Below are 72,089 nucleotides of genomic sequence, written 5' to 3'. Positions count from 1 at the left end.
TAGAATAAGATACTCAACTGTTCCTTTGCTCATTCATTCAACCAACCAATAGTCATGGGGCCAGGTTGGGGTTCTGTGAACTGGGGGCCTAACCATGGACCTACCAGACTAGGCCCCCACTGTCAGGCAGGTACACCTTAGCAGGCAAGGCTGACAACAAACACAGAAACCTATAAAGATGTCATCTGTCTGGGCACTGTGAGGGGGTGAGGGGACAAAGCACGGGACGGTGGGTGTTGGTACTGACAGATGGTCAGAGGGAACACGTATATTTCGTGTTTATCACCACTCTGGTGTGTGTTAGGCCCACAGGATGAGCGAAAGCATGACAGATGACATTTCCCAAGGGTCAGTGATAAAGAAAGCAGATGGCTGGCGCTGGGGGCTCGAAGGGGATAAATGTGAAAACGCCATCTCTGCGCCACGGAGGGGGGCCAGCTCCTTAGGGCCTGGACTCAGCCTCCCTTAGAGAGTGCTCGAGGAAGCCGAATGAGGGATTAGTCATTGCCACTGGGGCCGTTGCTAAAGGAACCCGGACATTCCTTCCAACAGAGATGCAAGCATAAAGCCCCGAGGAGGGCAAGGGGAGGGCACCAGTCTAGTTACCCTGAGATGCCAGTGTTATCCCAGAGCACCCCAGGAATTTCCTTTTACCCTGGTGGGAAGGATCTGGCCACCTGACAGCTCAGGCTCAGGTTGTGGCTGACACAAAGGGAGTTACCAAAGGCCCTGCTTGGTATGAAATTCCAGCCGCTGCCAGGGGCATCCCAGACCACCCTGCAAGGCAGCTGAGGGTGCCGCCTTCTCTCCCAGACCCTCTGCAGCTCCTAGGGGACAGGGACCTTGTCTGCTCCTCATTGGACTGTCCAGCGCACGTGGCCTTGGGCGTGGCCTTGGGCTTGGCCTGCGGAGGGAACTTGGGGTCAAGGACTTTGCAGCCGCACCCATCCTCTTCTCAGTAAACTACTCTTTGAAGCAAATGAAACGTAAGAATGAGGCTAAGAGTTCTGCTATCATCTGCTTTGTATTCTGTGCGGGGAGAGTGAACTGTTTTGAGAAAATGGGATGGCTAGAGCTGGGAGGTTTTTAAATGACCCTTGAAGGGGAAGGTTGGGAGTCCACGGAAGGAGAAGCTGGATAAAGCAATGGCTCCCCTCGGTGGCCTTCCAGAGTCCTAATGTTGAGGACTGCTGTCTCTGCCTGCGTCTCTGGCCGGCTCCTAGACGAGGACACTTGCTGACGCGACACAGCTCATTCGTGCTCAGAGACGTTTCTGGGGAAGAAACGAAGTCAGGCGCCCTGTCCCCAGCCCAGGGGCTTCTCCACTCCGCCACCTCACTCCACAGCTCCAAACAGAGACTGTGCACTGAGGACACCTGCCCCTTAAGCACAATCACATTTTAGTTTGTGTATGCATGCCCAGAGCCACGGTCTGTATTGGTCACATGAAAGTAAATCCACAGAATCGCGGGAGCTCCCCCAAAGCTCTCAAGTAAAGTGATGGACATGAAATGTGGGGACGCTCAGCCCTCCAAAAAGAGTGCGGTCAAATGCAAACCCCCCAAAACAAATACACGAAATCTACCCTGAACCACACTCAATAGGGAGTCGTCCATGGCATCCATCTGCGGAGAGGTTAGCAACTACCCAGTGAAAGAAGGAAAGGTCTTCTGCCCAAAGAAGTTGGCCTCAAGGAGGACTTTGGCCTGATTCATGCGAATAGTGACGACAGTTGGAGGGCTAACCCTCAGACCTGCAGAGGGTCTGAGGAGGGAACTACCCGGTCAATGGTAGGTCTTTGTGCACCGACTGGGGGCGTAGGCGTCCGCCCAACACCGTGACTGACTGAGCCCCATGGCCAGAGGCAGACTGAGAGGCAGTGGGACACGATGAAGAAAAAAGCCCTGAGTTATAAGGCAGAGCTCGGGACGCTGCCGAATCCCATGCTGTGTGATTGTGGGCCAGTGACTAGTAGTACGCAGGGAGCCTTGTTCCCCCAGCCTCAGGTCCAGGCCAGGCACGTACCTAGAAGAGTGCACTGATCAAGGTGGAGTACAGGTACTCTGTTAGCATGTGGGGGGAAACTATCGTGACTTCTATTTGCATTTTCCTTTTACAGCCTTCTGTCTGTAAGTTTCTATTTTGGTATATGTTTTTAATGCAAATGGTAGTTCAGTGGTATGTAGATAGTTTTAAAATTACGTTCTAAATTAAAATTATGCCGAAATTGTGTGAAGGCCACCAGCTTAGAGCACTGCAAGTTAGGAAAACGCGGGTTCAAATCTCTCCTCTGCCACTGACGAGCTGCCTGACCATAGGCAAATCCCTTCATTTTCCCGAGCCTAACTTTCAATCTGTGTATTAGCGAGATAATAATAGCACACACGTCATAAGATCGTTGTGAGGATTAAATGAGCGCTTAGCATGGTGCCTGGCAAGAAATTAGTGTGAAACAGATAATAGCTCTTATTACTCATCAACAAAATGGAGACGGTAATTTCTTTCTTGCCAAATTGTTGTGAAATTTAATGACATGGTATATTTAAAAGCACTTTGTAAAGTATAAATTCCAGACAAGTGTAAGGCACTATTTTTACTGCTTGTTGAAAAAATGTTTCCAAGTGCCAGAGTATTAGACCAGTTGAGTTTAACCCTTCCTCTCTGGGACCACCCGACTTTCCCTCATATTTCAGTTACCACGGGTTAGGGGGAGGGGGATTCCTGGGAGAGAGTGCTCATCAGCACGGGTGCCCCAAGATGTTTCTCTATAAACACAACTTGAACATTACCTCAGAGGCTGGGCACAGCCTCGATAAGGCAACTCGGTTACCTCCATGTTTCAAATGTTAGCGTTTTCTAGCTAAGTCCAATATATCCCTATTATTTCCCCCAATTCTTCTCCTTTAAAATGTTGGGTCAGAATGTGAGGTGGTTTGTTCACTTAAAGCAGCACTTTTGAAACCACAAGATTTATGTGTTTAATAAGATCTACAGAACCCTGTGAGTTGGTGCCAAACTGGGTTTCCAAAACAGGGCTGGCTCCCTGAGCGAGATATTTAAATGGAAGAAAACATAACCAGCTTAATGCCAGCTTTCTTTCGGTACAGTAAATGATTTATAACTCAAATCATCCTTGTTTTAGCTCTAGTAATACCATGGGACACCGGCTGACAGAGCAAGGACGACAATAACCCATATTCTGACTCCCCCGGTTGAATCACCTTTAATCTGTCTCTTTCAGTGACCCAGGGAAAAGGTGGTGGCGGAGGCAAGCTGGCACTTGCCCTTGACTGAGATCTGGGAGCAGAATGTTGGGGAATGCCCTCACCTCAAGTTCCCTCCGGGCGCCATGTTGGGGAGGATACAGCTAGCTCAGGGATGGTCCTACATTCTCCAGTCCTGAAGTTGGGGTACAGCCGTCCTGGGACCAAACTCCCATGGGCTAACAAAATAGAACTTCACCTGACTCTGGGAGTCTGGGAAACGGTGAAGGGTAAGAAATTCTTCCACCCTTTGTATTCTGGGAAATGTCTGTCTGCACAAAACCACCAGCCCTATGTGACAGGATTGGACAGGGCTCACGAGACCTCTTTGAGGACCTGTGACCAGACCCTCCCAATTCCCACAAATGATTAGCCGAACTGGTGGTCCCCAGTGACCAATCAGGAAAACTGCCCACTCACTTAACTTGATTAAACGTTATCAGGCTTCCCTCCTTCCCCCAGGCCCCAGAACTTTGGGTGCCCCCAAGCTTCAGCAAGCTTTCATGGTTACTGAAATGCAGAACATCGTCCTCTCAGTGGCTACTTCCTGCCTGAGCTCTCTACTCACAACCCCTGCTCACCCACCCCACCCTGGATGCCGGCTTCCCTCCAGCCATCACTGCTCCCCCCCATAAAAGAAGAGCCCTTTCCTCCTGGTTTTCAGATGCCTTCTTCCCATTGCAATGGTCCTTATGAACAGTTTCTCCTTACCCAGGTCCAGATGTGTTTTCTGAAAGGAAAGCTCCACTTGATATTCTACCCCTAGTATTTTCTCTCAAATATGTTTTTTCTTGTATTCGCCTATTAAACAAATCTGTACATATGAACATACAGAGAGAGAGCTCAACATTGGTGCTCCTGATAAAAGCAGTAAACTCTCTCATGGCGTTATGCTGTTGGGGGAGCAGCTGAAAGAGAGAGAAGAAAAATAAACAAGAAATGATATGAAGTGCTTCAAGAATAAATAGCGCCAGGTAAGTGAGAAAAGGTACTCTGGGGCACCTGGGTGGCCCAATGGGTTAAAGCCTCTGCCTTCGGCTCAGGTCATGATCCCAAGGTCCTGGGATCGAGCCCCGCATTGGGCTCTCTGCTCAAAAAGGGAGCCTGCTTCCTCCTCCCTCTCTCTCTGCTGCTGCTCTGACTACTTGTGATCTCTGTCAAGTAAATAATAAATAAAATCATTAAAAAAAAAAATAAGGGTACTCTGGCTTGGGTATGAATTGAAATTTTACACATGATAGTCGGATTTCACAGACACAAATAGACCTAGAAGGCCCTGAGATGTGTTTCTGGGATGTGTTGGGGGTGTTCAAAGAAGAGCCAAAGGCCAGTGGCTAGAACCAAGTAAGCAAGGGTCAGGAGATAAAGTTAAAGCAGTAGGGCGTTCTAGACCACGCAGGCTAATAAGCCAGTGTAAGGACTTTGGTTTCTACTCCAAATGAGATGGATGACCAAGAAGGAGTCTGAGCCATACTGTGGCGCTCTAACACCTCGCAGAATGTCTTCATGGAGTAATACCCCGGCATCCAGGCCGAGAGCGGACTGGGATGGGGGGAGAAGCAGGGAGAACACCTGAGGATCCAGCACAAGATTCCTGCGGTAGGAAGAGGGTGGTTGGCTCTGATGGAGTGACAGGACCTGAGGAGCCGGACTCAGAGCTGGGGTTGGGAAGATGTCTTGCTTTATCTCCTTATTAGATGTAAAGCGGCGTTCTAGGTGAAAATTATGTATATTCATACAAGTTGTGAGTTTGAGACAGAGATCTTCACAGATTTGGGATGTTAATATTGATGAAAGGAATAGCACTGATTATTTAAATAATTAAAAAATGTAATTATTTAAGTCAAATAACTATTTGTTTCATATACTTCAGCCAATTACATAAATTTAGCTTTGCTGACTACCACCGGTCTACTTTGCTTGATAGCGCTAACCTTGCTTTTACCTCAGGCCTTTGTCCTTGGTCCCCTCTGTCTCCCAGTGTCACTCAAGTCCAACACCGTGAAAGTCAGGGTCAATGAACCAGACTGCAAAGTGACACACCACTTCCTTCCACAGGACCGTCTTTCCATGAAGGCCCGAAGTTTGTGCTCCGTGATTTGTGCTCCGTGTGGCTGGTTTACCTTCTGGGGCCGTCTCCTTACCTTACCCCTTCCTGGAAGCAAACAGTTCACGGACCACCCTTTCTGCATGAGACCACCAGCTCATTCACGGATAACTACACGGCTCTGGCTCTTCTTCAGTCTGTGCGGGTCCCTGAACAGGTGTCCCTTTCTCCGAGAACGTTCCCTCCCACACTGCTGTCTGCATCAGCCGCCTTTGCCTTGCTTTACTTTCTTTCCACTGTAGCCGTGACCATTCTGTGACTTTACATTATGTCATTATTTGTTTAGTTCAGGTGAATAAAGTGCATTTCAATACAGGCATGAACTTTGTCCTACTGAGTTACAACATCCGCGCTGAGGAAACTGCTGGCACAGACAGGGTCAAAAAAGTGGAAGTGAATGAAGAGAAATATAATGACCAGATGCTTGCTGATTAATATCAGGGCCCCCAGGGATGCCTGGGTGGCTCAGTGGGTTAAGCCTTTGCCTTCAGCTCAGGTCAGGATCCTCGGGTCCTGGGATCGAGTCCTATGTTGGGTCCCTTGCTCAGCAAGGAGTCTGCTTCTCCCTCTCCCTCCGCCTGCTGCTCTGCCTACTTGCAATCTCTCTCTCTCTTGCAAATAAAGAAATAAATTCTTTAAAAAATAAAAAAAAAAATCAGGGCCCCTGTACCTCTTTATTTTGTGTCCATCTAATAAATCTTTTACTTCTTTACTTTTAACAACTCATGTTCCTATGAACACATTTAACAACACATTTCCTACGTGATGGACTCACAGTTTTATCAAGCAGAAAATCTACTTCAGAAGGACGCAGTAAGATCGGATTATTTTTGAGCCTTCCATTTCATGGGAACCACAACACGTTGTCATAGATCGGAAAACATTTCAGTTCACTCATCTCACGGTGAAGTCTTGACTCAAGCAAGAACTAGGATGGCCATTTTTGGTCCCAGTCCACAGCCATTAAGAGTCCACAGACAGGGCGCCTGGGTGGCTCAGTGGGTTAAAGCCTCTGCCTTCGGCTCAGGTCATGATCTCAGGGTCCTGGGATCGAGGCCCGCATCGGGCTCTCTGCTCAGCGGGGAGCCTGCTTTCTCCTCTCTCTCTCTATGCCTGCCTCTCTGCATACTTGTGATCTCTCTCTCTCTGTTTCAAATAAATAAATAAAATCTTTTAAAAAAAAAAAAAAAAAGAGTCCACAGACAGATATAGACTATTCTCATGGTCTAAGGTCCTGGGGTGACGGCAGGGAACGTAAATCACAGACCGTCACTTAATGTGCATTCATTCACCAGTGCCACCAGCAACATCAGCACCCTGGAGAGAAGGCCTCGCCCCTGTTCTCCTCCCAGACTCACAGGGTAGGGAGCCACGCTGAGCTTCAGCTACTTACTTTCCAGCCCCCATGAAACGAGAACGAACACGGGGTGATGGGTTTACTGGTGGAACCCAAACCCGCCCTGTGGGAAAAGGCAGGAGGGAGTTGGGGCCCCAGAGCGTCTTGCTGCCTTCAGTTCTCGAGCAATCGCTCATCTGAGGGGTACATCCTGAGTTCCACACCCACTTCCAGCTCTGCTTTCTCAAAAGGAGACAACCATGACAGCATTCCTCCAACCAGAATTTAATGGGTAAGGGTGACTTTCATCTCTTGTTTTCAGCTATTTAAAAAATATATTTCTGGGGCGCCTCAGTAGCATAGTCAGATAAGTGACGGACTCTTGGTTTCTGCTCAGGTCATGATCTAAGGGTCGTGGGACTGAGCCCTGAGTGGGGTTCCATGCTCAGTGAAGAGTCTGCTTGGGATTCTCTCTCTCCCTCTGCCCCTCCCACTTGTACTCTCTCTAAAATAAATAAATCTTTAAATACACACACACACACACATATATATATACACATATATACATATATGTGTGTGTATATATATATACACACACATACATATTTTCCTATATTTTACTGGTTATTTAAATCAAAATTTGAGAGGAAAAATAAAACTGCCTTTTCTTCACACCACCATCTGGCTCAAAAGTAATTTCTTTGTATTCTATTCGGTAACAAGCATGCTAGAAAAAAGGCTGAGAACCAGTTCTGAGAGTCAGTCAGTGATCGGCTTGTTTATTCAATGCTGTTATCAAATCAATTTTGGTTGTGAACTCATAAATACCATGACATGTGTATCTCAATCCTTGTGATGATCTAAATCTAAAGGAGTGATTATGGATAGGTAATGCAGAAAAATGAAGGGAATCATGGAGAAATGAGTGATCATGTTTTTATCCTGCTGAAACTGACAAGGACCAGAGGGCAGGAAATCTGAAAGCAGAAGTAATTGGCTTTCCTCGATATCTATTATCTTCCCAAACCAAGATACCAGCAAGCATAGGATTTATAAAGTAATAAATAACAGTGAGCTGAAGAAGAAGGCAGACCTTTACATCTGGTGTCCGGGCTTGATGACAGAGAGCCAACAGTACACTTTCACAGCTCCAGTATTTAAAACCATGCATTAATTTCTCTACCACACAATATGTGGGCAATTCAGCAAAACAGAAATTATTTAATTTAAAAATTGCCCTAAATTTCCCCTTCTGATGCTTATTCATTATCTTACTCATCTTTGTTTCTGGCCAGAACTGTCAGGAGACAGATTCTCAATGAAGTCATCAACAGATCTGTGTCATGGAGACAGCTGTTAGGTTTTGGTGGTGGGTGAAATGGTTGACTTCCACAGATACCTCCGGCTGCTCAATTGAATGATTTAGGCAAGACTAAAGGCTAGATGAATGCCTTGGAGTTCACGTGCAGGAATCATCACCACATCAAAACACATGATTATCGTCAACAGATTGTGCAATGCCCTTCGCATCATACAGGCAAGTAGCAAAGATCAGCCTTTCTGGGTCCGTTAATTTGCTCACAAATCACAGCTACAGGAAACAAAATCCAGGTTACATAATCGGCCCTAAAGGAGGAGGAGTAGCTTGTGCTATTAGCTAAGACACTGAGAGAATTAGTCACTGGCTTGCTGGGGAGGGTTTGGAGGGATGGGAGCCCTGGCTCCAAGTGGCTCTGAGTGGCCCCGTGTGCCGAGCACAGACTTGCACGCAGAGACTGAAGCCCCGGGAAGATGCCTGCAGAAGGGGGCGTGTAGGACCAACACCCCGTGGGACTGGGGGAGGCACGGGGGTGAACCAGCAGATGGGAACTTGGAGACTGAGCTAGTTCCCCCTTATGTCTAAGTATAATTCAGAGGCAGATCAAATCTGAAACATTTTATTTTTGAAAATGAAAAAGCCTTTTATTTCTATTCATATGAAAGTCCAAGGTGGTGCCAGTATATAATACGTGTGATCGCCTCCCTGGAGCCCCGCGATTCTATTTCCTCACTAAGCTTGGCGAGGCCCTTTCCTGCTTACAATTACTGAGCTGCGTTATCGCTTTGGAAACAGCCCAGGTGCTTCTCAGGGAGAGAAGAGAGCAATTCCATTTCATTTGTATTACTCTGGCAGCTTCCCTGCCCTATTCTACCAAGTGGCCTAGATTCAGATGTTGAGCTAGCACTCTTTTAGCTGGTGGTGATGAAACCAGGGTCAGGAGAGGTAATGGACATGGCCAAAACCAATGCCTCGTTAATGACCCAGCCAAGCCCCTCCTCTCCTAGACCTTCAGGTAGCTCTAAGTTGGGAGAGAAAGCCCCCTCTTAAGAAAGCCCCCTCTTAACAACATTTTGCTGAATTTCAAGATCGCATAAATTTTATAGACCACTAAGAAAAAGAAAGATGCCCAATTAGAAAATTCCATTAGTGGTGAGTTGTATCCTGATTTTACAGATGCTACTATATATATGTTAGAGATATATAATATACATTATATAGAGATGTTATTCTATGATCTATACACACACACACACACACACATAGTATGTATATATTAGAGATACTGTATCTATCTTGGAAAAGCATCTTGTACCTTAGGGGGAGCCTGGGTGGCTCAGTCGTTAAACATCTGCCTTCGGCTCAGGTCATGATCCCAGGGTTGCGGGATCGAGCTCCCCATCAGGCTCCCTGCTCAGCAGAGAGCCTGTTTGTCTCTCTCCCACTCCCCCTGCTTGTGTTCCCTCTCTTGCTGTGTCTCTCTCTGTCAAATAAATAAAATCTTTAAAAGAAAAGAAAAGTATCTTAGAACTGAAAAAATATGGTAATAGAAATCCCCGTGTTCCCGACTACAGTGGAAATTCATCTAGGCAGGCTACTCCGTTATTTCAGGTGCAAACCAGAGTGCCACACCCAATGCTTCAACCATCTACTTTTTTTTTTTTTCCCAAAGATTTTATTCATTTATTTGGCCGAGAGAGATCACAAGTAGGCAGAGAGCCAGGCATAGAGAGAGGGGAAGCAGCCTCCCCGCTGAGCAGAGAGCCCGATACGGGGCTCGATCCCAGGACCCTGAGATCATGACCTGAGCCTAAGGCAGAGACTTAACCCGCTGAGCCACCCAGGCGCCCCTCAACCGTCTACTTCAATTAGCCACTCATTCTATACTAAATCTTCTGTAGTAAGCTTATTCTTCAGTTGGTGATTCCACAGTATTTGCTCTGTGAAAATCCATTAATATAATCCATGTATCTTCTGTACACATTAGCATATTTAAAAAAAAATTTAATTAATGGACTTTTAGAGACATTTTAGATTTATGAAAAGATCAAGCAAAGATAGAATTCCATACACCCTCTCTCCCCTGCCTCCAGTTTTCCCTATTATTAACATCATGCATTGTTGTAGCACATGTTACAACTGATAAATCAATATTAATACATTATTAATTAACTGAATCTACAGTTTGTAATAGGGTTCATTCTTTGTGTTATACAGCTGTGGGTTGTGACAAATGCATGATGTCATGTAGGCACCATTACAGAATCATCTAGAATAGTTTCACTGCTCTAAAAAGGCTTCACCTGTTCATCCCTCCCCCTCCTCAAATCCCTGGTAACCACAGGATTACTAGGGGATTACCATGTCTCCATAGTTTTGTTTTTTCCACAATGTCAAATAGTTGGATTCACATTCATATTGTTGACTGGCTTTTTTCATTCTCATTTAGCATTGTTCAATAAATGTACACTTAAAGTTCTTCCATGTCTTTGTATGTATGACCGGGTAGCTTATTTATTTTTATCTCTGAATAATATTCCACTGTCTGGATGCACCACAGTTTATTTATCCACTCACCCAATGAAGGACATCTTGGTCATTTTTAATTTTTAGAAATTATGAGTAAAACTGTTATAAAACCACAAAAGACCCTGGGTAGGCAAAGCAAGCATGGAAAAAGAAAAAAAAAAAAAAACAAGGCTGGAGGCATCACGATTCTGGACTTCAAATTATATTACAAAGCTGTAATAATCAGAACAGTATGGTACTGGCACAAAAATAGATACATAGATCAATGGAAGAGAATAGAAAATCTAGAAACAAGTATATGCTCAATTAATCTTCAACAAAGCAGAAGAGACTATCCAATGGGAAAAAGATGGTCCCTTCCACAAATGGTGTTGGGAAAACCGGAGAGCGACATGTAAAAGAAGGAAAGTGGACCACTTTCTTATAGCAAACACAGAAATAAACTCAAAATGCATTGAAGACCTAAATGTGAGACCTGAAACCATAAAAATCCCAGAAGAGGACACAAGCAGTAACTTCTTTGACATTGGCCATAGCAACTTCTTTCTAGATATGTCTCCTGTGACAAGAGAAATAAAATAAAAAATAAACTATTGGGACTACACACGCAAAATAAAAACTTCTGAACAGCAAAGAAAACAATCAACAAAACAAAAAGGCAACTTATGGATGGGAAAAGATATTTGCAAATGACATGTTTGATACAGGGTTAGTATCCTAAATATATAAAAAACTTACAAAACTCCACACCCAAAAAGTGAATCATCTAGTTAAAAAATGGGCAGGAGACATGACTAGACATTTTTCCAAAGAACACATACAGAGAGTCAATGGGCACATGAAAAGCAGCTCAACATCATCAGGGAAACTCAAACCAGTGCCACACTGAGATCCCACCTCACACCTGTCAGAATGGCTAAAATCAACAACACAAGAAACAACAGGTTTTGCCAGGATGTGGATGGAGAAAGTGAAACTCTCTTGCACTCTTGGTGGAAATGCAAACTGTGCAGCCTCTCTGGAAAATAGCACAGAGGTTCCTCAAAAAGTTAAAAATAGAGCTACCCTATGACCCAGCATTTGCACTATTAGATATTTACACAAACAATACAAAAATACTAATTCAAAAGGCTACATGCACCCCAATGTTTATAGCAACGTTACCTACAAAAGCCAAATTATGGAAACAACACAAGTGTTCATTGACGAACGAATGGATAAAGAAGCTGTGGCATATATCAACATAATAAATATACAGTAGAATATTACTCAGCCACAAAAAGAATACAATCTTACCATTTGCAATGACATGGATGGCACTAGACAGTATTATGCTAAGCAAAATAAGTCAAAGATGGACACCGCATGATTTCACTCGCACGTGTAATTTAAGAAACAAAATAAATGAGCAAAAGGGAAAAAAAAAAAACAAGAGAGAGAGGAAAAACAAGAAATGGATACTTAACCCTAGAGAACACACTACTGGTTACCAGACGGGAGGTGGGTGGGTGGTCGGGGAAATAGGAGATGGAGATTAAGGAGTGCACTTGCTGCGATGAGACTGGGTGATGGATGCAAGTCTTGAACGACTGTATCATACACTCGAAACAAATGTTACACTGTATGTTAATCGACTGGAATTTAGATAAAAACTTTAAAAGCCTGTTATAAACTTCAAGTCCAGGTTTTTGTGTAGATAGAAGTTTTCAGCTCATTCGTGTAAGTACCAAGGAGGGCAGCTGCTGGATCTTATGATAAGAGTACACTTAGTTTTGTAAGAAATTGCCAAATTGTCTTCGAGTGTGGCTGTGCCATTCTGCATTCCCATCAGCAACAAATGAGCTTCTCTTGTTTCACCAGCATTGGCGGGTGTCAGGGTTTTGGATTTTCACCATTCCACTAGGAGGTAATGGTACGTCATGGTCATTTCTACTGTAGTTCCCTTATGATGACGTATAATGCCAAGCATCTTTTCAGATATTTATTGTTGAATTTTAAGAATCCTTAGTATATTTTGCTTTTTTATTTCTCAAAATAAAACAGTTTAAATAATTCATAAATCAAATAATTTAAATAATTTATAAATAAAGCATAAGTAAGTTTCATCAGAATCAGAAATTTGCATTAACAATAAAATAAAAATAACCTTTAAATAGGAAAATGAATTTCAGTTTTCTCCACCGCAAAATACCTTAGGTAAGATTTTTTTTCAAGCATGAGAAAACTTCTTATAATGTGAAATGACTAACCAGTCAGATAAATAATTTTCCTCTTTCCAGCTTGGATTAATATTAATTGATTATACCTGTGGTTGCAGAACAAGGTCGGGGATGAGGTGAGATTTAGTTTTATACACACTTCTTGGTTATAAAATAAAACTAAAGGCCTATGATTTATTTCTTAGGCTGTTTCAAGTGACCATGAATCAAAATGTTATGTGTCAAATAGATGTCTATTTCAGTAACTCTGTTCGAGATAATCATAGTAGTCTTTAGATAACTAAAAGTGAATTAGATCCATGAAAAGTAAAAGAACAGACATTATAGTAGATATTAAACTATTTAATATTCTTTTTTAAAAAGATTTTATTTTTAAAAAAAATTTAAGATTTTATTTATTTATTTAACCAAGAGAGCGAGAGAAGGAACACAAGCAGGGGGAGCAGGAGAGGGAGAAGTGGGCTTCTCACTGAGCAGGGAGCCCGATGCCTGGCTTGCTCTCAGGACCCTGAGATCATGGCTTGTGCTGATGGCAGAAACTTAATGACTGAGCCACCAAAGGGCCCTAGACCTTAGTTTTTAGAGTAGTTTTGGGTTCACAGCAAAATTGAGAAGTTTGAGATGACAGAGATTTCCCACATTTCTCCTGCCCCACATGCACAGCCTTTCCCATTATCGACATCTCCCCAGCCCCCCAGAATGGTACATTTGTTCTAAGTGAGGGATCTACGTTAGCACATCATTATCAGTGAAAGTGCGTAGCTTACATTAGGGTTCACTGATTTTTTTTTAAATAAAGTTAAAAAATACGATGACAGGTGCTGGCCCTCAGCTCCCTATGGGCCAAGCTCTTTGCTAGAGATATTTTCCCATCACCATCTGTCTCCCATGATATCTGTTAGGTTAAGACTGTCTTGTTTATCTTCTAAACTTTAGGGGTGATAAAGGGCCAGAGACATGATAGGGGTTAAACACTTACTGTTGAAAGAATGTCTGTTACACAGCATATATGTTCCTCACCAGCTTCTTTGAGTCTGAATTTGTGTATTAATAAGAGACAAGTTTCTAGCATTTGCCATTCAGGTCGTGCTCCTCAGCCGGGATCACATCCTTGATCACGCCAGCTCTGAGGTGTAGTGAAAGCAACGTCAGCGTGCCTAGCTGTTCCACTTGTAATTCGTTTTCCCACTGAAGAATGAAAGTCACAATATTGTGTTATGTTTTGATGCGTTGGAACTGGGGAGGCTGTCTTTTTTAATTCTCACAGAACTTTTGATCTATTTATCATGCTTCCAAACAGCTCTTCTGCTTAGATGTTTCAGTAGTGTGCAGCGGTTTACTAATGCAAATGCTTTACTAATCTACCAGCACTTGGTGTCTGTTTCCTCTGTGTAACAGTGTATGGGAGCCTCGTTATGGCGAAGTTCATATTTCAACAAGAGACTGAACCAGATAACCTTCAGATGTGTTCCAGCTTTGTGTTTCTGTGGTATAACAGAGTCCATCAGGGCTTATGTTCAATGACTGCACTCGGTCTCCCTGTGAGCTAATCCTCCCAAACCCTATTTATCACACTGCTGAAAAGAAAATTGAATTATGAAACTTGACAGCATTCAAACCGCATATCCCTGAAACCCAAGACTTCATACATCTGGGGACAGAATTCTAACAGGGCAGCTGAGCAATTGTGTATTTGGAAATCTACTTTAAAATAAATTTGCTTTAAAAACGTGGGTGATCATTCCCACTTTCAGATTAAACTTCTACTCATTGTGTACATTTCTTCCCATACTCTACACCCCCAAACCCTGCCCCAATAATGGTTTTGTGACTAAGACTGGTGTCACCATAATGTTCTTGGGACAGAACGATAGGCCAATGACTCAGCAGGCACTAGAATGGGAAAATATTCAAGAGTCTTCACATCACTGGCATTTGAAATATTTCAATACTGTGACTCTCTTCCTAAAAATAAAGACAACTAAATAACTTGATTCAGTAATAAACGTCACAAATCAAACAACCGTGACAGAGTACAGAGCAAATAATTACTTATAGAATCATTACGACTACTCATAAATACCTTAACATTGGCCAACCGATTTTTCTTGTCAAAATACATTGTTTCTTCTGGAGCTCATACCCTCAATTTGCCCAATTACTCTCCACAAATGTTCTTTTTGGTGGCTGAGCCATGAGATGATATTTAGCTTCTAAAGGCTTTTTTCCATAGGAAAAACATCTGAAAAGCAGATGACTACTTTCAAAGGCAATTGTAATTGAGGTGGTGGGTGAAAAAGATGGAAAAAACATCATCTGAGGACTCTGGCTTGTGCCAAGAAATCGTGGCGTGGAGCAGGAACTCTGAAATGCGGCTTGCGTGGCTAATGGCGTGCACTTCTCAGCATTGCTAGCATCGCATTTTGCTTTCTTTCCCTTGCTTCCCCGGCTTCCTCCTTCCTTCACTCAATCTGTGTGTCTTTCCCTTCCTTCCCTCCTCTCTTTCTTTTCCCTGTGCTTCTCGCTGCATATTGATTTCTGAAATATACACCGCAGAGAAAATGGTGTGGGGACCTACAAAAATGGGTGCCTTTGCCTTTCTGATGGCATATTTCAAGTGCTAAGTGTGCTCAAGATATGATTAAGTCCACAGTATCTTGTTTTTCGTAAGATACTCAACACACTGAAAGTTGTATAGGCACAGAGCTCCTCCCTGGGAAGTTGTCCATACCCACTTTAAAGGGCTATTTCCATGAACCCACTCCTTTTCCAATGCATTTACCTCCCTTGAGATCACTTTTGGGGGATCAGCAATGGCCTGCCCCAACCCCACAGCCATGTCTCCCTTTCTCAACAGTACCCCACACTCTGGACCTCATTTCACCAAAATGATGTCTCATTCCTCGAGGATACTGCTCTGTGACTGAAGCTAACTTAATTGATTACTACAAGCCAACCCATTAATAATTTAATAGATAATGTTTGCTTTTTCCAGGGATTGTCACTTAGAATCAAGGTTTTCTCAAAGAAGTGATCAAATAAAGTTTTTTATTTGATCAAGAATTTGTGAGGTACTTCTGAGGTTCCAGGTCCTGTCTATGATATTAGATATTCAGAGGCTGACAAAATGCACATGGGCCCTCATCCCTATCTTCACGGAGTCTTCTAGTGTAGTGGGTCTTTGAGTCAACCCTGTAGAGCAATTGTTCTCACACCATTTGAATCACATCACATAGGTCTAGGTGGTCCTATAGGACCAACTAGGTGGTCACCACATGAACTGCAAACAATTTTTTGGTCATTCTTAGTAGCATTCACATTCTGGGACATACATTAGCACAAACGATGGTTATGTGAGTTAGAAATTTCTACTCCCAATTTGTAAAGGAAATTGGCTTCACAGCGTTAAGTCCTCTGTACTTAGAGTCACAGGACAAGCAAGTAGCCGCATCAGGCTCTGGAGAATACTTTGGAACCCAAGTCCCTCATTGTCCTTTCCACCATAGGTGTCCCTCAGATCCTCTTCAAGGTCATTCAGATGGGTACATAATCAGGAATCACATGCCATCTTCAGTTTATCTCCCTCCAGAGAGATAAGACCGCAAGGCAGTCTTAAACTATTACTGTGCAATGGTCCCATGCTAATAACATGTCATTCTTACTGCAAAAATTATTCTGGCTTGAGTCATCCAACAGGAACCCTCTTTGTCCTTTACTTTATTTATTTGTGTATGTATTAACCTACCCTATTTCTATGTCTTCCCCCAAAGTGTCAATATGGCACTGGGGGTCAATTGTGGTTGGTCTTTTTCTGTCTGGTTCTTTGTCTCTAGGCATAAATCTATCATCCATTAGTCATCCTCCTCTTACATCAGCTGATTGACAAGTGGCTTAGTCCCCCAGCTCACCCTCGATAATCATGCGTAGCTTTAGTGACACGGACAGTTGATGAGGCATGAAAAGAGCATGGTACTGCCTTATGTTTATTCTATAAATGAACCAAAAATGGCTTCTGGGTATTGGTCCCTAGGTTGGTTGCTTTGTCACTGCAGACAAAGACCTGTTAGTTCACAAGCCTGCCAGCCCCAAACTCAAACTTCTACACATCCAGTGGTTAGAAACATAGTTCAAAAAAGCAGATTTTTAGCCATTAGAGCTTGCCTGTTTTGTGTACCTCATGAAACTACACCCAACACATGCCAATGATAGAGAAGATACGCTCGGGCCCTAAAGACCTCTGCCCTTCAGAGCTCTCTGACCCAAAGACTCCGCTGTGCTCTAAGTAGCTTCCCCTAGACACAGAAGCCCCATTCCTGACTCCCTTCCCCCTGGGAGTTCTCCTGCCCTCCCCCACTTCTGAGTGGTGGCCCCCCAAAAACTAAGACTCTGGAGGGTCTCAGGCTGTGAGGGACTTCCCTCTCCTGCAAATCTGTCAGTCACCCAGCAAGACTTGTGCATACTACTGCCACCTTGTGGTCATGTCCTTCCTTGACTTTCTCCCAAATCCCGCAAGCATCCTTAAAATAATCGGAACGATTCTTGGGTTCATTGGAGATACACATAATTCCATAAGTTAGACGTGGTTTTAGTTTATTATTATTCACTTATGAGTGGTATTTGGTAATATTTATTTACCTACCAGTATAATGCGGCACTGTCATCCCTGAAGGAGCACACAATTTTTATTTTATAGCTGTGTTGGTTATAACATAGAAGTAAACTAATTCATTGAGTAAATAATTACCAGTCATGTTCTTGAATTTTCAAAGGCAATACTTTGTCCTTATAAGATCAGTCTTACTTCATCACAGAAATGTCTGAGGATCACACAGATGGGAAATGAAGGAAATACCTTCCTGTGGTGCTAGGAAGGTAAGGAAACACTCTGAAAAATCTGACAGCTCATTAGAAGAACACAAGAGCCAACCTAAATGGTCAGAGTTAGAGCAAACTGAATCACAAAATAAGTAATAGTATATATTTTAACACATCAAATAAATATTCATAATGTCATACTGTTATAAATAAATTTTAAAAAATAAGAAAGTAAATGTAGGGAAGAAACAGATCTTCCTTACAGTAGAATTCCAATAAACAAAGGTATAAGGGAACTAAGAGAATCACCACTAAACAAATGTTACAATAATAACCATTGCAGATAAGGTCCATCAAGGATGCAAATATCGGCGTGTGAATGTTGGAGGCAAAAGAGCATTTGCATACTTTCAGCATATCTCCCCAAGGTAATCAGAGCAAAGGGAGAGACAGGCATCTTACAGCAGAGAGACCAACAGCCACCAGCTCAACCAAGTGGTCCAGGTAAATAGCACTGGCAACAAGACATAGACATCATGAACCCCTTCACATGATGCACTAGAAGACGACCACATCATTTCCATCCTATTTGTGTCAAAAATGCATAATTTCATTCCAACCATGAGAAAATATCAGAAGAATCCAATGAGGAACATTCCATAAAATAACTGGTCTCTGCTCCTTCAAGGTCAAGTATCAGGTCATGAAGGAGAAGGAAGGACTGAGAAATGGACTAGAAAAGACCAAGAAGGATTTACAACGAAATGCAATTTGGGACATCAGATAGGATCCAGAAACAGATGAAGGCTCATAGTGGGGGAAATGGTGAAATTTGAGAACTAGACTATGGTTTTTACTAATATTGTACTGAGGTTGACTTCCTGATCTTAAGCACCGTACTGTGGTTGTGTAAGATGTTTTGTTAGAGGATGCAGGTTGAGAGATGTAAAGGAACTGTTTATACTATTTTCCCAACTTTTCTCCAAGTCGAAAATAGTTTAAAATAAAAAAGCTTAATAAAAAAGGGAAAATAGGGTGGAAGAGGCTTTCTAAGTCGGCTAGAAACTCCCTAGAAGCTCTCAGTTCAGGGTTACCTTAAATCGCGATCTGAGGCACAGTCGAGCCACTGCTCCTCAAGCAAGTTGCAGATCCGGGGAGAACCCGTCCTTCCTTCTCCAGAAGAAGTGGCGCAGGAGCGCAGGGCAGGAATCTACCAGGTTTGCAGACTGCAAATGGGCCGCGCGCTGCAGAGAGAAATGCTCGGTCACAGGCTGGGTGAGCTCCAGCGCGGTAGGAGACCAGGGAGACGGGAAGGACTCACCGCTTTTCTCCGAGGTGCACTGAGAAGTGTGGCCCCAAGCTCGCGGCTCCTCCTGCTGGAGACTGGGCGCCGCCATCTTCATTCCCGGCCTCCCACGCGGTACGGAAAGCGCTCAGGGAACAAAAGCTCCGAGTGGAACCGAGCAGATCGCTTAGCCCAGCCCTGGGCGAGGGCGGTGTGGTTCTGCCTCCAGCAAAGACAATTGAGAATTACGGCAACAGGCCCCTCCCCCAGAAGATCAGCAAGAACATCCAGCCAAGGCCAAGTTCACGGATCAATGAGAATGGGAAAACTCCAGCGCTAGCAGAAAGCAACCTTATTTTTTGTATACATATGAGTTTTTCTTTCTTTAAAATTTTGGGATACAGTTTCTTCTAACAGATGAAAATATACCTAAATCCAGCATATGGCTTTGTTCTAGTCTCTAGCCTGATCACATTCTTTTTTTTTTCTTTTATCAACCAACTTCTTATCAACTCCTTTTTTAAAACCTTTTTAAATTTTCATCTTTACAGTCATAGTCCATTCCTCCATCATGTTTACCCTTATTTTTGTGTATATATATATATATATATATATGTTTTTCTTTCTTTAAGATTTTGGGAGGCAAATTCTTCTAACAGACCAAAATACACCAAAATTAAGTGTGTGGCTCTGGGTTATTCACTAGTCTAATCATATATATATACATATATATGTATATATATATAATTATATTAATAAAATATACATAATTTTTTTCCTTTCCTTTCTTCTGTCCCTGGTTATGGGTCTCATCTGATTTGGTTAGTGTATATTTCTCTGGGGACATTGGTACCTTTTTAATATTTTGTTCTCTCATTCATCTGTTCTCCTCTGGATAAAAGGACAAGGCAGAAAAACTCACCTCAAAAAAAAAAAAGAATAAAAGGCAGTACTGACAGCTAGGGACCTAATCAATATGGACATTAGTAAGATGTCAGAACTAGAGTTCAGAATGACGATTATAAAGATACTAGCAGGGCTTGAAAAAAGCACAGAAGATACTAGAGAATCCCTTTCTGAAGAAATAAAAGAACTAAAATCTAACCAAGTTGAAACTAAAAAAGCTATTAAGGAGGTGCAGTAAAAAACGGAGGCTCTTACTGCTGGGATAAATGAGGCAGAAGAGAGAATAAGAGATATAGAAGACCAAATGATGGAGAATAAATAAGCTGAAAAAAAAAAAAGAGATAAACAACTACTGGACCACGAGGGGAGAATTTGAGAGATAAGTAATACCATAAGACAAAACAATATTAGAATAATAGGTATCTCAGAAGAAAAAGAGAGACGGGGGCAGAAGGTATATTGGAATAAATTATAGCAGAGAACTTCCCCAATTTGGGGAAGGGAACAAGCATCAAAATCCAGGAGGCACAGAGAACCCCCCTCAAAATCAATAAAAATAGGTCAACACACCATGATCTAATAGTAAAACTTACAAGTCTCAGTGACAAAGAGAAAATTGTGAAAGCAGCTCAGGACAGAAGGTCTGTAACCTACAGTGGTAGGAATTAGATTGAGGGCATATCTATCCATAGAGACCTAGCAGGCCAGAATGGACTGGCATGATATATTCAGAACACTAATTGAGAAATATATGCAGCTGAGAATACTCTATCCAGCTAGGCTGCCATTGAAATTAGAAGGAGAAATTTAAAAATCTTCCAGGACAAACAAAAACAAAAAGAATTTGCAAACACCAAACCAGCCCTACAGGAAATATTGAAAGCGGTCCTCTAAGCGAAAAGAAAGCCTAAAAGTAACAAACAAGAAAGGAGCAGAGACAATATACAATAACAGTTACCTTGGAGGCAATACAGTAGCACTAAATTCATATCCTTCAATAGTTACCCTGAATGTAAATGGGCAAAATGCCCTAATCAAAAGACACAGGGTATCAGAATGAATTTAAAAACAAAAACAAAAACCAAAACCATTCTTATGCTGTCTGCAAGACACCACCAGATTTAAAGTGAGAGGGTGGAAAACAATTTACCATGATAATGGACATCAAAAGAAACCTGGGGTGGCAATCCTTATATCAGATAAATTAGATTTTAGGCTAAAGACTATCATAAGATATGAAGAAGGACACTATATTACACTTAAAGGGTCTGTCCAAAAAGAATATCTAGCAATTTTAAATACCTATGCTCCTAACATGGGACTAGCCAATTACATAAACCAATTAATAACAAAATCAAAAAAACACATGGACAATAATACAATAATAGTAGGAGACTTTTAACACCCCCCTCACTGAAATAAACAGATCATCTAAGCAAAAGATCAACAAGGAAACAAAGGCTTTACATGACACACTGGACCAGATGGACATCACAGATATATTCAGAACATTCCATCCCAAAGCAACAGAACACACATTCTTCTCTAGTGCACATGGAACATTCTCCAGAATAGATCACATCCTGGGTCACATATCACGTCTCAACTAATACCAAAAGATGGGGATCACTCCCTGCATATTTTCAGATCAAATGCTTTGAAACTAGAACTCAATCACAAGAGGGAAGTTGGAAAGAACTCAAATACATGGCGACTAAAGAGTATCCTACTAAAGAATGAATGGGTCAACCAGGAACTTGAAAAAGAATTTTAAAAATCCATGGAAACAAATGAAAATGAAAACACAACTGTTCAAAATCTTTGGAATGCCGCAAAGGCGGTCCTGAGAGGAAAGTATATAGCAATACCAGCCTTTCTCAAGAAACAAGAAAGGCCTCAAATACACAACCTAACCCTAGACCTAAAGGAGCTGGAGAGAAATAATAGCAAAGAAAGCCTAAACCCAGCAAAAGAAGAGAAATAATAAAGTTCAGAGCAGAAATCAATGAAATAGAAACCAAAAGAACAGTAGAACAGATCAATGAAACTAGGAGCTCGTTCTTTGAAAGAATTAATAAGATTGATAAACCACTGGCCAGACTTACCAAAAAGAGAGGAGAAAGGACCCAAATTATTAAAATTATGAATGAAAGAGGAGATATCACAACCAACACCAAAGAAATAAAAATAATTATAAAAACATATCATGAGCAACTAAACTATATGCCAGCAAAGTTGACAATCTGGAAGAAATGGATGCATTCCTAGAGACATATAAACTAACAAAACTGAACCAGAAGAATTGGAAACCTGAACAGACCCATACCCAGTAAGGAGAGTGAAGTAGTTATCAAAAATCTCCCAACAAACAAGAGCCCCAGGCCAGATGGCTTCCCAGGGGAATTCTACCAAATAGTAAAGAAGAAGTAATACCTAGTCTCCTGAAACTGTTCCCAAAAGCATAAATGGAAGGAAAATATCCAAACTCATTTTATGAGGCCAGCATCACCTTGATCCCAAAACCACACAAAGATCCCATCAAAAAGGAGAATTACAAACCAATATCCCTGATGAACTTTGATCCAAATATTCTCACCAAAATACTAGCCAATAGGATCCAACAGTACAGCAAAAGGATTACTCACCACGACCAAGTGGGATTTATTCCTGGGCTGCAAGGTTGGTTCAACATCTGCAAATAAATTAATGTGATACAGCACATTAAAAAAAGAAATAACAAGAATCATGATACTTTAAATAGACGCTGAAAAAGCATTTGACAAAGTACAGCATCCTTCCTTGATCAAACCTCTTCACAGTGTGATAGAGGGTACATACCACAATATCATCAAAGCCATCTATGAAAAACTCACAGCAAATATCATTCTCAATGGAGAAAAACCAAGAGCTTCTCCCTTAAGGTCAGGAACACGACAGGGATGTCCACTATCACCACAGCTATTCAACATAGTACTAAAAGTCCTAGCCTCAGCAATCAGACAACAAAAAGAAATAAAAGGCATCCAAATCGACGAAGAAGAAGTCAAACTCTCACTCTTTGCAGATGATATGATACTTTATATGAAAAACCCCAAAAACCCCACCCCAAATATGCTAGAACTCATACAGGAATTCAGTAAAGTGTCAGAATATAAAATCATTGCACAGAAATCAGTTACATTTCTATACACAAACAAGACAGAAGAAAGAGAAATTAAGGAGTTGGTCCCATTTACAGTTGTGCTCAAAACCATAAGATACCCAGGAATAAATCTAACCAAAGAGGCAAAGAATCTCTACTCAGAAAACTATTGAGTATTCATGAAAGAAATTGAGGAAGACACAAAGAAATGGAAAAATGTTCCATGCTAATGGGTTGAAAGAAAAAATTGTGAAAATGTCTATGCTACCTAGAGCAATCTACACATTTAATGCAATTCCTATCAAAATATCATCAGTTTTTCAAAGAAATGGAACAAATAATCCTAAATTTATATGAAACCAGGAAGGACCCCGAATAGCCAGAGGAATGTTGAAAAAGAAAACCAATGCTGGCAGCATCACAATTCCAGACTTAAGCTCTATTACAGAGCTGGAATCATCAAGACAGTATGGTACTGGCACAAAAACAGACACACAGATCAGTGGAACAGAATAGAGAGGCCAGAAATAGACCCTCAACTCTATGGTCAACTAATCTTTGACAAAGCAGGAAAGAATGTCCAATGGAAAAAGACAGCCTCTTCAACAAGTGGTGTTGGGAAAATTGGACAGCCCCATGCAGAAGAATGAAACTGGACCATTTCCTTACACCACACACAAAAATAGAGTCAAATGGATGAAAGACCTCAATGTGAGACAGGAATCCATCAAAATCTTTGAGGAGAACACAGGCAGCAACTTCTTCCTAGAAATATTGCCAAAGGCAAGGGAAGCAAGGGCAAAAATGAGCTACTGGGATTTTATCAAGATCAAAAGCTCTGGCACAGCAAAGGCAACAGTCAACAAAACCAAAAGATAACAAACAGAAGGAGAGAAGATATTTTCAAATAACATACCAAATAAGGGGTTAAGTATCCAAAATCTGTAAAGAACTTCCCACACTCAATACCCAAAGAAAAAATAATCCAATCAAGAAATGAGCAGAAGACATGAACAGACATTTCTTCAAGGAAGACATCCAAATGGCCCACAGACACATGAAAAAGTGTTCAACATCACTTGGCATCATGGAAATACAAATCAAAACCACAGTGAGATACAACCTCACACCAGTCAGAATGGCTAAAATTAACCAGTCAGGAAACGACAGGTGTTGGCCAGGATCCAGAGAAAGGGGAACCCTCCTACATTGTTGGTGGGGATGCAAGCTGGTGCAGCCATTCTGGAAAAAAGTATGGAGGTTCCTCAAAAGTTGAAATAGAGCTACCCTACAACCCAGCAATTGCACTAACGGGTATTTACCCTAAAGATACAAATGAAGGGATCCGAAGGGGTATGTGCACCCAAATGTTTATAGCAGCAATGTTTACAATGGCCATACTATGGAAAGAACATAGATGTCCATCAATAGATGAATGGAAAAAGAAGAAGTAGTATATATATATATACAATGAATACTATGCAGCTATCAAAAAAACAAAGTCTTGCCATTTGCAATGACGTGGATAGAACTAGAGGTTATTATGTTAAGCGAAATAAGTTAGTCAGAGAAAGACAATTATCATATGATCTCCCTTATATGAGGAAATTGAGAGGCAGGGTGGGGATTTGCGGGGGTAGGGAGGGAAAAAAAATGAAACAAGATGGCACCAGGGAGGAAGACAAACCATAAGAGACTCTTAACCTTGAGAAACAAATGGAGGGCTTCTGGAGGGGTAGGGTGGGATAGGGTTGACTGGGTTACACACATGGGGAAGGATATGTGTTACGGTGAGTGCTTTGAATTGTGTAAGACTGATGATTCACAGAAGTGTACCCCTGAAACAAATAATACATTACATGTTAATAAAAAAATTTTTTTAAAGTGTTTGGGAGAATGGGGAAAAAAAAAGGAAAATAGGGGTACCTGGGTGGTGCAGTTGGTTGAGTGTCCATTTTGGTTTCAGCTCACGTCATGATCTCAGGGTTGAGACTGAATCCCACATTGGGCCCAGTGTGGAGTCTGCTTGGGTTTCTCTCTCCCTCTGCCCCCCACCTTCCCTCCCACACATACACGCATGCATTCTCTTTCTAAAATAAAAATAATAAATCTTTAAAAAAGGGAAAATCAAAATGGTGTTGGCCAGCGAGGCAAACACTGGATGTTAGTGAAAGCTCAAAAACAGGAACCAAAGCTGGATGACAAGAAGGTTTTGATTCAACTTCCCAATTCAGAAAATTGAAATAAAAAAGTGCTGTGATTTCACCGAAGCAACCCAGACACAAATACCCCAGTTTTAGCTCAGGTCCGACCATTACTGATGGAGACAGGCTAGATCAAGGGCCCAGAGGGGGCTGGGCAGGACGAGCCAAGAGGGTCTTGGCCACATGCAGAATAGCAATCAAACATGAGCCAGCAGGAAGTGAGCAGGGCATGTTGGGGGTATGGCGAGAGCACAGATGGTGTCTGTGAGACTCAGAAAGGAAAGGAGAGGGGGACTCGTCTTTGCTTGGGGTCTGAGGTTTTTCTCCAGGAATGTGGTCTTGTGTACAGTCCTCTTGGGCATCAAGGAACTGGTCAGAACAAGGGTAAGGGCCCAGGTGTCCTGCAAAAGTCTCTTGTTCCTTGAAGTCGGGGGTCTGGGCATCAAGATGTCTAGTGCCAGTGGTCTGGAAAATGCACATGGTGGCTTCATTCCGTCATTCTCACCCAGTCCTTCCTTAGATATTATCTGCTGTGCTGCTCGAAGCCCCTAAGAAATCAGTAACTCCTTGGTCTTATAGGGAGGATATACCATCAGACATATGTAAGGTTGGGGTGCAGGTCCTGGCAAGAATAGAAGCAGAAAAAAGGAGCAAAAAGCAGATTTTTATGGAGTCCCTCAGTTTCCTTGTAACAAGGACAATTACACAGAATGGGAAAATGTGATGTGCTGTATTTACTGTGTTTTAGCTTTTGTGCCTATAATGTTAGGATGATTTTCTGGAATACACGTTCCTTTATGATCGGGGAGTGTTCAAAGGTATGGTGAGGAATGTCAATAAAATTACACCTAACAATTACGAAAGTATAAAGTCAAATATTGTTTAAGTTAAAATCAGAATAACCGTAGACAGTATGTACCAAAATGGGGGGGGGGGCATGAGGGTACTTTTTATCTTGAAAACATATCACAAAATTCCAAGAAACGATGATTTCCCTCTTCTCTTCACAAGACCCTTAGTAATACAGAAAAACTGCTTTTGAAAAATGTTTAATCGTTAAGATAAAATGGCCGTGAAATTTTTTCCCTTAATCATCAGAGTCCTTTAGTTGGGATACCTGGTGGCTCAGTCAGTTGAGCGTCTGCCTCTTGATGTCAGCTCAGGTCATGGTCTCAGGGTCATGGGAACAAGCCCTGCCCCAGGATCCACACTCAGCATGGAGTCTGCTTGGGAGTCCCTCTTTCCTTGCCCCTCTGCCCCTCCCCCTGCTTGTGCTTTCAAAATAAAATTAAATTAAATTAATTTAAATTAATAAAATATCAGAGTCCTTTAAGATTCGAGGAAATAAAGGAGAAGTAACTAGAGATTCTAATGTGCTGCCCTTCCCCCACCAGCTGGGATGAGAATGACTGTTGTAGGTGCTTTTCGTTCGAATATATCTGTAATGAGATATGTGAGATAAATATTATAATTAAAAATTACGTTTTGGCAAAACAATTACATTTTGGCAAGATAGACCATAATTCCACCCTTAAAGCACTATTGTTGGACTTGAATAAAAAAAGGTGCCAGAAAATATATTAAATAAATTGTATCTAAATCATTATAAGTATAACCATGACCAAAGATGGTTACAGTCAGAATTTAGTTTATCATCACCTCATCCCAGTAAAATGCAACTTCACCCTATTTTTTAAGGATTTTTTTAGTATAAAATATGTGGCCAGTTTAAATGAGCAGCATCCCCCCCAAAAAAAATTGACCATAGTGTGTGAATCTAAACCTGTATTTTTGTTTTGTGTGTCTATCTGTATATCAAATAGAATCATACGTAGTTACATAATCCCAGATCAAGAATTCAGAACTTATTATGGTAATTTTCTTAATTAATGCATCAATAATTAAACACACACACACGGAAACAATTCTCTACTGAGTTATTCGCTAGCAAAGTACTTCTCACCTTGTAAAAACCATGAACTGTATTTGGAACAGATTTAATTATAATTAACACATTTTTAGCTACTGTTGTGAGAAGGTGACTATGACCATCATCCTAGTTGTCAGTCTGACAATTGCAAGAACCTACTGGATCTTCCCCCTCACTCTCTGCCTGCCTCTCTGCCTACTTGTGTTCTCTCTGTCAAATAAATAAATAATCTTAAGAAAAAAAAAAAACAGAACTAGGTTAAACTAGAAGTATTACCTACTATGTGGTGACTGAGTACAGTGCTGGCCCAGTAGCTCCCCCAGTATCCCATCGCGTGTGCGACATTGTTGATCTCACCAGTCACCTGCTGGACTTAAAATTTTATTTAACAAAAACTACATGGTCATTTCCAAGGTGTCTCAGAATGGGTTTCCAGGAGTGGAATTCTGGGGTAAACAGCAACACTGCAAGCTGCAGTTTACAATAAAATCATCATCACGGAATCTTAAATACAAATGCCTAAAGACAGAAATGTGAGTGGACTTCAACTCTCATTGGTCACCATCCATTTTATTTCATTTTATAATAATAGTTTGTTACAAAAATCAAAATTACAAAAAAAAGCGTGTACAGCAGTGTACAGTGTACTGTACAGTATACAGTGTACAGTGTACCAGTGTATAGCAGCTGATTTATGGGATAAATCAGTCTAGTTCGGTCCACGGAATTTTGGGTTGTGATTTCTCAGCAATTCAGAATGCAACACAGAGTTAAAATCCTGCAGGTGAGTGTTTGACTGGAAAGATCGTTAACTTTGTCTCTTCTGTCTCTCAAACTCTTTGTCTGTCAAACTACAGCCTTTTTGTTGTTGTTGTTTCCAAATATCTCGAAAGTGCTCCAGCGTAAAGTTGATGGATTTCCGGTTTGCCAAACATTCAGAGAGTCAGCTACAAGGCAAACAGAAAACTGGAAGAAAACAACTACACGAAGTAAGTCAAAGAGTCAGTCAAGTGGATGTGTACAAGCTCGTTCTACTTGATATGAAGACACAAAAACCCCACCAGAAAAATGAACAAAGATGAAAAGAAGGAAAAGAAAAGAAGAAAAAAATTTTAGAAAAATAATTGACTAATAAATGCGTTGAAAAAATTGACCTCAGAAGTAATAGAACAAATTCAAACTGAAACAATGAGGTATCTGAAAAAAAAGAATCCATTCAACAATCTTTGAACTGGTCATGCTTACAGTCGGCTGAAATAGTATCTGTCCGCACACAAGAGCTTCCGGCAGCCTCCAACGGTACAACTTTTCCGGAAAGGAGTTTGGTAATACAGCCAATGCCTATTATTTATGGCTTCCTTCTTTGTTTATTCACCTTCTGGCTAAAATGTATTTGTAACCGCTTGAGGTCATTTGTGGACATGAACAGGGTGATGCAAATTCTGGGTCCCGGTGCGTTCAGACAAGACCATCTCTGCTGTCTCATTTCAGCTCTTACTCTGCAAACAGCATTGTAGGAGCCCAGGGCAGGCTCCCCAAATGTGCCACGTTCGCATGATTCTTTTAATCAAAGTTAGTTAAGAAACGGTTAGCGCAGGGTGCCTGGGTGGCTCAGTAGGTTAGTGTCTGCCTTCAGCTCAGGTCATGTTCCCAGGGGTCCTGGGTTCGAGCCCCCCATTGGACTCCCTGCTCAGCAGAGAACCTGCTTCTCTTCTTCTCCCCCTGCCCCTCCCCCTTCATGTGTTCTCTCTCTAATGAATAAATAAAATCTTAAAAAAAAAACAACTGGTGCAAGACACTTAGACCCTACTCTGTTCCCCTGAAAGCAGGAAACAAATCTCCCATATGAAAAATATCTTCCTTTTACTAAGAAGTAAAAAGCCTTCCTCGTCACCAGAGATAGTGACTTTAACGTCCAAAAACCTGAAGAAATAAACCTGGTCACTTTTTATTCTCCACTACCTCAGCAGCTTAGAATTCCACTTAGAATTCCTTAATTTCATTATTGGTCCTCTGTGTGCATGTAATAAAACTCTGTGGGTTTTCTTCTTTTTTTCTCCTGTTAATCTGTCCCTCCGCACCAGTGTTCCTTTTGTAGCCTACTTAGCACTGTTTTTCTCGCTTTTGTGCTTTTTGTGGGTGACTTTGCTGTTTAAAATGGCCCCCAAATGTGGTGTTGTCTAGTGCCTGCAAGCACGAGAGGCTGTTTGGTAAGCTTGGTTCAGGCGTGAGTTAGGCGGTGCTGCGGGCACGAGTTCCACGTTAGTGACTCAACAACATATATTAAGGAAAAGATTTTAAAGCCTAAACACATGAAAAACAAGGCATTGGTCAGTTAACGAAATGTGTGGAGCCGAGGCCTGTAGGACCCTGACCTGGTAATTCTTGCAGGAGCCGTGGCTCAGTATCTGCTAACTTGGTCTTTCTCCATGAATGTATGGAATATAACCACCGGAATCTAGAATATAGATCCGACTGACTCTCCTGGCAGCACTCTCACAAGGCCGTGCTCTTGACCCCCACACCTCCCCTCACCGCTGTATCTAGAAAACATAATTAGAAGGGTGGCCAGGAGTTTGTAGCAGTGTCCACGCAATAAAAATTAAAAATACTCAGTGGCGGTGGGAAGGTGTCTTGGATGCAGCCGTCCCTGCCAGAATGAGCAGTAGGGGAGGAGACAAAAGCAAACTTGAGCGGTCTCTAGAAGCTGGAAAAGGCAGGGGCAGCAGATGGAGTCTTCCTTGGAATCTCCAGAAAGAACCAATCCTGCCAACAAATGAGACTGATTGAGGACTTCTGACCTCAAACTCTAGGAGAGTAACTTTGTGTGGTTGTCAAGCACTAATTTTGCGATAGCTTGTTATGGCAGCAAGAGGAAGAAGGATAGGCCCATCTTACATGCACATGGTGGGAAACAAAGACCGAGCAGTCCCGCCATAGAGCATACACGCTGAATGGTTGGAACACTCTTGCCTCAACAGTTTTGCTATTTGTTGTACACCATAAATCTTTGTTTTATTTATCTTTTCAGTGTTCCAAGATTGTTTATGCACCACACCCAGTGCTCCATGCAATCCGTGCCCTCCTGAATACCCACCACCAGGCTCACCCAACCCCCCACTCCTCTCCCCTCCAAAACCCTCAGTTAGTTCCTCAGAGTCCACAGTCTCTCATGGTTCATCTCCTCCTCCCATTTCCCCCAATTCCCTTCTCCTCTCCATCTCCCAACGTCCTCTGTGTTATTCCTTATGCTCCACGAATAAGCAAAACCATATGATAATTGACTCTCTCTGCTTGACTTATTTCACTCAGCATAATCTCCTCCAGTCCCGTCCATGTTGCTACAAAAGTTGGGGATTCATCCTTTCTGATGGAGGCATCATACTCCACAGTGTATATGGACCACATCTTCCTTATCCATTCATCTGTTGAAGGGCATCTTAGTTCTTTCCGCAGTTTGGCAACTGTGGCCATTGCTGCTATGAACATTGGGGTACAGATGGCCCTTCTTTTCACTACATCTGCACCTTTGGGGTAAATACCCAGTAGTGCAATTACAAGGTCATAGAGTAGCTCTATTTTTAATTTTTTGAGGGATCTCCACACTGTTTTCCAAAGTGTACACCATAAATCTACAATTATTTATTTACTTTATTATTAATAAGTCTCATCAGAAGTAATAAACTCCAAAAATCTCTCTTTCTTTCCTCTCTTTTTAAGTAGGTTCCATGCCGAGCATGGAGCCCAATATGGTGCTTGAACTCATGACCCTGAGATCAAGACCTAAACTGAAATCAAGAGTTGGACAATTCACTGACTGTGCCACCTAGGTGCCCCAGGAAGCTCATTTTTAATAAAAAAAAATTATGTACTACTTTTCATTTATCAAGGAAGTTATGGATAAACATGCCACTTGATAAAAATATTTGTCCACATTTACATCCCTCTTTAGGATATCACTGACCATGTGAAAACCAGAAGGCACAAGTCTACTGAAGAAGCTCGGGCACCTATTTCAGAAGTTAACGGTTACTCCAAGAGACAGTGCTCAAGGATGACAACTTGAAATACGTTGCTGCAGGAAGGATCCTGATGTCTCACTTTGTGAAGCACGGCTTTTTTATTTACCTTCCATGAGCATCCTACGAAGCGGACTTCATTTGTTTTGGCTTGCAGGTTTTCTTGTGTGCAGAGCAGAAGAGAAGCCGTAACACCGTGCAGTTGTCCAGACCCATGGTGTGTGCAACACCAGGAGGGAACCCTCATGTAAACCATGGACTCTGGGTGACAATGATGTGCCAATATAGGGTCATCACTGGCACAGACATACCATCTGGTGTGGCAGAGTGATACTGGGGGAAGCTGTGCATGGGTAGACACATGTAGGGGGTAAATGGAGAATCTCTGTACTTTCCTCTCAATGTTGCTGTGAACCTAAAACCACTCAAACAAAAATAAAGTCTTTAAAAAGAAGTGAAGCCACAAGCTTGGGTTCATTCACCAGAGTTACATGGTGCCATCTTTGTATCAGTCACCGTGTCCCAAACAGGAATCCATGATCTCCAATAACGAGTGGAGGCTATTTTTGTTGGGGTGTTAGAGGTGAAATAGTATCATGAATCTTACTGTAAATGCTATTAAAAACTTCAACACTGAGGGGCGCCTGATTGGTTCAGTTGGTTGAGCTTACGACTCCTGGTTTTGGCTCAGGTCATCACTTCAGGGTGTTGGGATCAAGCCCTGTGTAAAGCTCCTTGCTCAGCACACAGTCTGCTTGAAAGTCTCTCCTCTCCCCCTTTCCCTCCCCCAACTCTCTCTCAAATAAACACATAAAATCTTTTTTTAAAAAAAGAGTTCAACATTGTGAATAAAGTTTTTTGATCTTGTAGCAATATAGATACTTATTTTCATTGAACACAGTGTGGTGGTTAAAAACGATGATTTCACTAGATTGTTCTCAACCTGTGGAGCAAGAGTGTACTTGGAACTGGTAGTGGTCTAAACACAATTCAAGCAAGCCGTGATAGCCTCCCAATTGATCTAGAAGACGTCAAAATATACAAACGTTACATATTTACTTCCTCAAACACTTCTGTGATGAAGTCCATGTTGAAAATAATTTCAGCTGGTGGGGCAAACACTTCCTCCAGCTTCTGAGGAATGACTTCGTAAATCATCCTAAGTGCCCTACAGTAGAACTGAAGTGTTGTAAGTGCACCTCCCACGCTGTAACCGCATTCTGTTCTCTATGTGGTGTACTATGACAAGTAACAGCTGTCAAGGAGGTCCAGGTCCTTCTTTCTAGATCCTTTGAATGTTCCTTCATATTGAAAAACAGGACTTCACAGGTGTGAGTAAGTAGAGGATCTCTGGATGGTCAGCTTGTCTTGGATTATCCAGGTGCACCTTAAAGGCAGACACTTGTACCTCGATTCTTAGAGACATGAACATTGGTCGCAGGCAGAAGAGGAAGCCATGTGAGCATGGGTTCAGAGAATGGGGTGATGCGGCCAGAGGCCAAGGATTGTTGGCAACCACCAGAGACTGAGATGCAAGAAGAGATTCTCTCTGGGAGCCCCAGGAGGGGTGCGGCCATAGAGACGCTGACTTTGGTCAATAAGATAGACTTCAGACTTGGGGCAACCAGAACTAAATGCACAGTGATTCATCGCCATAGCCACGGGAAACTAATACAGTTGGAGGTTTTTGATCAAGATACTTAATGAATGGAGCACCAGTAACTTTTTATTACAGCTCCTTAATTTGAATCGCAATGATTGAAAACAAAGCTCACAAACGTAAGACATTGAAATTTGCTCCAACAAAAACAAGAGAACTAAACAAATTCCATGAGAGCTCCAACCGTGCATGACTTCGGTGGGAGTGTCTCAACTTTTGAGAAAACTCTTTGTATGAAATTCCCACTTATGTGCAAACTGATATTTCATTTTGGAATAGGATTAATGGAGACATCCTATAATTTCACAGCATAACTTGGCAAAAAAATCATAAATAAGAATTTGTCTTTCTCGGTGTAAAAGCTTAGATGCTAAGTGTAATAAGTCAGACTGAGAAAGACAAAGACCATAGGATTTCACTCATTGTGGAGTCCAAAAATCAAAACAAAGGAATAAACAAACAAACAAAAAAAGGCAGAATCAGACTACAAACACCAAGAACAAACTGGTCATTGCCAGTGGGGAAGGGAGTGGGGGATGGGCAAAATGGGTGAAAGGGAGTGGGAAGTACAGGTTTCCAGTTATGGAAGGAGTAAGTCACGGGAACAGAGGCACAGCACAGGGAATATTATTGATGGTATTGTAATGGTGTTGGTGACAGAGGGCAGCATAACGTAGAGAGATATTGAATCACTATTATACACCTGAAACTAGTGTAACATTCTGTATCAGCTACACTCAAATTTAAAAAATTGAAAAAAAAAAACCCTTATTATAGTTAGTCTAAATAGAAGGGAAAAGATAATACTGAGTTGATATTTATACATTCCAAGATAAAAAAAATAGTATTATAAGTATCCTCCATTTAATAGAATCTGCTCTGAGCTTATCAGGTGTATCAGTAGCTCTATACAGAGAGACTAATTGCTCAATTAAAAATTATAGTCTACAAAGAAGAGCAAATTGAAAATGTCAGAATTTCAGTTACTGTTAATCCAATTTGTAAAGATCACAGGCAATTTTATATAAAAATTGAAAATAATAAGACCCTATTGGAAAAGAATACATTCTTTAAAAAAAATAAGTGACACTTTATTAGAAGGATAATAAGGAATTGACCAAGTTAAAAGAATAGGTACCAAGGGTTATTCCTTCTGCAATGTTTAAAGTTCAATCAGTAGAACCTTTAAAAATTTTGCTTTTTAATGTATGCACACATAAGTATGTGTTTTTTGTTTTTTTTATAATCATTTTTTTATTTATTTTCAGCATAACAGTATTGTTTTTGTACCACACCCAGTGCTCCAAGCAATCCGTGCCCTCTCTAATACCCACCACCTGGTTCCCCCAACCTCCCACCCCCCCACCTCTTCAAACCCTTCAGATTGTTTTTCAGAGTCCATAGTCTCTCATGGTTCATCTCCCCTTCCAATTTCCCCCAACTCCCTTCTAACTCCCCATGTCCTCCATGCTATTTGTTATGTTCCACAAATAAGTGAAACCATATGATAATTGACTCTCTCTGCTTGACTTATTTCACTCAGCATAATCTCTTCCAGTCCCGTCCATGTTGCTACAAAAGTTGGGTATTCATCCTTTCTGATGGAGGCATCATACTCCATAGAGTATATGGACCACATCTTCCTTATCCATTCGTCCGTTGAAGGGCATCTTGGTTCTTTCCACAGTTTGGTGACAGTGGCCATTGCTGCTGTAAACATTGGGGTACAGATGGCCCTTCTTTTCACTACATCTGCACCTTTGGGGTAAATACCCAGTAGTGCAATTGCAGGGCCATAGGGAAGTTCTATTTTTAATTTCTTGAGGAATCTCCACACTGTTCTCCAAAGAGGCTGCACCTACTTACATTCCCTTCAACAGTGTAAGAGGGTTCCCCTTTCTCCACATCCCCTCCAACACATGTTGTTTCCTGTCTTGCTAATTTTGGCCATTCTAACTGGTGTAAGGTGATATCTCAAAGTGGTTTTAATTTGAATCTCCCTGATGGCTAGTGATGATGAACATTTTTTCATGTGTCTGATAGCCATTTGTATGTCTTCATTGGAGAAGTGTCTGTTCATATCTTCTGCCCATTTTTTGATATGATTGTCTGTTTTGTGTGTGTTGAGTTTGAGGAGTTCTTTATAGATCCTGGATATCAATCTTTTGTCTGTACTGTCATTTGCAAATATCTTCTCCCATTCCGTGGGTTGCCTCTTTGTTTTCTTGACTGTTTCTTTTGCTGTGCAGAAGCTTTTGATTTTGATGAAGTCCCAAAAGCTTATTTTGGCTTTTGTTTCCTTTGCTTTTGGAGACATATCTTGAAAGAAGTTGCTGTGGCTGATATCGAAGAGATAACTGCCTATGTTCTCCTCTAGGAGTCTAATGGATTCCTGTCTCACGTTGAGGTCTTTTATCCATTTTGAATTTATCTTTGTGTACGGTGTAAGAGAATGGTCGAGTTTCATTCTTCTACATATAGCTGCCCAGTTTTCCCAGCACCATTTATTGAGGAGACTGTCTTTTTTCCACTGTATATTTTTCCTGTTTTGTCGAAGATTAACTGACCATAGAGTTGTGGGTCCATATCTGGGCTCTCTACTCTGTTCCACTGGTCTATGTGTCTGTTTTTATGCCAGTACCATGCTGTCTTGGTGATCACAGCTTTGTAGTAAAGCTTGAAATAAGGTAACGTGATGCCCCCATTTTATTTTTGCTTTTCAACATTTCCTTAGTGATTCGGGGTCTCTTCTGGTTCCATACAAATTTTTTGATTATTTGCTTCAGCTCTTTGAAGAGTACCGGTGGAATTTTGATTGGAATGGCATTAAAAGTATAGATTGCTCTAGGCAGTATAGACATTTTAACTGTTTATTCTTCTGATCCAAGAGCATGGAATGGTCTTCCATTTTTTTCTGTCTTCTTCAATTTCTTTCATGAGTGTTCTGTAGTTCCTCGAGTACAGATCCTTTACCTCTTTGGTTAGGTTTATTCCCAGGTATCTTATGGTTCTTGGTGCTATAGTAAATGGAAACGATTCTCTAATTTCCCTTTCTGTATTTTCATTGTTAGTGTATAAGAAAGCCACTGATTTCTGTACATTGACTTTGTATCCTGCCACGTTACTGAATTGCTGTATGAGTTCTAGTAGTTTGGGGGTGGAGTCTTTTGGGTTTTCCATATAAAGAATCACGTCATCTGCGAAGAGAGAGAGTTTGACTTCTTCATTGCCAATTTGGATACCTTTTATTTCTCTTTGTTGTCTGATTGCTGTTGCTAGGACTTCTAATACTATGTTGAACAAGAGGGGTGAGAGTGGGCATCCTTGTCATGTTCCTGATCTCAATGGGAAGGCTGAAAGCTTTTTCCCATTGAGGATGATATTTGCTGTGGGTTTTTCATAGATAGATTTGATGAAGTTCAGGAATGTTCCCTCTATCCCTATACTTTGAAGCGTTTTAATCAGGAACGGATGCTGGATTTTGTGAAATGCTTTTTCTGCATCAATTGAGAGGACCATGTGGTTCTTCTCTCTTTTCTTATTAATTTGTTCTATCACATTGATTGATTTGCGAATGTTGAACCATCCTTGTAGCCCAGGAATGAATCCCACCTGGTCATGGTGGATAATCTTTTTAATGTGCTGTTGGATCATGTTTGCTAGGATCTTGTCGAGAATCTTAGCATTCATATTCATCAGTGATATTGGTCTGAAATTCTCCTTTTTGGTAGGGTCTTTGCCTGGTTTGGGGATCAGGGTAATGCTGGCTTCATAGAAAGAGTCTGGAAATTTTCCTTCTGCTTCAATTTTTTGAAACAGCTTCAGGAGAATAGGTGTTATTTCTTCTTTGAAAGTTTGGTAGAATTCCCCAGGGAATCCATCAGGTCCTGGGCTCTTGTTTTTTGGGAGGTTTTTGATCACTGCTTCAATCTCGTTACTAGATATCAGTCTATTTAGATTGTCGATTTCTTCCTGGTTCGATTTTGAGTTTATAGTATGTGTTTTTATTACTTTGGAGAGAATTCTATTTTTGAAATTAGCCTTTGAGTAGCACCTACTGATAGGTCCACCAGTATGACAAAAACAATTGTTTGGTGCATACACATTTCAAACATTGTTATTTTATTGCTTCCTTAGTTCTACAGAGTGTTCCTGCTTAGATGAGAAATTACACAGCTGAACACTCTCGAAGGAACGAATGGCCAAGTCTGATTTCACCTCAGTCTCATCCTTCTAAAAATCTGCTCAGCATTTGGCAATGTTGCCGTTGTCCTTGGGGAATGAAATGGAGACACCAACTGGGGTGGGCATTGTGTCGGGTGCTTCATATATATGCACAAGTTTATACATATGTACCAAGACTTCCATTTTAAGGATAAGGAAATGGGTTTATAGGCATCAAGTTGTGGCCAGAAAGCTAATTGGGAGGCAGCAGAGATGGAACAGGACCCCACTGGAACTACGTGCTTTCTCTCCAAGTGTCTAGAGCACAAGCCACTCCAATTGCCCTCCACGGCCAAGTCTCTCTCCTTCGGTGCTTACCTCTCATTTGCCTTCTGCGTCTCGCTGGGCCATTCTCCAGCTTCGCATCTCACCTTCGCTTAAACATCCGATGTGCGGGCTAGTCCCAAGTTACTGATGCAAACATGCCACTCTCATCATGAACGGTGCACTCCTCCCTCACCAGACAGAAGCAAAATGAACAGTCTTGACCACAAATTCTAAAAGAGAAGGCTCCTCTGTTAGAGTGTCATGTTTGGTAGAGGAAACCACTATTCTCTCCTCCCCTTCAGTCCCGGGGATGGAAGACCTCTCGTTCCAGAGACTTACAAGTGGATATGCTTGATGCTAAGACAGCAGATGGGATGGAATGAGCTCTTCTGGTGCTGACCTTAGCATCCTGGTCTGTCGCTGGGTGCCCGTAGTCAGTCTCCGGGGAGAACCCTGAAGTGCAGGGTAGCGTCAGTGGGTGTCTCCAGGACCACCAGAAGATGCCAGCGTGGTGGCCTCAGCTGTCTGGCTTGACAGTGTTGCATGATCTCAGCGTTCTGCCTGCTGACGTCACACAAGGCCAACAATAATCAGCAGCTTCTTTCTCCCCACACAAATTGCAGGTAGAAGCTACTCTAGATCACTTACCGAAGCCAGTTGCTGAATGCAAATTTAGTAACTTTGCTCTAAGAAATCCCTTCCTAATAACTCTCCATGCAGTTAAGAGTTTCTGTTCCAAACTTCTAAAAAATTATCCAAGTATCATTGACTTGCAATATCCCATTCATTTCAGGTATACAGCATGATTAGGTATTTTTATACATTATAAAATGCTCCACACAAGTCTAGTTACCGGCTGTCTCCATGCAAAGTTATTAAAATAGTGCTTTATTGCTGTATTAAAATATTCCCTATGTTGTATCCTGCATTCCCATGACTTACTTACAACTGAGAGTTTGTACCTCTTAATCCCCCCGAACAAATTCATTCTTGATGACCAGTTTTAAGCTTACCTGTCTTTTAAAAATTATACTAAATTTGTGTATCTCCCAGATTTCTTGTTGCCATAGTTATAAATCAAAGGACAGTTGAGGAGGAAATGAAAGAGGCGTAACACAACTATAGTCAAGGACACGGTCGTTAAACGTGTGGGTATGAAATAGTCTTGTAAGTTTTTGTGAATACCTTTTTTCTGTCAACCAAATTAAACAGTTATATGAGCCAATTTCACTTACTATGAATTTACTTACTATGAATTTCTCTGACGCTTGTGTGTGTCAAGCTGGTGGTAGTTCCAGACTGATCAGTTTATAAATCCCATGGCTTTCCTCCCCTGAAACTAGTTTGCTCAAGAAAACCCCTGTCATTCTACATGTTTGTTCATATTCATGACACCTTCACAATCCATGGATTGTTTCTGGGTCCATTTCAAACATATTTAGCTGACATTTTAACCAAAAATGTCTCTAGATATTGTGAAGCATAGAGCGCCATGTGCAAAGCATGCAAAGCCACGGGTACAAAATGGCCCCAGTGTAAAAACACTTGAGGTTGGAGAGCCTGGGCGGCTCAGTCCATTAAGCATCTGCCTTCACCTCAGGTCATGACCTCAGGGTCCTGGGATCGAGCCCAGGGTCAGGCTCTCTGCTCAGCTGGGAGTTTGCTTCTCCCTTTCATTCGCCTTCTGTGCTTTCCCTCTCTCTCTCTCAAATAAACAAATAAAATCTTTAAAAAAAACAAAAACAAAACAAAACAAAATACAACACTGAGGTTGACTTTTAGTACAAACCTTCCCCAGGGAATCCTAAAACCCTTTTAAGGGATTATATCATAGAGCAGATTTTCCTTCAGAAACATCGCAGAGACCACCATCAGCTCACAGGATTCACTGGTGGCTCCTATCACGCTAGGACAGAGTGGAGAGCTGCGCAAAGACTGTTTGAGGCCAGGAACTCAATCTGCTGCTATCTCTGTTACGTAACTGCTGACGTCTCGAGCTGAGCCCTCACACGATGGCCTATTTAGACAGAGGACAGAGGACGCCTGCCTGGACAGACCATCCACGTCACCGAGTCCCACAACAACACGACAGTTGCCAGTTTGGATGTTGATTACCAGGCACTGCTAAGCCATTTAATTGATTTTATGATTTTTTCCAAAAAAAACCAAAAACTTTTGAAACAAAATAGATGGAGAATGCACGCTTTGTTTTAAAGCAAACTGTGCCAACATCACATCATCACCACCGTGAAGAACACTGGCAAAAAGTTACTGGTGGGGTGGGAAGCAGATCCTATAGGTTCCACATTCCACAAAAAAGCTGGGAAATCCTTTTTGTGGAAAAAAAAAAAAAGAGTGCTCACTCAGGCTTCAGAGATTGAAGAACATAATTTCATCTTTCATTACAAGGGTTCTAAAGCTCTCAATTACAGTCTTAGATGCTACGTACGCTGCCTTCTAAACACCACAGGGAATGGGTGTGGATCGCCAATTTTCCAAGAAAAAGTGAATCCCTGCTGAAAAATCCTGGCACATGCACAGAGATGATGGACAAGACTGCCTTTCACGACACGCTCTCTTCCCAAGTTCGGGCCCACACCCTGGTCCTAACGCACGTCCTCGGATTCCTGACCCACAGTCTGCCGCCCTCCACTCGTAACTGATCTAAGGTCAGGAGGAGGGTGTGTGTGTGTGTCATCGGCACATGGAGCATGTCTGCCCAATTTTTACACCTGCCCTACTTCCTAACAGAGACGTACGCACACGCACACACACGCACACACACTCACCCCCGTGCTGCAGGGCAAATGCTCGGTTACCGTATGTCCGGAAACCACGGGAAAAGAAAAATGTCTAAGTATATAAGGAACGAGGTAAGAAGTACCTTTTCATTAAAGGGGAATTGAAAACAGCACCAGCCAACAAAATTAAAACTCTTTAAAAATTGGTATGGCTCTTTTATAAAAGATATGAATAAACACACATACACAGAAATGAGATTTGACTATAAAACAATTAACATAAAAGAAAAATTAGTCTGTTTTTACTTTATACAATTTAATCACTTCATTTTACACTTTTCAAATTCACTTTTGGACCCAGCACATCCTGGGCTTTTATGTATCGACCAAGTTGTTCTGCTACAGACATTCAAGTTCAGGAGCCATTTCCTTGCACAGTCATCCATTTCTGTTTAAGAACAACAAGGAGTCTTTTTCATTTCTTTTATTGAACATAATTATTTTTATTATAAATTTATTAAATCACTTCGGACCCAGCATGTCCTTAGGTTTCACCCACTCATCAAACTGCTCTGCGGTGAGAAAGCCGAGTTCAACAGCAGCCGCCTTCAAGGTGGATCCGTTTTTGTGCGCCGTCTTCGCGATCTTTGCCGCCTTGTCATATCCTGAAGAAAAAAATAAAAAAGGCAACGTAGGAGTTCGTAGTAAAATCTGGTTTTCTAAAGCAAAAGGTAATCATTTACTCAACTGAGGCTACTGATCTCTTAAGTAACATTTTTAATCTTAAAAATATTTAACAGGGGCACCTGGATGACTCAGTCGGTTAAGCCTCCAAATCTTGATTTCAGCTCAGGTCATGATCTCAGTCATGAGATTGAGCCCCTTGATGGCTCTACATTCAGCATGGAGTCTGCTTAAGATTCTCTCTCTCTCGGGGTGCCTGGGTGGCTCAGTGGGTTAAAGCTTATGCCTTTGGCTCAGGTCATGGTCTCAGGGTCCTGGGATCGAGCTCCGCATCGGGCTCTCTGCTCAGCGGGGAGCCTGCTTCCTCCTCTCAATCTCTCTCTCTGCCTGCCTCTGCCTACTTGTGATCTCTGTCAAATAAATAAACAAAATCTTAAAAAAAAAAAAATTCTCTCTCTCCCCCTCTGCCTCTGCCCCAGTTTGTGCTAAATAAATAAGTAAAATCTTAAAAAAAAAAATTAACAGTGATTATCCTCGGAGCTGTGACTTCTGATGCAGCCTAAACCCTTTACTTTTCATAAGTGAGACAGACTTAAACGTACCTCACTTTCTATAACAGATTTGTTTCTAAGGGCAGTTGGCCACTTTAATCGTCTTTGGGTTCCCGTGTGTAGCTGTCTGGCTAAATGCTAACGTACAATAATTTTTAAAGGTTCAAAAACATATTAGCCAATCTCAACACTACACTGAGAACAACTCCTATCTTCACAGGGGGAAGAACAAAAACACAATATAGCACCAAGACATGAAAACACACTTCCGTATAGTAGACATATGTGTTTTTCCCAGAAACATGTTTAACTGGAAGCAATGATTCTACAAAAGAACCAGCTAAGTGTCGCAGTGCCACCAGCAGACAGCATCCCTGTGTGGGAGCTGTGGGGACTGGCTCTGAGGGGGAAGGGGCAGGGCTGGGAGGGACACACCTGCCAGCTGCTTCCAACACACTTGTCAGTACTTTGACCTCTTCCCAAACATCCCAAGGATACAGGGCGCAAGTTTTAGCAGAGATCTATTCTCATACCACACGCCACCACCAAACACATCTGTTTGCCTCAGATACTGCCTCTGCAATCAACAAAGGCAGGGACAGCTTTGCAAGTTGTCTTAACACAACTGAAAAAAAGGTCAGAAGGCAAGAGCAAGAAAGAACATAACAGAGTGCCTAGCTGGCTCCATCAGGTCGGCGTCGGCCTTTGGCTCAGGTCAGGATCCCGCTTCTCCACTTCCCTCTGCCCCGCCCCTCTGCTTGATCTCTCTCTCAAATAAATAAAATCTTAAAGAAAAAAAAAAAAGGAACAAAAATGAAACCAACAAAGGAGGAAAAAAACCCCAAATACCCCCAGATCAGAGGACTATTGTCAAAGGGACAAAAGCCTTGAGGCAACACGATCGTCAAGCGGGCAAGATGTGGCGCGTTATTGGCATGTACCTGTTAGCCACCCACGAACAAATGATGGGCGATTCCAGTATTCACCTGAACTGGTGAGGCTAAGCTTGTTGAAAAGGGCGTTTACTGATCAGAGTAACTTTGAGAAAGAATTTTCATCAGATGGTGAGGGTCACCATTAGGTATTGTGTAGCCTTATACCGAGGACGTTAGAGTCTAAGTCTTAACGCTAACCGTTCAGCTCTACTCTTCGGGTCCCACAAATCCCCATCCCCAGCCAGCCTGCTCCACGAGTGTGCAGAGAACCCGGGACAAGCAGCTACAAGGCTCAGGCTGTAGCAGCAAGGTGCGGTTTGCCCATTTATCCTCGTATGGCCTTTGGCTCACAGAGATCTGATTCCAAAGAAGACGAATCAATTACTTGGCCTTAGGAGCACTTGTAACTTAAGTGTTCTGAAGTACAGATGTGAGAGAACATTTCTCACATAAGCCTTTGGGTTCCCCTGTATAGCTCTCTGATTGAATGTGAAAGTACAATAATTTTTAAAGGATCAAAATATTATTACCAATCTCAATTCTACACCCCAGAACAGGCTATATTGCATGTCACAGCTACACACATATATGATATATACAGATATACATCCTATAAATATTTGAAACGGTCAAATGAGCTCTAAGTTTATAAAACAGAAATTACAGCTTGATGTGAAGCCAATAGTAGAAAATCTGCCTTGAAAGTTCGGCATTATAGAAGAGTATTTTAAACAGCAACCATATCGTGCCAATGACTGTATCATAACTTAGTATAAAATAGAAAATCGAAGAATATGTTAACAACCTCAGCTCATCAGTAAGAAGGTGGGAAAAGGCTTTCCAGGCACCATAACAATGCAGTGAGCGTCTCCAAACCTACGAGCTGAAACTGTGTGTTTGGTAAGGATCACTCTGGTCAGTCCCCAGTCTAAGCAGGGATGTTTGAATTTACACAATAAAATATTTATAGTTCTGGAAAAGGCTTGCAATGTAAGACTCATGGTTTTAAATATAGTATTTACATTTTCCTCCTTTCCCTACAAGCAATGAGTACTACTCTTTTTCTTCTTTTCTTATTGGTAACTCCCCATTTCTGAACTGAATCAAAGAACAAAACCGAAGTGTAGTAGAGCAGCTAGAGAAGGCAGAAAAATGAGTTCATCCCACACTGCTCACCGGCCAGTGCCACCTAGTGACGCTACCCGGTGAGGAGAGCTTTCCCAGGTAGAATGCACAGAACATTCAGCCTCTCAATACCACAGAGATTTGTGTAAGTTTGAACTGCTGAGTTTACCACATTTCAAATGAAACAAAGCTTCACTGACAGCATATTAATATATAACAGTGTCTTTCAACCCAGTTGCAAATATTTTGCGAGATTTTACTAAACAATGCCCGAAAGGAATTTGCTGTCCACCTTGATCCAACAATCTCTTAAAAATATTTTAGCTTTTTAATTTTGTAGTCGAAAATGGCGTAATTCCTTAAACCTTACCTATATGAGGATTAAGAGCTGTCACCAACATCAGAGATTCATTCATCAGCTTGTTGATCCTCTCTGTGTTGGCCTGGATTCCCACGATGCAGTTTTCAGTGAAAGAAACAGCTGCATCCCCCAGCAGCCGGGCTGAGTGTAACACGTTTTTGATCTGGGACAGGAGGGGTGAAGGGGAGAGGGAGAGACAGAAAGAGGGGTTTACTGAGCCTAACTTTTGTGCCCAGTAATATATATTATACACTGGTTCCTAAATGAGTATGTAATTTGATAAATATGGAGCACTCCTGTGGTGTGTAAAGCACCATCCCCCAGAAACAAATGTGAAAGAAATTATGAACCTTTGAGGACACGGAAATCTCAAAGACATAAAAGCCATAAACACAAAGAACTGGAACCCAAAAGACCTGTAATGTGAAAGAACACTGAGTAGTATAACATGTTAGCACCAGGAGAAAATTCAGTTGCAGCAATCAGTGAAGTCCTGTTTGATGGAAGGGACTTAGATAACCAGAGATGGAAAAAGAATCTTCTGGAAGAGAAGTAAAGATGCAGAGGTTAAAAAGTTCAGCCTATTTGAGGCATTCAGTGCAGAGAGGGCTTCCCAGGTCTTAATGGCCATCATGTCATTAATGCTTAACAAAACAAATATTCCCCAGACCCTTTAAAATAAACTTTCACACAGTATTTAAAATGAACATGAAATCAGTTAGTTTGGTTTAGAGTTTTTTTCCCCTTTTTTGTAACATTTCCAATACATATAAAGATATATCTGCATCCTACTCTCTTTTGGGTCTAAAAACTCAGGGTCTGAAAAGTACGGTCCCAAAAACGGACTCCAGTAGAAGGCTCAGAACTTCAAGGTTTGATTTGGCACTAATGATTTTAATGTAAGGCAAATGTTGGGGCGCCTGGGTAGCTTAGTCGGTTAAGCGTCTGCCTTTGGATCAGGTCATGATCCCAGAGTCCTGGGATCGAGCCCCACATGGGGCTCCCTGCTCAGCAGAGAGTCTGCTTCTCCTTCTTCCTCTACTTGATCCCCTACTCATGCTCGCTCTCTCACTACCTCAAAGAAATAAAATCTTAAAAAAATGTGTAAGGCAAATGTTGATTACCTTGATGGATTTTCTATAAAAGACAAAAAATCGATTTTTTTTTTTAAAACAAAAGATTAGCAAGACATTTGTTGCACACCTATATTGCCAGACAGCCGTATTTCCGGTTTGGAATCTGACATGCAAGCAAAGGCTTAGATGTCTGAGTTCTGCTTTGGCTTGGCTTGTATTTTTCATGAGATTGTGCATTTCACGAGGGCAAAAAAATATGTCTCGCTGGATGCGGAGAAAGGGGAACCCTCCTACACTGTTGGTGGGAATGCAAGCTGGTGCAACCACTCTGGAAAACAGCATGGAGGTTCCTCAAAATGTTGAAAATAGAACTACCCTATGACCCAGCAATTGCACTACTGGGTATTTACCCTAAAGATACAAACATAGTGATCCAAAGGGGCACGTGCACCCGAATGTTTATAGCAGCAATGTCTACAATAGCCAAACTATGGAAAGAACCTAGATGTCCATCCACAGACGAATGGATAAAGAAGATGTGGTATATATACACAATGGAATACTATGCAGCCATCAAAAGAAATGAAATCTTGCCATTTGCGACGACGTGGATGGAACTAGAGGGTATCATGCTTAGTGAAATAAGTCAATCGGAGAAAGACAAATATCATATGATCTCCCCGATATGAGGGAGAGGAGATGCAACATGGGGGGGTTAAAGAGGTAGGAGAAGAGTAAATGAAACAAGATGGGATTGGGAGGGAGACAAACCATAAGTGACTCTTAATCTCACAAAACAAACTGAGGGTTGATGGGGGGAGGGGGGTTGGGGGGGGTGGGGTTATGGACATTGGGGAGGGTATGTGCTATGGTGAGTGCTGTGAAATGTGTAAACCTGGCGATTCACAGACCTGTACCCCTGGGGATAAAAATATATGTTTAAAAAAAATAATAAAATAAAATTTATTAACAAAAAAAATATATGTCTCGCTTATTGTTCTATCACTAGTACCCAATATGGTGCCTGATAGAGATTTGACAAATGCACTGAATAAGAATATTAAGTGTTAAGAATATTAAGAATATTAAGGAGAGGGAGAGACAGAAATAACATATTAAGAATATTAAGAATATCTGTCATTTGCCTGTCTTTCTCAAATTAAAACCAGACTTTATACCAGATGCAAACTGGTAATAAGCTTCCAGTGTACTTTATATATAACACTTTACACAAATAAAGCACTCCAAAGGATGGCGGGTCCATCACCTGAAGCTGAGGAAAGCGGACGAAAGATAAAGATGATGCTCCCCGCTGCATCTTCATGAAGAGGAAGGTAAAGAACAGATTTTAGACGCACAAATGTTTTCCAGGTATGTGGAAAAGGGAAAACCGATGAAGGAAAGCCAGAGAGGGACAGTGAAGAGCACAGGAGGAGGGTGCTGAGGAAGCCAAGGAGAAGTGTTTCAAGGCCAAGGTCAGATGTCACCAAGTCTACGGGCCTGCGGAAATTCCAAATGACCAGGAGAATAATCCGAGGACCAGTCGGGGGCAGGAACTGGGAGCAGTGAATTTGCCGTAAAGCGAATGAGGGTTATCCTTCTAAGATGACGGAGTTTGAGGGAAGCAGCAGCAATGTGAGCAGGAGACAGGGTTGAGGGATGGCTCAAGGAGACCCGACTTATTTCTAGCCACTGGCATCTCCCCCACTGGGTGAGGGACAAGGAAGAAACCCGAGGGACAAGGAAGAAACCCACACCCTCTTTCCAGACTTTTTCTTCTTATTAAATAAAGCAAACCATCAAATCACTTGAGCTAAAAGTCACCTAATTAAATATCCAGGCTGAATCTTCTAATATTAACAAATGCTTGACTTCCAATCGCTACTTACATCATCCCAGTACCTAACGTGAAATCCTAGAAAACTTTATGAAAGAAAACACAAGACAATTAGCCTTCAGTCAAAAAACATTAAAAGCTGAACCTCGAACTTACCATCATTGGCTTGAAAACATTCAACTCAAAATGTCCGTTGCTGCCTCCAACTGTGACGGCGACGTGATTCCCCATGACCTGGGCGGCAACCATCGTCAGCGCCTCACACTGGGTAGGGTTCACCTTGCCTTCAAAAGAGCCACCAAGGAAAGATTCCACGTCAAACGTGCTCATGGTGTCGAGTGCCAGTTAAGATTACGTATCATGTCAACTGATCAAGAAAAGGAGGAAATCTAACTTCGTTAAATAAAGCAAGTCCCCCGTCATCAGGGCTGATACAATGAAACCAAGCAAGAGAGAGGGATGGGTGGCCCCAAACCGTGACCCATTGGCTCAGGGGCTCCTGAGTAATGAGTACCCACACCCACACAGGAAATGCGGCCCTCCCCATTTCCATGGCTTTCGTTCACTGTAGAACACCGGAGCCAGGCACTGAACACGCCACGGGGAGTGACGCAGCCCCTGGCCTGCAGAACCTGGAGGCCGGGGGAGAGAGCCGGCAATTACAGCACATGAGGGCTAACCACAGAGAAGCGGGCTGCAACGGGAACACTCATAAAATAAGCACCGGGCTGACATTCGGGAGACTTCTCAGAGGAAGCAGACATGAAGCAGAAATTCTCCTACTCGTCCTAAGTCTCCAGAGCCCCATCACCCTGGGAGCACCCCTCTGACGAGCTCAAGTCTAAACCAGACACTGCAGATGCCTCCGACCAGTACCAGGCGACACACCGGAAAGGTTACTTCCTTCTCTGTGAATCTGGGCTTCTCTTTTCTAGGCAATCACTTTGAATTTGCCGTCAACTAAACACATTATTTTTCAACGTAAACTATTCTAAAACCTCATCTCTTCTCGTTCTATACACGTGCATCGATTTCAGAGAACCTATAGTCAGGTCTTTCTTTCTCACTATTAAAAGTCACCTTGTCAGTTTTAGTTGAACCTACAGAGGACTTACCATATGAATCTTGATCCTGTCACCCGGTGTGCTGCTGTTTCCTTATCCACTGACGTGAGCCACTCGTACCCCCTGCCTTCGCCCTCAGTCACCAGTGAAGTAGTGGAGGGGCAGAACCCCTCAGCCTCCCATCTGAAGTCAACTCATTAGTGTCACTCCAGTGTCACTGTTCACCCACTACATTCATCTAACAAGGCTACCCACATGTCCCCACGGGACTCAGTGACAGTCACAAGAGTCTATCAAATGACTCGCTAGTGCCTGTGTCACTTCCCTTATCTGACAGGCCAAAACCCAAAGCAAAAAATGAACAGGCAGTTGAAAGAATTTGTTTCTATTCAACCCATGCTGATCACTTTAACAGCTGGTTTCAGAGTTCTCCTGGCTTTGGATTATGAAAGATGGAACTTACACATTTGCTCATGTAGGAACCAAAATACACGTGCTAACTCATTCTCTCTTCCTGTATTGCTGGGTGGTGTTCCCAGCTCGGATCACGGGGGGCCCGCACACATTCTGAAACGAGTGTGCAACACATCCCTATCCGTGTTTGGGATCAAACTCATGCTCAACACATAGAGACACGCTCTGTGTATGAGGATGCCCAGGTTCTTGTCAGTTGCAGTGCTCAGATTTACCAGCTATGTCATTACCTGGCATGATACTGCTTCCTGGTTCATTTTCAGGCAAGATCAGCTCTCCCAGACCTGAGCGGGGACCAGAACCCAGAAAGCGAATATCGTTGGCGATCTTCATCAGACTGCAGGCGCTGGTGTTCATCGCTCCACTGAGTTCGACCAAAGCATCGTGGGCGGCCAGAGCTTCAAATTTATTTGGAGCTGTGACAAAAGGCAAGCCTGAAGAAAAAAAAAGTATATCTATGAGTTAACAGGTAGAATTAATTTTTTTTTCTAATATCCGCAAGTTAAACGGAAAGTTCCAGGACACGAAAAGCAAACACAGAAGAAAAATTTTACTTCAAGAAAAAATGATTATCTTCTGATTCAAGCTTTGTCTAGGGTTAAGTCTTGAACAAGCAGGAAGAATCTGGAGATACTAGCATGTTTAAAGGATAAAGAAACAAAGGCAATAAAAGAAATGCACTGAAAGAAAAACACTGTTCTTCTGCGAACATGTGTATGATGCCTACTTCTGAGTAAGGAGGAAAAGGAGCTGAAGTTCACTTTATTCCACACTCTTTTACTAGTACAATTGTTCCCCACCTTAGGCTGTCCTAGTGCCTCCTTTAGCTGGGACCCCGCAGACCCCCTGAGATGGCAGGGAGCCAAAAGGAGTTAGAATTTCCACTCACTGTCGCCTGTGTTCAAATTTTAAAGATCACATATTCTAATTCCTATAATACGGTTCTTCTCAATTAAAACTTGACTGAAAAACCAATCTGTACTAGAGACCATCTAATTACGTCTGCCCTTTCAGCCAGTAACATCTACCTCTTCAGAAGAGTTTTCTGGAGATGACAACTCGCTGTAATAATAGTTATTATCGAGAACACAGCACTCTCTCTACTAAAGGAAAACAAGATTCAAAAAGGTCATTAACTCAGAGAAACGTCCCAGTATGATACAGGGAAAAAAGAAACTAAGCCTGTCAGTATCTCAACATATCTACCATTGAAAGCACTGTGTCGCAACCATCTGCTGATTTTGCCTGCTTTGAAAAGGGTATTTGAAACAGCTTTAAAGGGAAAATGACTGAGCATCACCATGACAGTACACAAGCCAGCACGGACGGATTTAACTGCACACCATATGAATCATAGATGGGAACCATGAAAGGCAGAAGGATGAATACTGCTACTTCTGAAGCAGACATAAGACACGTTTGATGGGAAAATATTATTTTTTAGCTTTAAAGTCACAAGAATTCAAAGCAGAAACACCTATAAAATATAGACCAGTGTAACGAAGAGGAGTCAGAATTCATATTCCCGCTGACCTGTGAGCGCGGCCACTTTGGCCGCCACCTTCTCTGCAAAGCCGATTCTAGTATTCAAGCCGGTGCCCACAGCGGTCCCTCCGGCCGCGAGCTCGTAGACCCTTGGCATGGCGGCTTTTATTCTCGCCATCGCGTATTTGACTTGTTGAACATAACCACTGAATTCCTGGAAAGAGAAGGAAATTAAGGAGAGAACATGTGATTTCCTAACAGCTTACAAGTGACTCTGACTGTGTTGAACAGAAGTTCTTTTAAATATGTTTCAGGTACTAAATTATGAGCTTCCAAGTGGCATGTGTAGCATTTTAATTCATACGATGATCAAAGTACAAGGAAGAATGAGGATTTATAAACCTATAAGGTGGGATGACACCACAGACGGTAACATGCAGCCTGTTTAGCTGTCTTCTTTTAATAGAAAGCAAAGAAAAACAACACAGGAAATAAGATTTTTTAAAGATTTTATTTATTTATTTCTGCAAAAGAGAGAGCAAGAGATAGGGAGAGAATGAGCAAGAGCGGAGGGGAGGGGCAGAGGGACAAGCAGACTCCCCACGGAGCAGGGAGCCAGCCCTACACGGCACTCGATCTCAGCACCCTGAGATCATGGTTGAGCTGAGGGCAGACATTTAACCGACTGAGCCACCCAGGCACCCAGGAAACAAGCTTTAAGAAAGAATTACTTCAGTACATTAAATTATTAGTCTGTTTGCAGGTGATGTTTTTTCTTGTTGTATCCCAGACAACTTCAAGAAAGAAAAAAAAAAAACCCTGAATCATTTCTCCAGACAAATACAAACACAGACATTTTCTCCACACAATTTCAGCTTAAAAACCTAACAGAGAACAGGAGGCTGAACGGCTCACTGAAGAGCATAAACAAGTAACAGGCCACAGCAAGACCAGAGCTTCCAGATGCAAGTTAATTCTGCTATTACTGTCACAGGGTTCCCAGAATGACACATGCTACAAAAGGTAGCCACAGCATGTATTGTCCGAACAGGACAGGGCCCCTTTTAAGAATTATGCTGAAACAATTTTAAGAATTATGCTGAGTGGGGCACCTGGGTGGCTCAGTGGGTTAAAGCCTCTGCCTTTGGCTCAGGTCATGATATCAGGGTCCTGGGATCGAGCCCCACATCGGGCTCTCTGCTCAGCAGGGAGCCTGCTTCCCCCTCTCTTTCTGCCTGCCTCTCTGCCTACTTGTGATCTCTGTTTGTCAAATAAATAAATAAAATCTTTAGGAAAAAAAAATAAAGAATTATGCAGGGACAAAAGGCATAAGCCAGAACTCAACTGAGCAAGCCAGACTGTATGGTTACACTAAAGCTCTTTTCCCTGCCTAAAAACATGGAAAAACCATGAACAGTTCTGATTAGTATTAGGATATCTTACTGTTTTAAAGAAAACATTTTAGAAGCTGTAACCCCTCTCAGGTAGACCGGATCCATCCAACCTAACGTCACTAATACATAACCAGCTGGGTGCACTGAAGAAGTTTCTTTTTATTGGGGAAAACCTGCATACACTCAAAAGGCAATTCCAGTCAAAGCAAGTGTAGGTGCTCCGGTAAGGTGAAGTCCACCAGAAAACTTGCTGATGTAACAGGGAGAATGATGATTTTACCCAGGAGGCTGTCATGGCCCCAAGAGACACTAGCTCAGTGGTTTTCCACCATGTGATACACACAACAAGGAAAATGTTAGAAACCAGAGGGACGCTGCTCCTCTGTGGAAACCATGCCAGGCACTAAGAACGTGCTGCAAAGAGAAGAGGCTTCAGGGACAAAGAAGGTAGGAGCTCCCTTCTCTCGCAGCACCTGTATTCCGATGAATCATTTTGTTTTCCTCGTCCCTTCTGTACTGAAATTAAGCTAAGCAATCAAGCTTCCTGCGCTGTTCATTTGAACAAAACTACAAATGAGCCTTTTCAAGTAAGCAGCCCCGCTCCCCTCGCCATCACCTGATACCGCATCTGAGCAACTCCCCATTCCCGAACCACGGGAGAGTTTTACCATCAAAAACCATTGCCTGGGGGCGCCTGGGTGGCTCAGTGGGTTAAAGTCTCTGCCTTCGGCTCAGGTCATGATCCCGGGGTCCTGGGATCGAGCCCCACATCGGGCTCTCTGCTCAGCAGGGAGCCTGCCTCCCCCACCTCACTGCCTGCCTCACTGCCTACTTGTGATCTCTGTCTGTCAAGTAAATAAATAAAATCCTAAAAAACAAACAAACAAACAAACAAAAAACAAAAACAAAACCATCACCTGATTCCCTTCGTGTCCTTCGTGGTGCGTGCTACTAGACATGCTCTGAGGCACTGATCAAGAAACACAAAAACACTTTCTGGTACTCGGGGGAAGAGAGTAATACCCCTTTCCCATACGGCCCAAAACAATCTTAGAAGTAGACAGGCCTTGCTTAATCAATTTAAAAGTAATTTTTATAGAGCCTACTCTGTACAGGAAGAGACAAAGGGAGACAGGATAATGGTCCTGGGACGATGAAGGCGGCGGTGACCGCTAACGCCAGTACGTGCTTATTACTACGTGTCGGCATGCTTCTACGCCCTTCACGCGAACCAATGAGAACCTCACAACTGGGCTAGGGTACAGATGTTATTTTCCTCATTTTAAAGCTCAGAAACCTGAGGAGCAGAAAAGCTCACTAATTTTCCCAGGGTCCCACGGTTTGTACGTAGCACAGCTAAGCTCTCAACCCGAGCCGACTGCCCAGAGACTGGCTCACTGTCCTCCCACTGTGCTCTTCCCCTCAGAAGCTGTCAGTGAAACTACTGACGGGTTAATACAGAAAAATCTCTGCCACTGAACTGTTATAACCTGGCTTTTATTTTTTATTTTATTATTTTTTAAAGAGTTTATTTATTGATTTGACAGAGAGAGAGAGACAGTGAGAGGGAAGACGAGCGGGGGAGTGGGATGGGAGAGGGAGAAGCAGACTCTCCGCTGGGCAGAGAGCCCAATGTGGGACTCAATCCCAGGACCCCGGGATCATGACCTGAGCCAAAGGCAGACGTTTAACGACCGAGCCACCCAGGTGCCCCTAACTTGGCCTTTTAAACAAGTATGATTTAGAGGGTAACATGCTGGCCACGGTACCAACCCCAAACTGAATCAACAGCTGCACTCGTCTACCTGCCCGAGGGTGAGAGGAACGGCGTCCTGCGTGTGCGTGCGCCCAATTTTGATGATCTGGGCAAACTCTTTCGACTTGGCATGGAGAGCATCGTGCAGCTTCTGGAGTCCCGGCAGGAGCACGTTGTGGACCTCTATGGCGGCGGCAATGTGCATTGCTGTGGGAAATGTGTCATTTGAGCTCTGTTGGAAAATTTACAAAAATGGTAAAATGTTACATCAGAAGCAACAAAAAACAAACTTGAATGTCTCCATTAAAAATGTCACTAAATGATTACACGAAACTCATGTCTTTAGTGCCTAATGACACTGACTTGTGGCAAGACGCAGCTCACTTAAGGTCCGAGAGCAGCAGTCGGGCTTAATAAGCACAGGACTGTATCATATATGCCACTACTCTTCCATACTATTAGGATATCTGCTAGTAAATGGCAGCAAGCAGGAAGGACAATTAACAAGTGCATGTAAGGATATCTTGCAGTTACCGATAGTCTTTTATTAAACTTGAGCAAAATTCTTGTGAGGTAGTTCATCACTTTAAAAAAGAGGAAACCCAAGCTCTCAAAGAAATGGTGTGACTTGCCAAAACAGTTAGGAACTGGCAGAACTGGGACCTAACCAGGAAGTCCATACTCCATGCTCTGTTTTCAACTGGAAACCCTATACTTTTAAATTATTATGCTACTTAAAAAAAAAAAAAAGTGTTATTTTTATAGGTTTTTACTGTGGAAAATATCAAACCATTTCCAAGAGCAGAATGAATGGTACAAGGAACATTCACGGCGCACACCGATCTCGCCTGCCACATAAGCGCCCCCAACTCGTACACATGTGATTACTCTCACTTGGATTTCAGACTTCAGTATACATAAAAAAGAAGTTTATATATTTAAACGCAAGTAATAAGTTTGAAAAATCCTTCATACGGTAACCTTGTATGAAAAAGCTTTCCCATTAATACTTTAAAATATATTAAAATACACCTAGCACCAGATCTTAATTTCTGAATATTTTCCAATGAGATCCTCCAAGAGTTCCCTGGAAAAATGGCACTGATGGAGCCCTGGGGCAGGGAAGCTACAGCATGATGAGCCTGGAGCATCTGGTAGAAGAAAGTAGAGAACTGCTTTAAAAAAAGAAAAAAGGAGCGGGGGGGAGGATACATCCAAAGGGATACATCCAAAGGACACAGGAGCCAACAGAGAGGACTCCCAAAGCTAGAACAATCTGAGCAACAACATCAGTAATAACAGTATCAGATTAGAGCCCTAAGAGTAAAATAAATATGCACAAATCCATGTTGATATACATAAACAGATACATAAGTGCGGAGGTAGAGAGAAGAGGACAAATCTTCTTTACGGAAAAGTTTCAATTAATACAAGCACAAGGAATGAGGGGAGTACAAAATCTTAGAGTCACCACTAAGACATCACAGTTGTAACTGCTATAGGCAAGATCCACTAGTGAACGATAAGCTTTGTGGACAAGTTTAAGGAGAAAGAGGGTATTTGCCCAGCATCAAAACTACTTATTAATTCTGTGTTGATTTTAGTACATGACCAAAAATTCCTTGATTCGCCTCCCTTTACAAAGTGAAGTTGAAGGGCAGTGCCCGAGCAGAGGCAGGCCTGCGTGGCTCACTTCTAGCAGAGAACGGAAGGTGGAGAAGCCCAATGGCCTAAACAGGGGTTGAAGCTCACATCACCAGTCCCAAGTCCTGGTGCTATCATGTACCCTGGCCATGACGCACTAAGAGGAGCCCTTCCCTTCTGAACAGTCTTCCCAAAATCCAGAGTCTCCACCTGATCATGAGAAAGCATCAAACAAATCCAAACCGAGGGATTCCACGAAATACGTGACCGCTACTTTCGAAAGTGTCAAGGTGACAAAAGACGAGAGTCAGAGACTGGAGGAGACTAAGGGAACACAGCAGCTAAGTGCAACATGTAATGTGGATTTTATCTTGGAAGAAAAAAGATGTTGGTAGAAGACTAGGGCCATCCTAGTAAAGTCTGTCTAGTTGAGGGTGCTATATACCAATGTTAATTTCACAGTGGAATAAATGTACCAGGGTGATGAAAAATGTTTAAGAGAAGCTGGGAGAAGGGTACACAGGCACTATGTATGAAGTACCTTTGTAATTCTTTTATAATTCTAAAATGATTTAAAAATAAAGCAACTTTTAAAAAACAAAACAATATAAATACACTTATATATTAAATTCGGGTTCCCCAATAGGGATTTTTATGAAGTTTAAGACACAGACCCAGGATTTCTAAAAGAAATAAGAACATATAAGAATTCTGGAACACTGAAAAGAAATACAATAAAATGGAAAAAATATATACTTCAAAGAAAAAAAATGTGGTATATGGACTTTCTTCATCTGGATTGAACCTGAATTTTGAAAAGTAGCTTTAAAATATTTTATTTTTACTACTCATACCTCTGTTGAAATAAGCCCTTTAAACTGTGAGTTGTTAAAATCAAAAGAAAATGCCACACAAACAAACAAAAAACACATCAGTCCTTTCCACTAAAGAATGTAAGCCAAAGGAATCTTCCTTGTCAAAAAGATAATTCCTGTTTTACGGACATAATATCAGGCATTCTTTTCAATTTATAACAAAGAAAAGATCATATACTTACCTGGCTTTTATTAACATGATCATTGGGATGCACGGGTTTCTTGCTACCAAGTTCACCTCCTAGCATTTCAATTGCTCTATTGCTAATGACTTCATTTACATTCATATTTGTCTGGGTTCCAGATCCAGTCTGCCACACCACAAGAGGAAAATGATCATTTAATTTGCCTTCGGCTACCTGCAGAAAAAAAGGTTTAAAAATGGGTTTTTAAAAATAAGAAGTATTTGATAACCATTTAGCTATTGTGATCAGCTATGATTAAGGAGTCACCTATCAAGTGCCGTTCTAAAGATGCTCACTTTTCTCATACACTAAATGATTTACGGATGGTGCCGCACAGCTCGTGCTTGTCCAGCGACTCCAGGCTTCTGCAGCAGCCCATGCTCCAACCACTGCTGCTCTACAAAGTGAAAGGTTATCTACTCTGAAAGATACAATTGCACGGATTGCAGGTGAAGACTGAATCAAAGCCATCTTTCTTCTGTATCTCCAACGGCCTCCTCTAACAATAACCAGACGGGGCCACCGTTAAGGCTGGCACACCTTAGATAGGTTTCCTGTGGTGCTCAGTAGGAATGTCCCACAGAAGTTACAGCTGGACTCAGCATGATAATGAACAAGTCACTTGAAAATGAGTTTGCTAACAGCTACTTCAGTGCACAGACGTCCAACATGTAGCAACTGCCAAGAGTAGAGACAAACACAGCCCAGATTTGTCCGTTTCTGTCGTGTAATTTTATGTGTTAGTTTTGGAATTATAAAGCTTTCTAAGAGAGTAGGTGCTGAACTTCATCTTCAAGAATGATTTTAGCTTAAAAAAATCAGTACACACCCTAGAAATTTATTACCTTAAACAGTCCCTTTTGAAATAAAACTTTTTTTCCTAGTTATGTAATAGACGTTCAGTGTGGAACATTTTGAGAAGTGAGAAAAGTGTAAGTTACGATAGCGCTGCCCCCCAGAAATGGTGACTCTTGGCATTTTGGCTTCTCCCTTTAGGCTTGCCCCAAGCAATGGGTGTGCAAACATGCACAATGGAAAACACATGTTCTCTGTTCATATTTTCCAAACACAAATAGGATCATAAAATACATACAGTTTGCTACCTCCCTGACCCATACTTCCTATATGGTGGGCTCCATCATAGGACATTCTGGACATTTTTTTTTTAATATTTTATTTATTTATTTGACAGACAGAGAGAGAGCACAAGTAAGCAGAGCAGCTGGCAGAGGGAGAGGGAGAAGCAGGCTCTCTGCTAAGCAGGGAGCCGGATGCGGGGCTTAATCCCAGGATGCTAGAATCATGACCTGAGCAGAAGGCAGCCGCTTAACCGACTGAGCCACCCAGGTGCCCCTATCATAGGACATTCCTAAGAAAGTAATTTTCGATGGCTCTATTATATAGTTTATATAAGCATCTGTTATGGTTGGGTACAGTCTAATTTGGTATTATCATAAATAGTACTACAATGAAAAACATTGTAAATATACATTTTTAACCATTATCTCTGATTACTTCCTTAAGATTACATGAGTGGATTAGTGAAATTACATTCTCCATACATATCATCAGATAACTGACTAGTTTTAAAAGGAACCATTTATACTTAAAAAATAAAATGTGGTATAAGTTTAACCATGTCTCTTTTCAGGTTTTCTTCAAACTGTGAAGAGAATGAAAAATAAAAGGTATGGGGTGCCTGAGTGGCGCAGTTGGTTAAGTGTCTGACTCTCGGATTCAGCTCAGATCATGATCTCAAGGTTGTAAGATCGAGCCCTGCATGGGGCTCAGTGAGGAATCGACTTGAGACTCTCTCTCCTTCTGCCCCTCCCCAACCTTCTCTCTCTCTAAAATAAGTAAGTATTTAAAAAATTAAAAAAAAAAAAATTTTTTTTAAAGGTACAGTATCATCCCAAAACTTTTGCCACAATATTTTAAGCCCCATATTAATATCCTCACCAAACAAGCTGCTGTCACCCTACCTTGAAATTCATTAACTCAGGAATTCAGCGCCCCTTTTCCCTACCAGAGCCTGACATCATCTAGCAGAGATGCGGGTCTGATGTCACTGAGTAAACAGCACACTTGTCACCTCCTACCTCATCTGCTGCCTTCATGATGGCCTCGGCAATCTTGGAATCGAGACCGTAATCCTGGTTTACTTCAGCAGCTGCTCGCTTCAAAATGCCAAAGGCTTTAATAACTGGGATCTAAAATTAATCAGAAAAAAATCACATAATTGCAGGTTTCATTAAGCAAAATTTAAGATTATTCTTTTATGCAAGTGGAAAAACTACATAAAACACTAAAGTAAGTAATGTTACAGTAACACTAAGATTACAGAGAAATATGTAATGAACCAAGATTCATCATGTATCTATTTAGGGAACCAAACAAAAGCAAATAGGTTGACTTTTTAATACATGTGTGTGTCTGACCGCACCCCCCCAAACACACAATGCACCACTTTTTTTTTTTATGAGCGATTAAAACAGACGTGTTTATTTCATATATACAAACACAAATGGCACTTGGTCATTTCACCAGCAAGTACCATTTTCCCTCACTGGATCTCATGACATATTATAATTTTTCCTTCTCCTCATTAGAAACAATAAAAGTAAAAATAATATTTAACTGCCAATAAGTTCTAAATAACTATTACTAAATGGGTATCACCTCATCCCAAAGCCAAAAAGCAAGTTCTTCTGGATCGTCAATGAGGCTTTGACATTCCTTAAGTCACTGGAATGTCCCTCAGAATATTTCTTTAACCCCAGGGTACTACATACGGACTTAGGGCTTACAGCTTCTGATGCATCATCTCACCCTATCTCAAACCCTTTCGGTTTGCAGATCTTTTCACTTCCTGCTCTGGATCACGTCACCAAATTTAAAGGATGAAATTCAGCAACTTTTCCTGACACACCAAGGAAGTGGAATCTGGTTTTTGTGAGATGAGAGAAGTATGTATTATTGCCAAAATTAATAATGCAGATTATAGTCTGGCTCCCACACGAGGTCTGAAGGGGGAAATGTGCAAGGAAGGAAGGAAGGGTGGGGAAAAATACAGGAGAAGCTACAGTCCTCACCCGGAATCAGGGGGGAAACTGAAGAAAAGGAAGGGGACATGTTAAAACCAGGCTGAAGGGAGGACATGCTGAAGGTCAAACAGAAAAGGAAATAACAAGAGAATATCCGTGTTTTGAATTCTAAGAAACCAGAATCAAAACATTTTGAGTGTTTTACCCCAATGAGATAGAAACAAATGGCACATAGCATTAGAAACTTAAAAACTTTAAACATGACATGGATGGGAATTTCAATTTCTACAGGAGGACACTGAAGTGGTGGCTTAAACCACGGCCAAGTCGTAACCGATGGGCCTCCCCACTCTGGCCACCCGAACGCAGCAACTGACCCCAGTGCCTGCGGACTCAGAAAATGAAAAGAGCGTCACAGCAGTTTCACTGACTACGATCACAATAAAATGGTAAAATGTCACTGGGGAGAAAAAGAAGGGTCTCATTATGCTTAATTTACTCACATTAGAAGTTCATAATCGTTTTTGGTTTTGCTTTCCTTTGGACCTCAGGTACAAAGGGCCAGATCAGGGCCCTGCTCAGATCAGGGCCCATCAGAGTCTGACTTGTATTTTAAAAAGTTCAGGATATTAATTGAGGTGAAGCAAACTGTGACAAAAAAACAGATACCCCACATGTCTGTCTTTTACAGGCGCCCAACAGAAGCAGCCGCTCCATCTCTGGAGCCGCGGCAGCAACCACACACCACTGAATCCCACCCCTGCCGCCAGAAGCAGGAGCATTAAACCTGAGCCCTGCTTACTGCCACCACTAGTGCCCTGCACTCACCTCCTCAGTCCCGGGAGCTGAACTCGAAGAGGACACTTTAGATCAGCTGCTACCCTCTGTCATCTCACCACGTCATCTGACCCTAGTTTGCCCCACCACCAGGCCGACTGGTGGAGGCAGTGACAAAAAAATTTTCTTTTCTACTGTAGAAGTGTATAAGCCTGTGAAGGTTCAGTCTTAAAGGCTTAGCAATGGGCTAAAATACGGAAGTTAAGATGACTGTAGGGTAAAAACTGTATTCGGAAGACAGTATTCCACAGTAGCTCCCCGGCCGAAGCCTGCCCACTCGCAGGCTCCGAGCCTAGGCTGCAGCCTGGTGCTAACCAGTGTTCACACCACGGCCAGGCCCCAGTAGCGTACAGAAGCCACTCGGTTAGTCCTTTCCACTTCTGACATCTCTGAAGCCAGAATGCGTCACCATATAGCCAATGACAGGGCCCAACTCCAACAGCCCTTCTCCTTCCTAGTGCTACTGAGTGCATCTTACCGGTGCATCTTCTAACTGAGGTCATCTTACACTTACCGAAATACGGTAGGAAAGTTTCCTAATCCTTCGGTCATTCACCTGGCACTGCGCGTGTACTTATGTATAGATAGGGTGAAGAAGAATAGTTTTATGTATTTGTGTACGCTTTTCTGGAAACCGAAACCAAGATAGACAGAAAGTATAATATTAAAGAAAAATCTGTTTCCTTTTCAATCAGTTTCTTAAAAATCTGTCTTAAATCAGCTTAAAAAACTAAGTATTGAAACGAAAAATGTTCAAACTAAAATTCTAATAAAAATCTGAAAAAAAAAAACCCAGCAAAAATAAAGAGACTCACAAAGCCAATTCCATAATAACTTTTTATTTTAACCCAGTAAGATATTTATTTGTAAAATAAAGTGACTCATTTGAATAAAGCCAATACTTCCATAAAACCACTTACTGGCATGCGTTCTGTCGCACCTCCAATCTTAAAATTCATTGTGGATCTCACCGTCTGGGCGCCATAATACTTATCTTTTGGGACCTTGAGTTCACCAAAGGTGTCAAACTCTATCCTAAAGGAATCTTGGCTCGCCTAAAGAGAAAAATTAAGACACCGTTTGAGCTTGAAAAGAAACTGAGTATCAAAGTAATAATATCCTATCAGCTTGTAAGGGGCAAGAAACCTAAATACCTACTAAAAAGATAAAAAACCCCACTGGATTCTCCTTCTGCTCTCCAGTTCTTTTCCAGACAAATTTCTGTCACACTTTTTTTTTTTTTGGAGTATAGGTGACACGCACAACGGTACACTAGTTTCAGGTGTAAAACACTGAGACTCAACTCTAGGTCCTGCTGTGCTTGCCACGGTGTAGCTATCACCTGTCACCACACAACGTTGTCACCACACAATCCACTATTTTCTGTATGCTGTAACTTCTACCCCAAGACTGACTTCATTCCTTAACAGGAAGCCTGTACCTCCCACTCCCCTTCAGCCATTCTGCGCATCCTCGCATCCTCTCATCCTCTTCCCTCTGGCAACCATCAGTTTGTTCTCTGTATTTATGGGTCTGCTTCTGCTTTGTGTTTGTTTACTCATTTGTTTTGATTTTTAAATTCCAAATATAAATGAAATCATATGGTATTCATCTTCTTCTGTCTTATTTCAGCTAGCATAATGCCCCTCTAGGTCTACACATGTTGTTGCAAATGGCAAAAACAAACAAACCTCATCTTTTTTACGGCTGAGTAATACTCGTGTGTGTGTGTGTGTGTGTGTGTGTGTAGTGTGTATACACCACAACACACCTTCTTTATCCATTCATCTCTCAGTGGACACTTGGGCCGCTTCCATAATTTGGCTATCGTAAATACTGCTGCCATAAACACAAGGGTGGATCTATCTTTTAAAATTAGTGTTTTTGCTTTCTTTGGGTAACCATCCAGTAGCAGAATTACTGAATCATATGGTATCTCTAATGTTTTGAGGGGCTGTTCCCCCACTGTTCTCCACAGTGGCTGCACTGATTTGCGTTCCCACCAACAGCACATGAGGGTTCGGTTTTTCTCTGTATCCTCCCCGACACCTGCTCTTTCTTAGCTTTTTGGTTCTGGTCATTATGACAGGTGGACGGTGATATGTAACTGTGGCTCTGAGGTGGAGTTCCTTGACAATTAGTGATGCCGTGCATCCTTTCATGCCTCTGTTGGCCATCTGTACATCAGGTCGTCTGCCCATTTTTCAATCAGATTATTTGGGTTTTTTGGTATCAATATATAAGTTCTTCATCTATTTTGGATTTAACCCCTTATCAGATATTATTTGCAAATAATGCAGATGTTAAAGACAGACAGACACACCTATGCAGAAGATAAAGGAAAGCCTCTGAAGTATCTCGAGTAATCTTTTCCAATCCAGGAGCATACCTCTTATCGGTTAAGCTTCAGCCAATTCAGTGCACTTGGGTTAATCTCTACCTCACTGGGAACTTTAGAAAATGGTCTAAGAATGATACTTTAAAATTTGTAAATATTAGATATTTAAGCAGAGCTTTGCCATGATCTACAAATACTACGTACGAGGCACGGCACAGTGGCTTTGCAAACAGCCCCCCACTCAGTCGCTGTGTCACCTTCAGTAAGTCAGTTTTTCTCATCTATAAATTAAATGTAGCGATAAGGGAGGATGGCTAGGTCAGTTCTTAACCTTTCCAGGGCAACTGAGCCCTCTGAGGATATGAGGAAAGCTATGGATCTCTTCTCTAGAAAAATGAACATAAATACATACATGAAAACTCTTACGTATGATTTTAGGGAGTTTATATCTTGAAGCCAATCCACCACCCTGAATAAGAACCCATGATCCAAAGTCCCTTCTATGGAGACCCTAGGATTCTACCAAGTACCTCAACTTTTGCTGATAAAAAAGTTAACAACTGCTCAACAAATATTTTAGAATACTATAAAAAAGATTTATTGTAAAACACTAAATAGCTGGAATTTACCTGTGACAATTTATATCAAGGAGATATCAGAAAGATACTCCGAGCTTTAATGTGCGTTAACTATGAAATAAACATGGTCAGATGATTCAAAAGATTTAAAAATCCAGGGCACCTGGGTGGCTCAGTGGGTTAAGCCTCTGCCTTCGGCTCAGGTCATGATCTCAGCATCCTGGGATCGAGTCCCGCATCGGGCTCTCTGCTCAGCGGGGAGCCTGCTTCCTCCTCTCTCTGCCTGCCTCTCTGCCTACTGGTGAACTCTCTGTCAAATAAATAAAAAAAAAATCTTAAAAAAAAAAAAAAGATTTACGAATACCTAGCCAAGTAATTCTGCTTTAGTAAATAGTCCTCTGGGGGGGAAAAAATTAATCTGTAGTTACCCTTTGGGACTAGACAGGTTTACAAAACCGTTTATATGTTAGAAAGCCTTCTGGATTGCATAAAACAGAAAGGTATGATTGTATCTAGGTAGAAATACAGTAATATTATCAATGAGGTACATTTTTTTCCTATGTCTAAAAGTCTACAGAAGACTGGCCTAAGCCAGTAAGCAGCAGCAGCTAATAAAAATAATCACACCTCAGCATTTACTGGGCTAATGTAGCAAATTCTTTCCAAGTATCATGTTATTTGACTTTTACAACCACTCTAGGAGATTTTACTATTACCATCTCCACCTTAGAGGAAATACTGGGGCTTGGAGAGATGAAATAATCTTGGGAGATCACCCAGTTAGCAAGAGGAACCCCCCAACCTTGGACTGTCAAAACCCGAGAACTGTTTGGATTACTACTTTTTTGTTACTACTTCCAAAAGCCAAGAAATGGAGGGAGTAACTTCAGATTGGTTCCAATCAGCCCTTGAGTTGTACCCCTAACCCTGGACAATAAGAGGACGAAAAGATGAGTAGTTAGATTTTTTTCTTTAGTAGGGCTTGGTTACACTGACACCACTATACACCCACTTGCTCCCTTCCCTGTAGACCAAAAGCACGTGGGGTTCTTCATTTCAAATGCACAAATAAAAATATTTTCCATTATGATCTAAGTTTTAGATAGCCTCAGGAAACATCCACGTATGTTGAAGTAGACTTTGGCCCAATAACACCAGCAATGACAGCAGTGACACTGGACACATGAGCTAGGTTTTCTTCCTCTTGTCACCTCGTTATGTGACAGCAATAAGAAATCAGCTCCAAACGGGAGGTCAGTTTCCATCAGTCACTTGAGGAATCAGGTTCAACTCCTTAGATTTACATCACTGCTTTCTGTGTTCAAAATTATTAAATTTTCATCATAAAACAGCAATAAGTTTGTCTCCTAAGTAACTGGTTTCTATGGTAAAACTCAGATCCATTCAAAGTTACTTGAAAAGATCTAGATGAATGTATTTTGCTGTGTTCTTCAGCTTAAACCTGAACAATTTTTTAAATTCCAAATCAAGAAACAGCAACCTCAATCAAATTCTAGGATCTTGACAGTGACCATTAAATTGTGAAGAGGTCAGTTGTGGCTGAAATCACAATCCCAGCAAAAACATCAAAAAACATGCTTATTGTCCTCATAATAAAAATTAACATCCCAAATTTGCAACAATAAACATTGTTTGCAGCAGCTTAGGTAGCTAATAACAAACTGTTGCAAAAAGCCAAACACTTATTTCTTTATTTGAACCCAAGGAAATATATACATTGCATCAATTTGTAAAACAGAAACTGAAGCAATGCTGTAAAACACTTTTTAAGACACCAGGAATGAGAGAAAACTGTCAGGAAGCTAGACATGGGGTCAGCATCTATTAGAGAAGCTCTAAGAGAGAGAGAGAGAAACAAGGAACCAGGTAACTTTGCCAAATCTCTTCAAACATTCTTTTAAGAAACCTACAGAAGCCAAATTTCTGTAAGTGTGCTTTACAGTAACCCACAGAAAAGACCTTTATACAGTGACCTGGTACGTACATCAACACATACATATACGCACACAAGGCTGAAACAAAAACCTCACGAAACAGTAGGAATATTTTCTCTTCCATGCCACTCTATTCTGTCAAAATAATAAGAAAAATGTTGGTAACTACCCACTACGTTGATTTCACCATCCACTAATCAGTCCACCTGAGGTCTGAAAAGCACCTATGTGGTTTTCAAGATTTTCCAAATTATCATGTACATTATCTCTTCCCAGTGTCGTGGGCAAGAAGAGGAGGGATGCTCACCCTGAAATACTGAGAAAATGATCAGTGCTTTTGATGAAAAATGAAGCGATGAATGGCATCTCTTAAATACATGTTTTTACTTCATACAATATAATCCAGTGTTACTAGAAAAGCTAGTGTTTCTGAAAATCGTGCCTTCATATGCCATAACTCAGATGAGTTTCTAACAGAAGGCAGTTTGTCACTTCAGGGTAACACCACGGTTTAAAGAGTTTAACCAGCCAGGCATGGGGCAGGCAAAAGTGCTACTTGCCACGGGCTCCTGTGAGATTCGTGCTCATTTAAAATCTCCTCCCTTCCAGGGAAGCATGAAGGGTCATGGTCCTGCAGTCGGATTGCCAGTAGGCCCTAGAAATACCAAGGACAATTGTTAATAGACACTAACCCCAGGAAACTCTCAAATTCAATGAGGTGTTCTCAAAATCTCAATGCCAGTCTAAACCTGAAAGGTCTCACGGTCCTGGGATCGAGCCCCGCATCAGGCTCTCTGGTCAGCAGGGAGCCCGCCTCCCCTTCTCTCTCTGCCTGCCTCTCTGCCTACTTGTGATCGCTCTGTGTGTCAAATAAATAAATAAAATCTTTAAAAAAAAAAAATATATATATAGGCCTTGAGCCTCTAAGATGTCCCCATGTATATTCATGTGTAAGATAACCATTAACTAAACCCTGGCATCTCCTGAAGAAATGAAATGCCTTTCAGATTCTCAGGTTAAAGTGGGTTAAAAGAGTATTTCAGTGTTCAAGAAAATCCAAATCATTTTTCCTGTAAAAGGACTATCCAAAGATATAAAAATCCAATATTTGACTTCACTGTGTTCGGGTTTTCGGTTTCTTTCTGAAAAAGTGTGTCTGGTCTTAAAAATGTAGGTAGGGCACGTGTTGTGATGAGCACTGGGTGTTATACGCAACTACTGAATCATTGAACACTACATCAAAAACTTAGGAGGTATCACACAGTGGCTAACTGATCATAATAAAAAAAAAAAGGGATTTCTCAAATTCATAAACTTCTGCTTCCTTCTAAAAAAAAATGTAGGATGACCACCAAGTCCTGCTATACTGGCAAAAATATAATAAATGTTTTATTGATATTACACTGCGATACAGAAGATATCATCTATGCTTCCAGACTTCATAGTCATTCTGCGGGTCATGAAGAAAATAAAAGTGACTTTAGGAGATGTAGGGCTTCCCCATCCATCATGCCAACAAGCCAGTATCAAAGCTACACTGTAGTTATTCTCCATGAGACATTCTCACCCTCACTGGGCTATTTCTCCTGGGTAGTTTTTATCACATCATAACTAACTGTGCATTGTTTCTTTGTTTATTTAATCTCCCCTGGTAGTCTCTAAATTCTATGCCTGTAGTGACTGTCCTTTTTCACAGGGCCCAATACACAATTCAATAAATACATTATCTTCCTATTGGATAAACATTTGTGTTCTTTTAGATAAAATGTAACTTAGGGCAGTCAGGGTTATGCAAATTCTCAACAGTAGCAATAAGAAAAACTTAATAAAATCAACACAAAGATTGTGGGGCAGAGCTGAGAGGGCAGAAGATAGATGTAGAATTAGGGGGGGCAATCTGTCTTCATTTGATCTTAGCTATCATTCCAACACTAAAAGCAAGGCAGTGCTAGTTTTGGAACCTTTAGAGCAGGGCAAATTCAGCTCTCCGGCCTCCGATTCCCTTTTACAAAACACCAAATTAGTAAAAACTAAATAAATTTTTAAAAGGCTCTAAAATGCATTAAAATTAGAGCAGGGAGTTGCAGGAACATAAAAGCACCCCGATTTTGTAGTTTCAGGCACAGTAATGCCGTGTTAATATCTTCAAGTTTATAGTTCAGAAAATATCTTGGACCTTTGAAATACATGGAGGCACGAATTTAAGTGCCCTATTTGCCAAACACAAAGTACTTGCACATGAGCAGTCTTGCCGGGTACCTGTTCTTACTCCCATTTTACACGCAGAAACCCAAGCGCAAAGACAAGCGGCCCCAATCCCCAGCTCTGAGGAGCAGCACAGGATCTGGAATCACAGACTGCAAAGCTCATACCGCGGCTCAGTGAACCGTGCGGAACTGTGACTCTTCCTCAACTACCATTTATTTCCCAAACTTGTCCTAACAATACCCGTGTGCCTACGTATTTAACAAGCTCCGTAAAGGGCGCCTGGGTGGCTCAGTGGGTTAAGCGTCTGCCTTCGGCTCAGGTCATGATCTCAGGGTCCTGGGATCGAGCCCCGCATCGGGCTCTCTGCTCAGCGGGGAGCCTGCTCCCCACCCCACCCCCGCCTGCCTCTCTGCCTACTTGTGATCTCTGTCAAATAAATAAACAAAATCTTCTAAAAAACAAATAAAATAAAACGCTCGTTAAAAAGCCCAAAGTACTGAAGGTGCCACTCTAAAGCGCAGAAGACCTGAGCTTGGACCGTTAAGTTCCTCAGGAATCTCTGAACAAAAAGTAGACGCGGCTGCACGTTAGCTCCTAACCAGTCCGCACCAACTTACTTCAGGGCACAGTGTTCAACACAAAGGGGGGGGGGAACCACAGCCCAACAAGCGACACAGGCCACTTCGCGAGAGGCAGAATCTTCTCCGTTCCCCACAGCCTGCAGCCCCACCGGAGGCCTGCAAGCCGCTCGCCACACAGCGGGGGGCGGAGGCGACCGTCCGCAGCGGCCCTCGGCCCCGCCTGCAGCCCCGCACAGTCGCCAGCGCAGCGGCCAAGGTGGGGGCTCCGCCCGCCCCGGAACGCCGGACCGACCCCGCAGGACCCTCGCCGCCGGACGCCGCCCCTGCCCGAGCGCTCCCTGCGGGCGGAGGCGGGGGCGGCACGGCGGGGCCGGGACGCCAGCCACGCGGGCACGCAGCCCACGCCGGGCTCTGCCGGGACGCCCCGGGAATGCCTCCCGCCTGCCCGGCGGCCAGCGGAGGACTGAAGGTCACGGCCGGGAGGCCGGGGCTCGGACGGCCCGCGCTCACCATTCGGGCGGAGTTCGGGGTCCGCGGCGGGAGGACGGCCGCCTCTCCGAGGCCGGGAGCGGAGGCTGAGACCGGAGGCCGCACTAGGCGACGCGAGCGCGCGAGAAGCCGAACGCCGCGATACATGATGCAGCGGCTGCCTGGGTAGAATTTGGGGGTGGTTGAGGCCACGCCCCTGTGCGGGCTGTCACCATCCATTCCGCCCATGGCGCCTCGCTCTTATCCAATCAACAGCCTCAAACTCAGCGGGTGGGGCGGGACCAATCATGAATGGCCAGTAAAGAATGAGGGGTGGGGTTAACTTCGAGCTGAGGAGCGGACCCTTGACTCCCTCGGACTCATGGGAAACCAGTGAGAAGGGAATTATGGGGAGGGAAGTTCAGGTTCCTCTGAAGCAGTTGGGTCGCGGTGTGAGGCGGGCGGAGCGGGGAACTGACCGGCGAAGCCCCGGTTTGGGCCATACGTATTCCAGAAAGAAATATTTATTTATCGTGTAACCCGTCATTACTGCTTCTCTCTTTGCAATCTTTTAAAATTTCTTCCAGATGACATCTTCCGTGTAGAAATTGTGGAAATGGGAGCAAGGTATGAACAATGAGATAGTCCTCACGATGATGATTAAGAAAGTCGTTTTGAGGTCTCTGCGGTTGCCTTTTCTTTTTTTCTCGAACTGTTTTTTTTAATTGTTTTTTTAAGATTTTATTTATTTATTGACAGAGAGAGATCACAAGGAGGCAGAGAGGCAGGCAGAGAGAGGGGGAAGCAGGCTCCCCGCCGAGCAGAGAGCCCGATGTGGGGCTCGATCCCAGGACCCTGAGATCATGACCTGAGCTGAAGGCAGAGGCTTAACCCACTGAGCCACCCAGGCGCCCTCAGCCTGTTTTTTTCAAGTGTAGTGAGGGCGAGGTCTATAGTTACAGGTGATTTTAGATTTCTGTTATTTACATTTACGTTCTCCGGGGTTTTTGCACTGATAATGTACATGTTCACATTAAAGGCGTATTGTTTTCGTATAATAGGTGGGGACAGAAAAGCACGAGCTGATACGAAATTGCTTCTGACCCACAGTTTTATCTCGTCTTGCTTCTCTTTGTTGCTTGAAACTAGTTGATGAAATAAACCACTGGATGATGTCTGGAAGTCCGAAGTCCAGGACCTGCAAAGCCGGGCTCACAAGAGGTAGTCGCTGCCAGACCTCTGGGTCGCACTGCTTATGTTATTCTGTGGCTTATGAATTTGACTTACATATATTTCAAAGAAGAAAATTTAAATGAGTGAGCATGATAGTTGCACTACGGTCAGAACTCCCAAACCTCACCCGAACTCTATACCTCAGCGTTTCTTCCCTCTGTCAGCTGATTCAGAAATTACTAGAATGCTTTATGAAAAAGGGAAACCAAGAGTTACGGAGAAGTTAGAAGGTCAGAATACAAGAAATATTGTAATTCAGAATCAAAGGATAATGCGGGACACCTGGGTGGCTCAGTGGGTTAAAGTCTCTGCCTTCGGCTCATGTCATGATCTCAGGGTCCTGGGATCGAACCCCGCATCGGGCTCTCTGCTCAGCGGGGAGCCTGCTTCCCCCTCTGCCTCTGCCTGCCTCTCTGCCTATTTGTGATATCTGTCTGCCAAATAAATAAGTAAAATCTTAAAAAAAAAAAAAAGGGTAATGCAATGGTTTTACGAAACAACCTATCCCACACACTTAGGCTTCTCACCATTAGAAGCAAACCACACAAAAGTTAGTGTGAAGACAGTAGTAGTGTCAGTGTCATCAGTTTGACAGAAAGCTGCAGGAACATCACCAACAATCCCTAGCACTGCGCATATGTTTGAAAGTTCTTGATTTCCCACTTTTTTTTTATATCTCTTTTTCCTTTCTTCATTACACTTTGTCACCTTTCCGCAGCAGAAATATTAGATGGCGTAAAACTGAGATTCTAAATTAAACCTTTTGCTCAGCATTCACAACATTATGTCCCATTTTCAGAATTTCACCTTTGACTGCCATTCCCAGGTTGAGTTTCATAGGTTTAGTTCCAGTCTGGACTGAACATGGTGTACAGTTGTACTTGTCATTAGGAGGGGAGCATTTTCAATTTTATTCTTCATTCTCATCTCTATTCAAGGTCTTTGCCTGCTTCAGGAAGATCAAGACTCTTTAGATAAGGAGTCATGTGTGTAAATCCCTGTTGTCTGGCAACCCTGTGGGGTAGTCCGGAGACACTGGATTACTTCCCCCTAGGTTTCCCTCTGTTCTGCTACCCATCTAGCCCACCTCTTCCTAGGTCTCCAAGCCCGAGTTATCTTTACCCTGTTTGCTGTTCCTCTTAAGCCCTAGGAATATTGCATATTGGTTTTATAGAACTCATAAAAGTAATTTTTGAAAAGTTGTAACTGGTTGTTCTAGACACTTTTTAAATTTCCCATGACTTCTGGCAAGCCTATTTTTCAGAGTAGAGAAAAGGCAGTCATCACTGGGAGTTTGTTAGCGGAGGAGCCCAGCTCCTCTTCCCATGATAATTTAAATTTTCTAGATGGAATTATGGGTTCATATATCAACTCTTTTTTTCAGTTTTTTAACATGCACTTTTTTGGTTAATTTATTCTTATTTTCACTTAGTTCATTGTGTGTGTGTGTGTGTGTGTGTGTGTGTGTGTTTCCCAATCTCCTGACTTGAAATCTAGTTCAGAGTTTCTGCAAGGGTGGGATGTAAATGGTACCTGGTGATTGTAGGTGGGACAGGAATGTAACATTAAGTAATATTGATCATTATCCCATTTTCAATTTTCTTCTAACCCTACTGATTTAGTAAGAAAGAGTCCTTTTTTGGTGCTGGTGTATACTGTATACCTCTCTAACACTTGCTAATATCCTTTTGTAAAAATAGAGTGGGGGCGCCTGGGTGGCTCAGTGGGGACCTGCCTTTGGCTCAGGTCATGATCTTAGGGTCCTGGGATCCAGCCCCTGGCTCTCTGCTCAGCCTGCTTCCCCCTCTCTCTCTGCCTGCCTCTCTGCCTAGTTGTGATCTCTCTCTCTCTCTCCCTCTGTCAAATAAATAAATAAAGTATTTAAAAATATCAGAAAAGTCTTTGGTGAAACTTCATCTATAGGTATAGAATTCAGCTACAATTTCTTTATTTTTCTATTTTTTTGAAGATTTTATTTTAGAGAGAGAGTGCACAAGCTTGCGAGCAGGGGGAAGGGCAGAGGGAGAGGGAGAGAATCTCAAGCAAACTCCATGCGCAGCATGGAGCCCAATGCAGGGCTCGGTCCCACACCCCTGAGGTCGTGACCTGAGCAGAAACCAATAATTGGACACTTAACGAACTCAGCCACCCAGACGCCCCTCAGCTATAATTTCTGTGTTTCCCTTCTACTCATCAATGAAACCGATTTTTCCATTTGCAACCATAATTTAATTTACATTTTTATTTAAATAAAATGTACATCAATTTGAAACAAAATATTAAGTATACTCTGAAGGCGTTATGCAATAATTGAAATTTCGGATACAGTGACTAGTTCAATTATTATATTACTTAATAATGAAAATGTAATGTAAATACCTTTATGTTAATCATTGACACCGTTTATTTTCATTTTTGCATACAACCTTTTATCCATGTGGAATGAGTTTTTTGTTTTGTGTTTTTTTCATTTATTTTTTTTTACCTTGAACTTTGTCCATAATAATATTGACCTGTTTTCTTCTTGTTGACATTTGTGTAGTTTGTATCTCTGTTTTCTTTATTTGTGCTCAAGTTATGGGACTCTATGTCCTCCTGTGAAAGCCAAGTGAACAATATAATAGTTTTCTTCTTCCTCTATTCTAAATCTAAAACCTTGTTGACAAAATTGATAGTAACTTTTGATTCTTATCAGTCTTAATATCTTCATTATCCTAAGTAAAGACTTTGAAAATTCAAATTTAGGTTACCTCCAAGCCTGCGAGATTACTAAGGAATTTTTAAGTAGAAGCTTGGTAGAAATGTTGGAAGATTTAACTGTAAAAGTCTTCCAGAAAGTAGGGCAAATACTCAAAGAGAGGAAAATATGAGACATGTATTAATAAAATTAGAGAAACAGGTCAGTATGTCCAACATCTCAATAATTTTGGTAAACAATATGCCAAAACCATTAAACAACTAAATTTAAGACAATATCTTAAAACTACCAGATGTGAGTTTTCATAATAAAAGCCTACCAAGTGCCCAGAACAACTGGGAACACAGGGCAGAGTAAGTCATATCATATCATCAAGAAATGTTAGAACTCTGTGAACTCTTCTCTTTAGAAGAGTTTCCAGAAAGAAAATTAAACAAGCCACCTACAGAGGATTAGGAATATTTACGACTTCTAAGTAATAACAGTGGAAGCTAGAGGGCAGTGGATTGATGTCTTCAAATTGTTGAAAGAAAATAATTTTAATATTCTATACCCAGCCAAATCACATGTGAGTCTAGAATAAAAATATTTTTACATGGGCAAGTCTCAAAAATTTACTTCCCATCTATCTTTTTTCAGAAAATCCCCAGAGAAAATGTTCTACCAACACTGGGGAGTAAACCAAGGGAAAGGCAGGCATGAGCTTCTGAAAAGAGAGTCCAACATAGGAAACATGGA

The 72,089-nt window shown here is 42.0% G+C and overlaps 1 protein-coding gene across 1 annotated transcript; it reads right to left on the bottom strand.

Moving 5' to 3' along the window:
• Positions 1-40,443: 40,443 nt before the first annotated feature.
• On the bottom strand, positions 40,444-67,630 carry FH (fumarate hydratase). Its single transcript, XM_032862935.1, has 10 exons — positions 67,463-67,630; positions 60,213-60,347; positions 57,511-57,621; positions 55,409-55,585; positions 52,757-52,939; positions 49,606-49,771; positions 48,303-48,506; positions 46,691-46,818; positions 43,631-43,784; positions 40,444-40,630 (listed from the first exon to the last, which is right to left on the bottom strand). Exons 1-10 carry the CDS (start codon positions 67,586-67,588, stop codon positions 40,488-40,490), a joined length of 1,527 nt encoding a protein of 508 aa, XP_032718826.1. The 5' UTR covers positions 67,589-67,630; the 3' UTR covers positions 40,444-40,487.
• Between the last annotated feature and the right edge of the window lie 4,459 nt (positions 67,631-72,089).

This window comes from Lontra canadensis, unplaced genomic scaffold, assembly GCF_010015895.1.
Source record: "Lontra canadensis isolate GAN:19392208 unplaced genomic scaffold, GSC_riverotter_1.0 scaffold24, whole genome shotgun sequence".
Lineage (NCBI taxonomy): Eukaryota > Metazoa > Chordata > Mammalia > Carnivora > Mustelidae > Lontra > Lontra canadensis.
The sequence above is the reverse complement of the archived record's forward strand: the minus strand, read 5'-3'. Positions and strand labels throughout refer to the sequence as shown.

What these genes read in the sequence shown, in the direction of transcription:
- FH (XM_032862935.1), bottom strand. Translation starts at nt 67,588, where the DNA reads ATGTATCGCGGCGTTCGGCTTCTCGCGCGCTCGCGTCGCCTAGTGCGG. An exon ending in CCCCGAACTCCGCCCGAATG is followed by an intron (nt 60,348 to 67,462) that starts GTGAGCGCGGGC and finishes TTTTCTCTTTAG; the next exon opens with GCGAGCCAAGATTCCTTTAG. An exon ending in ATGTTTTCAAGCCAATGATG is followed by an intron (nt 43,785 to 46,690) that starts GTAAGTTCGAGG and finishes CTCCTGTCCCAG; the next exon opens with ATCAAAAACGTGTTACACTC.